Source organism: Balaenoptera physalus, assembly GCF_965194825.1.
Source record: "Balaenoptera physalus genome assembly, chromosome: 5".
In the NCBI taxonomy this organism is placed as follows: Eukaryota; Metazoa; Chordata; class Mammalia; order Artiodactyla; family Balaenopteridae; genus Balaenoptera; species Balaenoptera physalus.
In genome coordinates this window covers 150,754,870-150,815,817 of record NC_138884.1, presented here as the reverse complement: position 1 = coordinate 150,815,817, position 60,948 = coordinate 150,754,870, and the positions used below count along the sequence as shown (strand labels likewise).

The 60,948-nt window shown below is 57.1% G+C and overlaps 3 protein-coding genes across 7 annotated transcripts; 2 read left to right on the top strand and 1 right to left on the bottom strand.

Annotated features, from left to right (window-relative positions):
• Window positions 1-6,146: 6,146 nt before the first annotated feature.
• Window positions 6,147-35,968, top strand: PDE6B (phosphodiesterase 6B; the record flags this gene model as incomplete). Of its 2 annotated transcripts, XM_082462400.1 has the most annotated exons (22): window positions 6,147-6,614; window positions 9,438-9,590; window positions 9,886-9,975; window positions 22,250-22,390; window positions 22,482-22,556; window positions 23,451-23,515; window positions 24,310-24,376; window positions 24,547-24,594; window positions 25,299-25,448; window positions 25,638-25,781; window positions 26,176-26,241; window positions 26,750-26,896; window positions 27,984-28,091; window positions 28,410-28,519; window positions 28,754-28,841; window positions 29,254-29,354; window positions 29,597-29,704; window positions 30,225-30,288; window positions 30,604-30,678; window positions 32,060-32,143; window positions 33,295-33,451; window positions 34,279-35,968. In XM_082462400.1, 22 exons carry the CDS (start codon window positions 6,147-6,149, stop codon window positions 34,338-34,340), a joined length of 2,571 nt encoding a protein of 856 aa, XP_082318526.1. In that variant the 3' UTR covers window positions 34,341-35,968. The 2 variants fall into 2 exon arrangements, with proteins under 2 accessions (XP_082318526.1, XP_082318527.1); XM_082462401.1 differs by lacking the exons at window positions 6,147-6,614; window positions 9,438-9,590; window positions 9,886-9,975; ... (3 more) ...; window positions 24,310-24,376; window positions 24,547-24,594 and having other exon boundaries at window positions 25,299-25,781; window positions 33,295-33,380.
• A 1,631-nt stretch (window positions 35,969-37,599) lies between these two features.
• MYL5 (myosin light chain 5) lies at window positions 37,600-44,681 on the top strand. Of its 4 annotated transcripts, none has more exons than XM_082462402.1 (8): window positions 37,600-37,920; window positions 40,101-40,217; window positions 41,615-41,722; window positions 41,886-42,087; window positions 42,742-42,846; window positions 43,257-43,335; window positions 43,846-43,894; window positions 44,229-44,681. In XM_082462402.1, the coding sequence occupies exons 2-8, from the start codon at window positions 40,128-40,130 to the stop codon at window positions 44,325-44,327; spliced, it is 732 nt and encodes a 243-aa protein (XP_082318528.1). In that variant the 5' UTR covers window positions 37,600-37,920; window positions 40,101-40,127; the 3' UTR covers window positions 44,328-44,681. The 4 variants fall into 4 exon arrangements, with proteins under 4 accessions (XP_082318528.1, XP_082318530.1, XP_082318531.1 ...); XM_082462404.1 differs by having other exon boundaries at window positions 39,173-40,217; window positions 41,886-41,961; XM_082462405.1 differs by lacking the exon at window positions 40,101-40,217.
• A 175-nt stretch (window positions 44,682-44,856) lies between these two features.
• Window positions 44,857-52,216, bottom strand: SLC49A3 (solute carrier family 49 member 3). Its single transcript, XM_082461958.1, is given in 14 exon segments — window positions 44,857-45,283; window positions 45,857-45,966; window positions 46,187-46,280; window positions 46,283-46,328; window positions 46,603-46,635; window positions 46,638-46,652; window positions 46,656-46,760; window positions 47,476-47,585; window positions 47,686-48,153; window positions 48,890-48,988; window positions 49,138-49,348; window positions 50,321-50,400; window positions 51,798-51,854; window positions 51,943-52,216. Coding segments are annotated over 14 exon segments (1,854 nt in total). The 5' UTR covers window positions 52,076-52,216; the 3' UTR covers window positions 44,857-44,990.
• Between the last annotated feature and the right edge of the window lie 8,732 nt (window positions 52,217-60,948).

Sequence of the window (60,948 nt, the reverse complement as noted above, 5' to 3'; positions counted from 1 at the left end):
ACTGCTTTTGCGATCCCCGCTGGGCAGTAGTATTTTATCCCAACTCCTTATTTGTCACCTTATGTGCAGCCACGGCTTCTTCTGAGCAGACTGATCCTTTGAACCAGAATATTCTGTCACAGGGCTTTTCAACGTTCCTCTTGGCCCTTGGGTCTGTGATCATCACCTGAGTTTTCTGTCGCAGTCAAGCATACGTCCCGTCTGAGGGGAGGGCCCATCCCCCTCAGCTTGTTTCCTGTGCATTCAGACACTTCCCACGGTGAGTCTCACTCTGAGATTCACGCTCAGGCCGCAGAGCCTACTGGTCTGTTTCTCTGCGGAGCCCGGGCGCACACGATAACAGCCGAATTTCCCCCACCGGTTGAGAAAAGCTGCTCACAGGGCTGAATGGACACCCGCTGGGGAGGGTGGGTTCCGGGCCGTCCCCTCAAGTTCTCGGCGCTTCCCTCCTCTGGGCTTGGCCCTGCCCTCAGACTTGCCTTCCCCAGTGCAGCCACGACTGGGCAACCACTGTGCGTGTCCCAGAGCAAAGAATCATGACTGGCCAGCATGGCCCGGGTGCTTCCCTCTGCACCGGCGGCAGTTGCCAGGAAACATTCGAGGCAGCTCCAAGCTGGCCCCCAGCCAGTCTCTGGCCCCAAGATGAGGCTGGCTTAGACCAGGCAAACTACAGTCCACAGCCAAACCTGGCCCACCACCTGCGTTAGCCTCGTGGGGCTGCCCTAACGGAGTACACCACGTGGGGGCTTGAACAGTTTATTATCTCTCAGTTCTGGAGGCCAGAAGTCCAGGCCTCTCTCCAGCTCCGGTGGGGGCTGGCTGCCCTTGCGCCCCTTGGTTGCAGACACAGCACCGCAGTCTCTGTCTCCGTCCACGAGTGGCCTTCTCCTCTGTGCTTCTTCTTATAGAGACACCACCCACCCTAGTCCAGTAGGGCTCATCTTAAATGGGTTACATCGGCAAAGACTTTATTTCCAAATAGATTCCCATTCACAGATTCCAGGTTAAAAAAACAAAAGGCAGAAGTTAATTCACCGAGGCCTTCTTTACAGTTTTAAACAGAAAAGACTGTGGTACCTGTGGTACCAAGGGGATGCCTGCTCCTACTCCCCTGCCCCCCTGAGCTCTCCATGTGCCCCTCTCAACCCCCCCCCCATGGAGGCGGAATGCTACTTGGTTGGCAGTCACAGCCATAGGTCCTTTTTTGGTTGAGCTAAGTGAAGCTATTAAAATTCTGTAAGCTTGAGGGATCCCATCTCTTCTGCCCCTGGATCCATGTAGGTAATGGCCCGGGAGGCCCTTACCTGGGAGGCAGGCAGCATTAGCTAGGCCACCTGGCAGCACCTGAGGCCACGCCTTCTCTGGAGGGCTGGCAGCAACAAAGGTGATAGTCCCCTCCATCCGCTCTCTCAGCTGTTCCAGAACTGGGGCGGAGAACAAGGCAGCATTAAATTCCCCTCAAAACTCAAACAGGAACATCCTAAATGTCCATGAATAGGAGACTAATTAATTAAATAAGTGTGGAACCTCCACAAAATGGAATTCTGTGCAGCCACTAAAAATGGTGATGGGCAGGCCAGAAAGGGCCAGTGCCCTGGGTCCCAGTACAGAATCGCTGGCTTGGACTTGTGTGCAGAGAGGAGGGACCAACATCGCCAGCAAAGCTCCTGGCAGGGAAACGGCGCCAGTGAGCATGGCTGCATCTTCCCCCTGGACCCGACACAGCCCCTTCGTGGGAGGTGGCAGGGTGAGCCTCTGCATTGCTAGCTCTCCGACGACACGTGTTTTCTTATGTTACTTCTAATATGTCCAATTCAGCTGGAGAGCTGCCTCCTGTTGGGTGGTGACCCACTGGGAACACTGCGTGAGACTCCCACTGTGGCCCCTGGGGTTGTCACAGTGCCCCAGGCCCTCCCTCTGGTCCACCTCACGCCCTCTGACCTCCCGCCTGAGGCTCGGGGGGGCACAGTCCCCCTTGGCTGCTTCTCCTGCCACTTCTGGCCGAGGGTGGACCACCACCCCATGGCAGGGCGCCAGGGTTTCTGAATGGCAGAATGGCTGCCCACAGGGCTGGGGTGCCCCTGAGGGTGTGGAAGCTCACTCCCCACGGGGCAAGCCTTGGCCAATGGGAAGCAGGAGACCGGAGGAAAAGAGGAGATCAAGTCCCCTCCGTCCTCCTTCCTCCTTCCTCAGCTGTCCTGGGGCACGTGGCCGAATGGTCACACCTGCTGCTCGGCCAACTGTGTCTGTGGCTCCTTGGGAACCAGGGTTCACTCTCTGTCCACCCCCACTGCCCCCGGGATCGTAGCTCTCCTGTGAAGTATTTGCCCCCGGCTCTGTTTTCAGGGAATCAGCCACGCACGACAGGACAAGACGCCCCAAATCTTAATGGCTTAAGCAACTTCCTGTCTCATGATCTGTGGGTCACTCATTTGGACGGGGCTCAGCTGGGCAGTTCTGCCAGTCTCGCCTGAGGTTACACTGGGGCCGTGGTCAGCTGGCAGCTGTCCTGAGGCGGGATGGTCTAAGATGTCCACACTCATACGTCTGGCAGTGGGGCCGGCCCCTGGCTGTGGGCCGGGGCCCCTCCATACACCGCCCCCTCCTGCCTGCCGCGGGGGACTGGCTCACAGGGACTTCAGTCACCCCGAGCCTCCCTGGGGGCACCACAGATCCTGCTGGGATGGGACGTGTTCTGCCTCCTGCCCCTGCCCTCTGTGCTCTGGGCGGCTCGTGGTGCTGGCCCCCCAGCCTCACCCCCGGTAGGTGTGTGGTCCCGTTTGGAGGTCCCCTCACCCCATGCCGGGCTCAAGCACATCAAGGCCCGAGTCCGTGCCACACTGAAGATGATGACAAAACATGAGTGAGGAAGTGCCAGTTTCCCCTGGACACCACCACCCAAACGCCAGGCACCAGCCCTGCTTTCTCTTCTCCGTCTGACGTTGTTTTCTACCCATGTTTTGGCTCCTCCAGATCAACACAGACCCCAGATGGGTGGCCACCTCGCCCCCGTCCCACTGCCCCCAGCTCTGTGCCCCCTCCCCCCAGGCCCCCGCGAGGTTGACCTCTGTTCTCTCCCCAGTCCCAGCCTCCCTGCCCAGCCCTCCCCTGTTTAGTGGGCCCTCACCATGCACTACGCCCGCGCCACACCCTTCATGTCGCCACTGCTCACAAGAACACATGGCAAGGTGCTTGTTGGCTAGAGCCTGCCCCGGAGTCAGGCAGCAGGTGGGGGCGGGGATGCATGGGTCAGAGTCTGAGCGGCTCCCCCTCACCCCACCCCCACCCCCGTTAGCATCCGTCCTTTCACGGCGGGACCGCTACCACCTCCCCGTCATCTCTCCAGCGAAACCACCCTGTAAAAGGTCTTAATGGAGGTGTCCATTTTCTGCACCACAAATTTCATGAGATTTCTGAATGGGAACTCCGATTTTCTCATCCTTTCCACCTCTTGCCATTCCTCTTGACTGGTTAATTTTAATTTCAGGGCATTTGCTCCTTGTGAAATTGCATCCTCTCCACAGTTTGGGACAAGAACCTAGAACTCTCTCCACGTAATAGCTATTGAGACACGCCTTGCTGTAAATGGCTCCCAGGATGGGCTTGCTGATAAAATCCCACATGATGATGAGGTAAAATTAGCAGGACCCTGGTGAAGGAGCAATCCCATTTCTCCTCAAACGCCCTCCAGGTTCACCTGTGGAGAAGTTACCTGTCGTATCCGATGGACCCTTGAACACAGGTGTATGTCACGTGTGCACCCCACAGGTGCAGCACCTCACAGGTGCATCTCAAAGGTGTATCTCACAGGCGCACCTTACAGGAGCCCCTCCAGACACACCTTTCTGCACACCTTGCAGGCACCCCTAAGTGGTGCATCCAACGGCATCGAGTCCACCCCTGGGGGCCGCTCAGGGGCCCAGGCACCACCAGTGGGCACCTTGAGAAGTGAGAGGGGAGGAGCACTGCAGGTGAGGCGGCTGGGCACTTACACCCCCGGAGCCACGCGCCCATGGCTCCTCAGGGCACTAACGCCGGGGCCTCTGCTCCCACACCTGCAAGCACTTGAGGGCTGGGGGCAGCGAGACCCGCCAGTAGCTCACTCACTGCCCCCCGTGTCCCCCGAGAGTGCTGCCCACGCACTCTGCGCTGAAGCCCCACCGAGCCCCTCCAGCGGCGGTGCCTCTGAGCCCAGGGCCGTGCCCCCAGCCCCGCCAGAAGCGGGTGCGCGCCTCACACAGGTGAGCGCCCCGCCCACGCCCCGCCCTCTTCAGCCCCGCGGGGAGGGGAGAGGAGAGGAGCACATGCAGGGAGGGGGGGCCCCGGGTGGGGTGAGCGGAGGGTCTGGGAAGCATCCCCCCAGCGGCCCGCTCGGCCAGATGGCTGCCTCGTCGGCACTGGCCGCACACGCAGGCGTGACCTGGACTCCAGCTCTGGGGGCTCCGGAAGCCGTCTGGGGCTGAATTCAGAGCGCGGTGACCACAGCCCTGGCCGCAAAGCCAAGCACCAGCGCCCGCCCACAGCACCGCCCACAGGCGTGTGGTTGTCCCTCGGCCCCAGTCACACTCACTGTTTTCAGGGAAGTGGGGGACGTCAGAGCAGATCCGTGAAAAGAACCTGCTGGTGACTCAGCAGAGGCAGGAACGTCGCGGCCCGAGGCCAGTGCCCACGCTTGGCCCGCTGGGCCCGCTGTGGCCGGTACAGCTGCCGGGAGCCCGCCGGGGCCCACGCGGAAGGCTCCCTGGAACGGACTCGTGCAAGCCAAGGGGCGCAGGGCCCACGCGCAAACGCGCGCGTGCACGTCTCTACCAGCTCAGTGCACACAAACCGTGCCTCCCAGTTCAGAGCGTGGTAACAATATAGACACAGGCAGCATGAGAAAGACAAAGAAACTTCAGGCTCTGGTCCTCGGTGACTCCTGGTTCCAGCTGAGCTGCTCCGCTCCCGTCTCTCGCGGGTGGCCAGCATCCCTCTGGTTGCTGCAGAAGGTGAGCCCAGAACGCCAGGCCCCCCCAACCTTCGTGAGTGGTGTGCACGGCTGGTCACACACACGTGACAGTGTGAAGTGTCACACCGTGGACAGAGCTCCCACCCCCAGCCGTCCAGCAGTCCCCGGGCACACGTGCACACTCACGCACGCATGCACCCTCGTCCTCATGCGCACCCAGCACCCCCGCACATGTAAGCACACACACGTATGCACACACATCTGCACATGGTTTCTTGTGTGACGTGAGAGTCAGACTGACCTGGGATGAGTCCTCCAGTTGTAACCCTGACATTTCTGATCGCATCCTGGCTCACCGGGAGGCTAATAGCCGTCTGACTCTGGGGAGGACGGCCGCGGCTTCAGCCGGAGGAGCTTGCTGCCGTCTGGGCCCGTGGGTCCCCGATGGAGGCACGGACGCTCAGGAATGATCCCGTCTGTAAAATATGGCAGTGCCGTCAGTGCAGCTGCGGGTCCTGTGCAAGGAGAGGGTCCAGCAGCGTGAATAAGGGTCCCAATACGTAGGAATTAGGCCGAGAAGGGAGATGCGTGGTGGGCATTCGCCAAGACCATTTCTAACTAAGGATGCTGGCTCTTAACAGACAAGAGCCGCCTCTTCACCACATAGGAGAAGGGAAAGTCTGTGCAGAACCCCTATGGTCCCGCTTCCACATCTTCCTCCCTTCTCTCCACTTCCCTCCGTGGGCGTGGGCAGCACCGTGGGGGGGTCCCTCCACCTCCCCGAGGCAGAGCTGGTGCCCTGCCACCCCACAACACCTGAGCCCGACTCTGGGGGCCCAAGAGACTTGGAGCTACCTGTCGGCCCATCCCAAGTCCTCGGGCGGCCGCTCGGGCAGAAGGGGTCATGGCACTCCAGGGGTTACCCCTCGCCAGGGGTTGGGTGTGAGGGCCTATCCCAGCGCCCAGGATCCCTGCCTCAGGCGGAAGGCCTGAGCTCTTACACTGCAGCCCCCGGTCCAGGGGCTCTGGTTTTCCCAGGAAGCGGGCAGTCCGGGGCCTGGGGGTGGGGGGAGGGCAGGCGTGGGCGAGTCAGCTGGTGCGGTAATCATCGCTAAGAAAGGCTTTGCTGATGACAGTGTTTGCTGCAGGGCCTGGTGCGCTGGGGGCCGGCGCTCCTCCAGACGGGAAGCCGGGCACCATGAGCCTCAGTGAGGAACAGGTGCAGGCGTTCCTGGACCAGAACCCCGGCTTCGCGGACCAGTACTTCGGGAGGAAGCTGAGCCCTGAGGCTGCGGCCAGCGCCTGCGGGGATGGGTGCCCGGCGGGCTGCACCAGCTTCCAAGAGCTGTGCCAAGTGGAGGAGAGCGCGGCCCTGTTCGAGCTGGTGCAGGACATGCAGGAGAGCGTGAACATGGAGCGGGTGGTCTTCAAGATCCTGCGGCGTCTGTGCGCCATCCTGCATGCCGACCGCTGCAGCCTCTTCATGTACCGCCAGCGCAACGGCATGGCCGAGCTCGCCACGCGCCTCTTCAGCGTGCAGCCCGGCAGTGTCCTGGAGGACTGCCTGGTGCCTCCTGACTCCGAGATCGTCTTCCCGCTGGACATCGGGGTCGTGGGCCACGTGGCTCAGACCAAGAAGATGGTGAATGTCAAGGATGTGACGGAGGTGGGTCCTGGGCCTCGTGGGAGTTGGCGAAGGGTTCCCACAGGCCCCGAAGGATGGGTCAGCCCACTGGCTGTGAGGGGACCCTCGGCTTTTAGGAAGGCGGCCAGAGAGGCAAGTGGAACAGGTCCAGGCCAGAGCTCGCGGGAAGGAAGGAGGCCCTGAGGTGGCTGCAAGGACGGCCTGGGCAGGCCCTGCTGCCCCCTTGACCTATGATTCCCTGGATGGGGGTTTGGGGAGGACGGGGTCTGAGCAGGGGCTGGCGCAGAGGCCCAGAATGGAGGGGCCAGTGGACCCCAGAGCCCTAACCATACTGCTCACTGGGGCGAGCAAGTTTGGGGGTTCAGGAGAAGCTGATCCAGGTTCCCCGGTAGTCCAATGGTTAGGACTCGGCGGTTTCACTGCCGCGGCCTGGGTTCAGTCCTGGAACTGAGATCTGCAAGCATCACAGCCAAAAAAAAAAAAAAAAAAGAAGCAGCAGCTGGTCCAGGAGGGGGCAGGAAGGGTGGATGCAGTGCCTAGAGCGGAGAAGTCTGGGAGGACAGGTTCTGGCTGGACGGGAGGGAGGGAGAGGCCAATGACACTTCTGGGGGTGGGGCGGGGCGCCGGGAGGACAGATGCCCCAGGGGAGAAGGGGGCTGGGACTGGGGGGACCACGCCTGTTGGACATGTGTGAGGGGCAGGGCCCCGAGGGGCCGCAGGGAGAGCCGACTGCCTTCTCCCGTCCCCTCCGTCCCACCTCGGAGAGGGCCGTCCCACCTCGGAGAGGGCCGCTGGTATGGCCTGGGAGCGGGAAGCAGGAGCCTTGGGCTGGCTCACCTCCTCCACTTTCTGTGAAGGAATCCAGAGGGCGTTACCCAGCGGGACAGACCTCCGCCAAAGCAGCCAATATCCCCTCGTCCCTGGAGACAAACGGACTTGTGGACAGACCCCCCAGACCCCTGGCTCCTTGGCTGCAATCCTCTTAAACTTATCTGCTCAAACAAGCCTCAGTCCAGCGACCTGAATATAGTAATCTCTCAGATTAGCTTCATCTTCACTTCCTTTTTAGGAAATGGGTCACCCGTGAATTGGAATATCAGGAGCATAAATTACCAGGAAAAAAAGTTCGGCAGGAATGGGGGGGCTACAACGAGCGCCTCCCCTGCTCCTCCCTCCCTCCTGTTTCTCCCTCCCCCCCCCCCGCCGCCTCTCCCACACTACATCTTGCCCCCTCCCTTCTTTGAGCCTCCAGCTGCGCCCCCACCTGTGTTGCTGGTGTCTCTGAGGGTCTGATTCAAACTGCCTGTGCCCGCCCAGGGGCGGGACTGTCTCTCCCTGGGGCTCAGCTTCCCTTCCAGCCTTCACCCGGACGGCTCCCTCTGATGTTTCCCCAACTGCCCAGCACAGCTAGATGCCTCCTTCATGGGGCAGGGGCATGGCACTGGCCTTAATCCTCAGGGCTATGCTGGGTCTCGTTTGTCATAGCTGCAGTGGAACAGAGACCAGAGTCAAAATCAGCAAAAAATCGAGTTTCCAATAAGTGTATCATGAAGCCCAGATGTCACTTTATGGAGGGGAAACTGAGGCAGAGCCTGTGTCCCACCGTGGCGGGGGGGTGTGGACAGCGGTGGCCAGAGGGGGTGCCGCAGGGCTGTGATGTCACCCTGCCACCCCTCTGTGGCCCCTGAGACCCCGGGGCTCATGGGGAGGCGGCCGGGCAGGAGGTCCCAGAAGGCTCAGCAGGGGCGCCTGGCTCGGCAGTAGTCTCTGAAACCACGTCATGGGGGTCCGGCATGTCACCGAGGCATCTAGACCCTGTCGAGGGGGGCGGCTGGCTGTGGGAGGAAATTCCCAGGAGCCGGGATGGCTCAGATCAGGGAGGAGGGGGCAGGACTGAGCAAGCCGAGCCGAGCACAGTTGGGCCAGGAGCGGGTGGCGGGGGGGGGGGGGGGCCCAGGGACGCTGTGGTGACCAATGACTGGGTCTGGGCAGTGGAAGCAGAGAGCTGGGGGCACTTGAAAGAAGTGGGTTGGGTCGGAGGGGCAGGGAAGCACCAAGGCCCGGGTCCTCTCTGTGGGGCGGAGGGTGGATGCCAGTCCTCGGAAGGGGGGCGGGGCGGGCCCGCGTTTCGGGCAGTGCGATTCAGGGGCGATGGGCCTGAGGCTGGTCACACTCAGTCAGCTGGGCCTGGACAAAGCTCAGATGAGCTGCCCCCTGGGGAGACAGACCTAAGAGCCCGTCAACCGGCCCCTGACCAGGGAGCAGCCCCGAAGAGCCTCTCTAAGGCCGGGAAAACCCGCCCTGGGGGCCAGAGTCGGGCAAAGGTCTCATGGCGGGGGCAAGAAGCCCGCTGGAGCGGGGCCCAGGAGACGCCCCCCGGGGCCTGGCAGATAGGTCCTGGGTATGGGAGCTGGCCCACAGTGGCTGAGGGCAGCAGGAGACGGCAGCCTGGACTAGGGGGGGCTTGGGGGCAGGTGGACCAGACAGACTCAAGAGGCATCTAGAAGGCCAGTCGGCCAGACGGCAGCAGATGTGGGAGGAGCTAGGTCTGCCCACAGCCCAGGGGGGCGTGCAGAGCCTGCAAGGACTCTGCAGCGCCCGTGGATCGAGAGCTGGGAGTCGCTCGCTCTGAGATGGGGTGATAGAGACTGAGCCAGGCTGGAGCCCCAAGGACAGGCCATTGGCCATGTCCTCATGTGCTACCCAGGCTCCTGATACCGGGGCATGGCCACCTGGGTCTCAGCACTGGCCTGGGCAGCTTAGCCCTGACCCCAGGGACCAGGGAGACCCAGACTCCAGGTCCACAGAACGACGGCCTCTCCCTTCTCTCCTCTTGCCTCGCAGTGTCCCCACTTCAGCTCCTTTGCTGATGAGCTGACCGACTATGTGACAAGGAGCATCCTGGCCACGCCCATCATGAATGGCAAAGACGTTGTGGCTGTGATCATGGCTGTGAACAAGCTGGACGGCCCGTGTTTCACAAGTGAAGATGAAGGCGTGAGTGTCAGGGAGCCCTCTGGACGCGCACACCCGTCTGTCCCTGAGTCTCACGGTCCTGTGCCTGGCGGGGCCCGTGCCTGGCAGGTGATGTCTGTGTAGGCACCTCTCCTAGGCTTGGCTCCGAGGGCCCACCTACGCATCTGTGTGTACAAGTCCGTGGCCGCGGGCTGAGGTCCATGCTGTGTGTGCGCCCCTCCTCCAGGCAGCTGGGTGTCTCCTCCACAAACGCACACCTGGGCACGCATCTGAAAACCAGGGTTTTTACCTGCTGTTGTCACCACTCCTGTTTCAGGTTTTCCTGAAGTATCTGAACTTCGGGACGTTAAACCTGAAGATCTACCACTTGAGCTACCTGCACAACTGCGAGACACGCCGAGGCCAGGTACCCGCACGTGCTGCCGGCCGGGGCACCCCCGCCAGCCCCAGGCCCTCCGGGCTGCCTGAGCGTGTCCAGGTCCCCCCACCCTGGTCTCTCTGGACAGAGGCACATGGTTCTGTGGGCACCTGGGCAGCCGAGGGAGAGGGCCCGGGGCTTTCGTGGTTGTGGACGCGGAGCTGTGAGTATACCGAGCTGAGGGCAGGGAGGCCGGGTGCCTCGCCCTCTGGCCCCAGGGCTGTGACCACCTGCAAACGCGGGCGTCAGCATTCCTCCTTAGAAGCTGCCTCAAACCTTCTGCGGAAGGAGCAGGGGTGGGTTATGAACATAGAGCAGGGGCAGAGGGTCCCACCACTCCGCGGCCGAGCCTCCCGGTGGGCTCTGCCTCTGGCCACACAGGGGAGCAATGGCTTCCAGGACTGGAGTCTGCCTCCCCCGAGCGAGGAGGCCTGGGGGCCCCGGGGGGACACACGCTCCACCCTCTGTGGCCCGTGCGGAAGGCGGTGGGGGGGCGGACACGGTGGGGAGGGGAGGGCGTGAGAGAGGGCCCTGGGCCGGGCCTGAGGCCGCGGAGCAGCTGCAAGCCTGCGGCCAGCTGGACTGCAGCGCGGGGCTGGGAGCGGGGCCTCGGGGCCCACTGAGGGCTCCGGAGTGCACGTGGAAAGGCCACCGGGCAGACCCTGAGCCCCACGCTGTGGCGACGGGGTTGCACAGGGGATTTATTAGGCCCGCTTCTTTCTTTCTGCGGTCGTTTGTCTATCAGTCTGGACTCACAGGTGTTTCCAGCACGACCTGACTGATTTCTTTGCTCAGCTTGTTTTCTCAGCAGTTCCTGTGCCCTCTGACATGTCCATCGACCCCATTTGTTTGGTTGTTTGGTGGGTGGATTTTTTTGGTTTGGGGGTTCTGCACATCCTTATTCTCTGGCACTACAAAATGCTTCAGTCTCATTTGTATTTTCCGGCCCAGTCCTGGAATTAGCCATTCCTCAAGGAGTACTGGTTCTTTTTGCTGGAGACGGTCTTAGAAACAACGACCTGGGCACCAGGTGTGATCTTGGCTTAGTGTGTCATTGCTTCTAGGCCCTCTCAGCTGACGGAGTGAGGAGATAGGTGTGTGTCTACAAGCCCACGCATGTGCACGTCTGTAAATACTTCTACGTGTAACCCTCTGCATCTATATTAAGTTAAGCCCGAGTTCTTGCTGACGTCACCAACCCCATCATCCCCACACGGGTCGTTCTGGCCTCCGCCCCCTCCACGCTACATGGAGACCCCTGGCTCCCGTCCTCTGCTGCCCACTTACGTCATTGTCCAGCCCCCTTGCACGTGTACAGCAGGGTACCTGTGACCCGTGGGAAACAAGTTCATCACTGGAGCACAGAGATGTGTGCAGTTCCTTTGCCTTTACTCTTGCAGACGCCATGTATTTCCAAAAACGCTGAGGTCGGCACCTTTTCCCCATCCCCTTCAGTGAGGAGGTCTCTTGCATTCTCTTGTCACAGTCTGCATTCTTTCCTGGAATCCCCCAACCTACCAAATGATTTTTAAATTTGCAAACATTATGGTTCATTCTTTGTGCTGTAAATTTCTATAGGTCTTGACAAATGCATCATGACATGTACCCACCATTACAGTGTCATAAAGAATCATTTCACCACCCTAAAGACCCCCACCTCCACCAAAGCCCTGACAACTACTGATATTTTCACTGTCTCCATAGTTTTGCCTTTTGTAGAATGTCATATACTTGGAATCATATGGTATGGAACCTTTTAGGACTGGCTTTTTTCACTTAGTAATATGCATTTAGGGTTTCTCCCTGTCTTTTCATGGCTTAGTAGCCCATTTCTTTTCTTTTTTTTTTTTTTTAGCATCTTTATTGGAGTATAATTGCTTTACAATGGTGTGTTAGTTTCCGCTTTATAACCAAGTGAATCAGCTATACATATACATACATCCCCATATCTCCTCCCAGCCCATTTCTTTTTATTGCTGAATAGTATTCCAATGTCTGGATGTATTACAATTTATTTATCCATTCACCCATGGAAGGACATCTTGATTGCTTCCAGCTTGGGGCAATTATGAATAAAACTGCTATAAACATTTGTAGACAGGTTTTTGTTTGGGTACAAGTTTTCAATTCAGTTGAGTTAATACCAAGGTGTGTGATTGCTGGATAATATGGTATAATCGTGTTTAACCCTGTGAGAAACTGTGCAGAAGTGTCTGTACCATTTTACATTCCCATCAACAATGAATGAAAATTCCTGTCACTCTGCATCCTTGTCAGCTTTTGGTATTGTCAGTTATTTAGATTTTAGTCATTCTAATAGGTGTTTCGTATTATTGTTTTAAATTACAGCCCTCCAATGACAAATGATGTTGAGGATCTTTTCATATACTCATTTGCCAGCTGTACATCCTACTCTTTGGTGAGGTGTCAGTTCAGATCTTTTGCCCAATTTAAAATTATGTTGTCTGTTTTCTTGCTGTTTAGCTTTAAGAGTTTTTTTGTAAAACTGGGGTTTAAGTCCTTTATCAGGTATGTATTTTGCCAATATTTTATCCAAAAGTATATCTTGTCTTTTCATTCTCTTACCAGTGTATTTGGAAAAACAGAAGTTTTACATTCTCTTTTTTTAAAATCGAGTGTAGTTAATTTACAATGTTGTGTTAAATTCTGCTGTACAGCAAAGTGATTCAGTTATACATATGCATACATTCTTCTTTAATATTCTTTTCCATTATAGTTTATCACAGGATATTGAATATAGTTCCCTGTGCTGTACAGTAGGACCTTATTGTTTACCCATTCTATATATAAAAGCTTACATCTGCTAACCCCAACCTCCCACTCCATCCCTCCCCAACCCCTCCCCCGTGGCAACCACAAGTCTGTTCTCTATGTCCATGAGTCTGAAAAACAGAAGTTTTAAATTTTAATAAATTTATTTAATAAACTTTTCCTTCATGGATTGTAGTTGGGTGTTGTATCTTAAAACACCTCAGCAAACCCAAGGTCACCTAGATTTTGTCCTATGTCATCTTCTAGCAGTTTTATAGTTTTGCATTTTACACTCAGGTCTATGAGTTAATCTCATGAAAGGTGTAAGTGTCTACATACACTTTTTTGCATGTGATGTCCAGTTGTTCAACAGCAGTTAGTGAAAAGACCAGCCTTTCTCCATTGAATTTCTTTGCTCCTTTGTCAAACTGCAGTTGACTGTATTTGTGTGAGTCTACTTCTGGGCTCTCTATTCTGTTCCATTGATCTATGTTCCTATTTTTTTCACCAATACCGTGCTGTCTTGATCACTATAGCTTTATAGTCTTGAAGTTGGTAATATCAACCCCCCAACTTTTTTTTCTGCAGTATTGTACAGGCTATTTTGTGGGGTTTTGCCTTTCTATATAAACTTTAAAATCAGTTTGTCCATATGCACAAAATAGCTTGCTGACATTTTAATTGGTTCTGCATTAAATCTGTACATTAAGTTGGGAAGAATTGGCATCTTAACAATAAGGAGTTTTCAACTCATGAACGGAGAATATCTGTTTACCTAGATCGTCTTTGATTTCTTCAGAGTTTTGTTGATTTTGCAAATAGATTCTGTACATATTTTGTTAACTTGTACCTAAGAATTTAATTTTATACTAATGTAAGTGGTATTGTGTTCTTAATTTCAAGTTCCAATTATTCATTGCTGGTATAAAGGGAAGCAATTGACTTTTGTATGTCAACCTTGTTATCCTGTGACCTTAAGACAATAACTAATTAGTTCCAAGAGGTTTTAAAGATTGATCCCTTGGTATTTTCACATAGATGATCATGTCATCTGCAAACAAAGACAGTTTTTTTCCTTCCCTACCCATCTCTGTCCATTGTTCTTCCCTTCCTTGTCTTATTGCACTTGCCAGGACTTTCAGTACGATGCTGACTGTGAGTGGTGAGAGGGGCATCTGTGTCTTGCTCCCAGTATTAGGGAAAGAACCAGTTTCTCACCATCAGGTATGACATTCGCTGTAGGGTTTTTGTAGAATTTTTATCTAGTTGACCAAGTTCCCCTGTATTTCCACTTTGCTGACAGCTTTTATTCCGAATGAGTGTTCGATTCTGTCAAATATTTTTCTCCATCAATTGATATGATCGTGTTATTTTTTTCTTCTTTAGCCTGGTAACATGGTGGATTACGTTAATTGATTTTCAAATGCTGGACCAGCCTTGCACACCTGGGATAACTCTCACTTGGTCATGGAGCATAATTATTTACATATACTATTGCATTTGTTTCACTAATATTTTGTTAAGAATTTTTGTACCTATGTTCACGAGAGATTTTGGCCTGTAGTTTTTCTTTCTTGTAATGGCTTTATTTGGTTTTTGTACTAGGGTAATGCTGGCCTCAGAGAATGGGTTAAAAGGTCTTCCTTTGCTTCTATTTTCTGGAAAAGATTGTAGTGAATTGGTGTAATTTCTTCCCTAAATGTTTTGTAGAATTCACCAGTGAATCCATCAGGGATTGGTGCTTTCTTTTTGGAAGATTATTAATTATTGATCCAATGGCTTTAATACTTATAGCTCTATTCAGATTATTCTATTTCTCCTTCTGTGGGTGTTGGTAGTTTGTGTCTTTCAAGGCATTGAAACATTCATTTAATCTAAGCTATTTAATCTAGATTATTAAATTGGGGGGCATAGAGTTTTAAAATTTATTACTTATTTTCTTCTGCTTCCTTTAGGCTTAAATTCGTCTTCTTTTTCTAGTTTCCTGGGATTAGACTATTGATTTTAGATCTCTCTTCTTTTCTGATATGTACATTCAATGCTGTATTTTCCCTACAAGCACTGCTTTCACTGCATCCCACAAATTTTGACATGTATTTCCATTTTCATTTAGTTCGACATCTTTCTAAATTTCTCTTGAGACTTCTTCTCAAGAGAAATGTATTAATTAGAAGTGTATTGTTCAATCTATTTTGGAATTTTCCAACATCTTTCTGTTAATGACTTCTAGTTTATTGCCCTGTGGTATGAGAATGTATTTTTTATGATTTTTAATTCTTTCAAATGTGTTAAGATGTGTTTTGTGGCCCAGAATATGATCTATCTTGGCGAATGTTCCATGTGACCTGAGAAGAATGTGTATTCTGCTGTTGCTGGATGAAGTAGTCTATAGATATTCGTTATATCCATTGCTGTTTAGTTCAACTATTTTCTTACTGATTTTCTGCCTGCTGGATCTATCGATTAACTGAAAGAAGAACATTGAAGTCTCCAACTATAGTAGTGGATTTATCTATTGCTTCTTGCAGTTCTATTAGTTTTTGCTTTATGGAATTTGATGCTCTGTTGTTAGGTGCATACACATTAAGGACTGTTATGTCTTCTTGGAGAAATGACCCTTTTATCATTATGTAATATCCCTCTTTACTCCTGATCATTTTTCTTCTTCTGAAGTCTGCTTTGTATAAAATTAATATAGCTATTTAGCTTTCTTTTGATTGGTGTCAGCATGGTATATATTTCTGCATCCCTTTAATTTTTTTCCCAATTATTTTCACTGCGGTAAAATACACATAACAAAAAATTTACTATCTTAATCATTTTTAATCTACAGTTCAGTGGTATTAACTACATTCATGTTGTGCAACCATCTCCACCATCCATCTCCAGAACTCTATACAGCTTCCCAAATTGGAACTCTATCCTCATTAAACACTAACTCCCCAGTACCCCCATCCCAGCCCCTGGAAACCACATTCTACTTTCTGTTTCTATGATTTTAACTCATATAGGTGCAATCCTACAGTATTCGTCTTTTTGTGACTGGCTTATTGCACTGAGCGCAATGTCCTCAAGGTTTATCCATGTTGTATCATATTACGAATTTTCTTCCTTTTTAAGGCTGAATAGTATTCTATTGTATGTATATGCCACATTTTGCTTATCTATTCATCTGCTGTTGGACGCTTTTGTTGCTTCCACATTTTAGCTATTATGAGTAATGCTGCTGTGAACATGGGTGTACAAATATCTCTTTGAAACCCTGCTTTCAATTCTTTTGAGTGTATGCCCAGAAGTGGAAACGCTGGCTCATATGGTAATTCTGTTTAATTTTTTAAAGAACTTCCATACTGTTTTCCAAAGTGTCTACACCATTTTACATTCCCACCAACAGTGCAAAGCAGTCCCAATTTTTCCACATCCCTGCCAATACTTGTTTTCTGTTTTGTTTTGTTTTTAACAGTAGTCATCCTAATGATATTGGTCATCTTTTCATATGCTTATTGGTCATTTGTATTTTTTCTTTGGAGAAATGTCTATTCAAGTTCTTTGCCCATTTTTAAATCTGGTTGTTTGTTTTTGTTCTTGTTGTTGAATTTTAGGAGTTCTCTACATAATCTGGGTATTAATCCCTTATCAGAAGTGTGATTTGCAAATATTTTCTCCCATGTGGGTTGCCTTTTTACTCTGTTGATGGTGTCTTTTGACGCACAAAGGTTTTTAATTTTCAGGAAGTCCAGTTTGTCTATTTTTTTCTTTTGTTGTTAGTGTCTTTCAAGTCATATCCAAGCAATCATTGACAAATCCAATGTCATGAAGCTTTTTTCCTGTGTTTTCTTCTAAGTTCATAGTTTTGCATGTGGATATCCAGTTTTCCTGGTACCATTTGTTGAAAAGACTGCCCTTTCCCCACTGAATGGTCTCGGCATTCTTGTCAAAAATCATCTGGCCATATATGCTAGGGTTTATTTTTGGACTCTATAAGCTATTCTTTTGGTCTATAGGTCTGTCTTTATGCCAGTATCACATGTTTTGATTAATGTAGGTTTGTACTATGTTTTGAAATCAGAAGATATGAGTCCTCCAGTTTTGTTCTTTCTCAAGATTGTTTTGACTATTCAGGGTCCCTTGAGCTTCTATATGAACTTTAGGATGGGTTTTTCTACTTCTGCAAAAACATCATTGAGATTTTGATAGGGGTTACATTCAATTTGTAGGTCACTTTGGGTAGTATTGACACTGTAACAATATTCAGTCTTCCAATTCATGAGCAAAGGATGTCCTTCTAAGTATTTGTGCCTTCTTTAATTTATTTCAGCAACGTTTTATAGTTTTCATTGTTACAATAATTCCAGCTGTTATAATTGCTCATGTATTTACCTTTACTGGGATCTTTATTTCTCCATACAGCTTTGAGATCCTTTCATTTCACCTGCAGGACAGTTCTGGCAGGGCAGGTCTAGTGGTCGTGAACCCCCTCAACTTTTGTTTTTCTGGGGAAGTCTTTATTTCTCCCTCGCTTCTGAAGGACAGTTTTGCCGTTATTTTTTGACGTTATTTTTTTTTTTCTTTTAGCACTCTTTGAATACATCAGGCCACTGCCTTCTGGACCCCAAAGTTTCTGATGAGAAATCTGCTGATAAACTTACTGAGGATCCCTTGTATGTGATGAGTCACTTGTCTCGCTGCTCTCAAGAGTCTGTCTTTCGACAGCTTGATTATAGCGCGTCTTGGTGTGGGTGTCTTTGAGTTCATCCTACTTGGTGTGTTTTGAACTTCTTGGGTGGAAATATACACGTCTTTCATCAAATTCCAGGGGTTTCCAGGCTTTATTTCTTCAAATATTCTCGCTGTGTGTCCACCTGCCCTAGGTGAGGTCTAGCCCATCTCTCTTGGAGGAGGTGTTCTGAGTGGCTCTCATTCTGCCCTTGCTTTGAGGCTTGCTTTCTGCCAGCTTCCTCTCAGCCAAGCCCCTTAACCTCACTACTGTGAAGACATTTCCCCAAATTCGTATCAGTAGCTCCAAAAGAGTGGCCTCAAGGCAAGATTCAAACCCAACCCCACATACCCCAGGTGCGGGCCTAGTGAGGCAAGTCTGGAGCACTCTCTGGGTCCTGCCCCACCACACACACTCTCCCCCAGTGGATCTCACCCAGGGGGTCGTGTGCCCTCCAGGAAAGTCAGATCTCAGGAGAAGCCGGGTTTTTGATTCTCTTCCTGTCATGTCCTGAGTCCCCACCTCCCTCTCTGGATACCCCCGCTTTTCTGCTCCCCCTCATGCATACTGTCTCAGGGTCCCTTTCCTTCTGCACCTCTCATCAGCCACCCCAACTCAGCAGTCAGAGCCACACTTTGAAAACTTAGGTCCTGTCACTTGGTGGCCTTCAGGGACTCCCCTGCACCTTTCTGGCTCCCCCCATTCCACCATTCTGCCCCAGCCATGCCCCCTCAGGGGCCTCTGTATTTGCTGGTCCCTCTGCCCAGAACACTGTCCCGCACACCCTGGGGCTCCGCTGTGGAGAGATCTCCCCCGACCTGAGCATCCCCACCCTCTGGCCCTGCATTCCCTACCCAACTCCACCTGCCGTGTCCCCTGCATTTACTCATCTCCCTGTACCAAGCCATCTGGTTGGTTGGTTTGTTCATGTTCTAGCTGCCACCCCCTCCCCCTTTAGAAAGTGAATTCTAAGAGTTGGGGATTTTTGTCTGTTCTGCTGTCCAGTTATACCAGACCTAAAGCAGGCAATAAATATCATTCCAGCAAATGAATTCCTGACACTTAGGGAACACGACTAACTGGAGACTCATCGTTTCCAGCTCTTCAGACCGCATGCATGTACAGATGTGCTTTCGGTGGGGGTTCTAAAGGGGACTTCCAACAATGGGCATACACGTCTCAATTAAGTACTTTGATTTCCACTCAGACGTCGCCTAATCCCAGTAGAAAGCCGTTTCTGAGACCTTACACTCTGAACAGCATTTTAAAGAAACCTAATTACTTCACAGCTCTACCTCACAGCTCTTTTTGAAAAGAAAAGTCTAAAATGAACCAAGTCTGGCTGCCATGTTGCCTGTGCTTCAGCCTGGTGCCCACTTCTTCCTCGTGCTGTAGGGGAGCCCCGACCTCAAATTAAAGCAGTTCCCAGCACAGTGCCCACCCTTCCCTCCCCCAGACCTTAGCAAGCCTCCAGGGTCCTAGCCCCCCTCCCCAAGTCAAGAACCACTGTCAGTCAGTCTTGCTCACTATCTCCATGGACTCTGGCTCGGGGCTCCCGTTAATCCCTTTCTGAGGGTGTCTCAGCCACTTTGGTCAGAAGCCATAGAAGCGACAAAGAAATCATAGGTTTGGCCCTGGGATGTTGGAATTTATCTCAGACCTGCTGCGTCAAGCTGACTGGCCAGCTTTAGCTGTGGTTCCCACTGCCCAATAGTCCATGTTGCACCACAGCTGGATGAAAGTCCCCAGGGGTGCAGGACCTTGGCCTCCGTGCTGCCCCCCAGGCTGTGCTTTTGTCCACGACCCACTGGCTGGTGTGAAGACTGGAGCATGTGTGCTGCCCCTCCCAGGATGGGGTGGGAGACGTCCCGATTCAGGAGCTACATAGAGAGCATACAGGCTCAAATGCTGTCGCACATCCCTGATCTGTGAACAAGTGGAAGCATTCAGAAGTCAGGATATGTGAGTCTGGAGACAGCAAGGAGGGGCTGGCTCTCCTCTCCACCCTGGGCAGTGCAGGCTGATTTCTGTCATTGCAGCTCCCACCGTGATGTCACTGGACATGAGGTTGGGAAGAGACGTGCCATAGTGTGGACCTTCTTTCCACCATCAGAAACCTTAAGAGCATGAATAACTGTGAACTGTAGTGAAATAATGAGGAAGCAATGCGTTTGCATATTTATTACCTTTGCCTTAATGTAATTTTCTTAATTTTTAATTTAATTTAATTTATTTATTTTTTGGTCGCATGGGTTGTGAGATCTTAGTTCCCCAAACAGGGATTGAACCCACTCCCTTGGCAGTGAAAGCCCCCTTCTTGGGGGCTGGAAAATTCTAAACCCTGACCTGGCAGTGGCTACAGGTGCCTCCGAAGATGCCTGCACCTCACTCAGGGTGCACCCTGGACTCAACTCAGAGAGTTAAAAATGGAACAGGAAGGAGGGGAAGGGCAGAGGCCTGGGGTGGCCCGTGCGCCTGGCTTCAGACCACCATGGACACGCTGCCTGGCCCGCTGAGCCCCTGTTTCCTTGGGGCCATATTAGAACCTGCTTCAGAGCAGGGTCCAATGTGGGGACTGGTCCTTGGTCCTACTGGGGCACTGGAAGGGCAAGGGAGACAGGACACTCTCTGCTGGGACAGAAGGAGGGGACAGGGTGGGGAGTGGAGGAAGGTCTCGCCTAGAGGTGGTGCTGGGACACCTTCTCACTCTGTCCCCATCCTAGGGGATGAGTTTGGGCACTGAAGTACTCAGATGGCTCAGAACTTAGGTGTGTGGCCCAGACACCCTGACCCCTGAGCTCAGCTCTCCAGGACATCCCTGAGCGCCTGACCTCCCCCACCCTGACATCTGTGACATGGGTTCTGGTCCCAACCAGGACTGGTGCCCAGGGATAGCTCAGCGAGTACCTGTGGGATAGATGCACAGGTCACTAACACTCACACACACTCACACTCAGATGCACACATTCGCACACACCCACACTCACAGACTTGCTCACACTGGCACGCGGGTCTCCTGAGAGAGTCTGCCACCTGGGAGTCTCCCACATGTGTCGGGGGAGGGGGGGCTCCATGGTCACCCACACCCACTGCCCTGCATGTCCTTCCTCTGTCAGCTGGTGACTAAGCACCTCAGTCCCCTGCTGCTAATGGCCTGGAAATGAATGCACCCGGCACGGAACTCTCTACCTTCCCCCCACGCGCAGTGGGTAAGGATGCCGATCTGCCGCTCCCCAGCTCTTTGACCTCGGGAAAGTCAAGTAACTTCGAGACCTCAGGTTCCCCACCTATAAAATGGGATAGCGAGTTTCCGCCCTCTGAATTCTGGGAGGATTAAAGATCCTTAGAACAGCGAATCTCACCACCTCCCATGCACTCTGCAAATGCACGCTGAGCACTCAGGGGCCAGGCGCTGCTCTAGCCATGAAAAAGCTGTGCCTCCCAACCTCATGGAGTTTGTGGTCAAGTCCGGAGACAATGAGACTGTACATCTGTGAGGCCGGGGACGAGATGGGGTGCTTCAGGGGATCTGGTACCGCAGGTGTTCAAGGAGGGCCTTCCCTGAGCCACTTTAGGCTGAGACTCAAGGATGAGAAAGTTCTGGGCTGAGGGCTGTGAAGGCAGAGAACAGAGCTTGTGCAAAGGCCCTGTGGTTGGTCAGAGTGAGCTTTGAGGTCACAGTGGGAGTGCAATTCGGACACAGGGGCAGAGAGGTGGTGGGGCCAGGCCACCAGGAAAGCCTCCTCCACCAATGGGGAGAAGTGGGTGCAGAGCGGGCGGGGCCAGGCTGCTGGGAAAGCCTCCTCCACCAATGGGGAGAGGTGGGCACAGAGGGGGCGGGGCCGGGCTGCTGGGAAAGCCTCCTCCACCAATGGGGAGAAGTGGGTGCAGAGGGGGCGGGGCCGGGCTGCTGGGAAAGCCTCCTCTACCAATAGAGCGAGACGGGCAGTGGGCTGCCTCCTGGTGAAAAGACTCTAGGGCAAGTGGGGTCTCCAACGCCCATCCCTACCTGTAACAACAAAGGGTGCGGGTGCTGCAGAGGGCCCCGAGGGTGGCTGGCAGGAAAGGAGCCAGGCAAGGAAGAACTGCAGTGGAGGAGGAGGGGCTGGGCACCAGGCCGCCCTTACTAAAGGTCAGAAGGCACGGAGGTGGTGAGTGAGTGTGAAAGGGTGGGGCCTAGAGGGACCTGCCTGTGGGCCGTGGCTGAGGAGGTGGGGAGGAGAGCCTGATGGGTGGCCCTGGACAGCAGCCTGAGGCCCAGTTGGACGTCAATGTCTGGGGCAGGGTCTGGCCAGGGCCACTCTCAGCTCAATTTGCAGAGACCACAAAAGCACTTGACATCCAGAAAACAATGAATTCATGTTCTCAAGCCCCAGCTTCTCACGGGCTAATTATAGAGGGCTGGCTGGTCAGATCTTTGCCTTTCAAGCTCATGGCAATTGATTTCAGTTTTCACTCATTCACTCACTAACCTAGCCTGAGGCCAGCACCAGGCAGTGAGCGGCAGGGATGTGGCCAAAGACTGGAGACTTCACCTTCCAGAAGGTTTGCAGGGCCCCTGAGGCGGGGAGCAGAGAGTCATGTGCTTGGATCAAAGCCTGGGTGCCGGCACTCTGTCAGGAGAGGCACCGTCGTCAGTGTCCCCCAGGGCTCCGGGGTCAGAGCATGTGTGAATGTGTGTGTCTCAGGTGTGACAGCTCACATCCAGGTGCCGCTGTGGTCAGACGGGTGTGGGCAGGTGTGGCCACGACCCACAGGTATGTCACTCCCCAGGTGCTGCTGTGGTCAGCCAACAAGGTGTTTGAGGAGCTGACGGACATCGAGAGGCAGTTCCACAAGGCCTTCTACACTGTGCGGGCCTATCTGAACTGTGACCGATACTCAGTGGGCCTCCTGGACATGACCAAGGAGAAGGTGAGGCCTCAGCGCCCCAAAGGCCTCCTGGCCAGCCTCGCCCAGCTCCGCCGCTGACTCAGTGACTCACTCCCTTCTCTCCTCTGCCCAGGAATTCTTTGACGTGTGGCCTGTGCTGATGGGGGAAGCCCAGCCGTACTCAGGCCCACGCACACCTGACGGCCGTGTGAGTCATGAGGTTGCGGGGAGGGACAGGCCCTGCCTGTGCACCCTGGATTTCCTGGCTCCAACTCCGGGGTGGGAAGGGGCCTGTCCCGGCCCGACCCAGGGTGGGAGAGGGAAGGGGGTCTAGGGGAAGGGTGTGGGGGCCGAGGACGAGGCTGTGGGCCGGCTGGCTATCTGACCGCTGCAGAGGTCAGGCCCCCAGGGCCATCTCCCCCGACTCCAGCCCTGCAGCGCTTTGGGGCTGAGGGCCAGGCCTGGTCTCCTGATGAGGATTGTCAACCTGGTTGTAAAGACCAACATTTGTTCTGGTTGACCAGTCCTCCTGCAGCCCTATTCTTAAATCATTGTAACATCTGCCCGAGTGGGGCTTCATGGGTGTGTGTGAGCAGGGTAGGGACATACGCAGGTATCTCTGCCACTTATTGTGCGTCCAACCCGGGTCATACTTCAGAGCCTGGCCATGCCTCAGTCTCCCCTCCTGTCAAATGGGGGTAATAACAGGGCATCAGAGGATTCCATGGGTTCTGTGTGCCAAGTGCATGCAGGAGTCTCTGCGCAAAGGCTGGCTGTGACCATGGCTTCTCATAGTTATGTGAGTGTGAGTGAGTGTGTGTGTGTGTGTGTGTGTGTGTGTGTGTGTGTGACAGACGTACAGGCCTGGGTCAGCTGCGTGCGTATGTGTGAAGGAGTACAGGGCCCAGTTTTTGCGTGGGCTTGAGTGGGACACAGACGGAGGGAAGACAAATGTAAACCAGAGTGTGTACTGTGTGTCCCACGACGGTTGGCGCGTGTGTACACCGTGTGCACCTGTGTGCCTGTGTGCAATTATGTGGGCATATGTTGTGAGGGGTTCCCATCGGGGAGCGCCTCACGCCTGCTGTGGTCTGTTTCTCAGGAAATCGTCTTCTACAAAGTCATCGACTACATCCTCCATGGCAAGGAAGACATCAAGGTCATCCCGTAAGTGTCAGGGTTTTATGAGAAGCATCACCCAAGGGCAGGACCACCCCGGACCCAGGCTGGACTGGCCTGAGGACCTGTCACGGCGGAGCCAGCGGCCCCTGGTTCGGCCCCGCACACCTTGGTGCTCCCTGAGCTGGGGCGCGCGGCAGGATGCGGTGGGGAGGGAGGCCCACGTACTGGTCTGGGAGGAAATGAGCGGGGGCGTGAGGAGGCCCGAAGCCCCACGGATGTTGGCGTGGATGTCCAGGGGATCACATGAACTGTCCAGGCGGCCCTGTCGGCAGCGACTGGCCTTTGAGGCCCTCAGGGTCTCGTTTTGGTTGACCCGGCCAGCCCAGCAGGCGGAGCCCCCAGACGGGGAGGCCCAACACTGCACCCCCAGCGGGGTGGGACAGGAGGGGACCCAGCCCAGCGGGCAGCAGAGCCGGGTGGAGGTCAGGGCAGCCTGGAGAGACAGGCAGATGGCAGCTGGCCATTACCAGCCCTACAGCCGCATGGCCATGTGACCTCCGTGGCCCCATAAGCCTGTCAGGACCCCACCCCGCAGGTCCCACGCAGGGACTGGGATCCAGGGCCAGGCCCGCGGGGATGAAGCATGCGGCGCCCTGTAGGGCAAGGGGCCTCGGCGTGGGCAGAGAAGGAGGAATGCGGCAGCTCAGGTGCCCCCAGGCCCCACCCCTGGCCTCCCCTCGCCTTCTTCCCACAACCCACCTGGAGCTCAGAGAAGGGACTCAGTACGAACACACAGCTGAGCGTCTGGCCCATCTGACCCTCTGCTTCTCTCCCCACAGCTCACCCCCGGCCGATCACTGGGCCCTTGCCAGTGGCCTTCCAACCTACGTGGCAGAAAGTGGCTTTGTGAGTCCCCCAGAGCCCTGTACTTGATCGCTGGCGCCCCACCCCTTCCCACCGGCCTGTGTGCCCCGGCTTTGCTTACTTGGAAGTTCATCAGCTCGGACAGTCTATTTTAGAATCATACCGTATATTTGGCTGCTTCAAGTGAAACTGTGTTTCTGATCCCTTTTCAGATCTGTAACATTATGAATGCCCCGGCTGATGAAATGTTCAAATTTCAGGTATCTGTCTCTTCATTCATAGAAAGTGTATTGTACTTAGGAAAGAAGATATTGTGGTTCAGAAATGATGGACTGAATTCGTTTTTGCTGTTTAAGGAACGACCTCAAGTCTCACAGGCTAACGGCAGCAAACACGTGTTCCGTACACACAGGTCTGCGTGTTGGCTGGGCACGGTTGTGCCTGGCGAGGGTCCACGTCTGCTCCATGTGGGGACACATGACCAGGGCGGGCTCTTTTCTGAAGGAGGCCTAGGTCAAGTGGGCCAGTGGAGATGGGCTTTGTCTCTCGGGGCCTCCTCCAGGAACTGGCCAGGGTCCCTGTTTCACTGGCCAGGCGTCAGTGGGATGTGAGCTAGGACCCACCCACTGTGAGCCCACCGGGATGGGAGTGCTGGGCCCCTTGCTCAACAATTATTAGGAACTTGGCAGCAGGGCATTCAGTCAAGCAGGGGGCCTTCCAAGAGTGGGACCCTGTGCGACCACAGCGCTCACACAGTGAGGCCGCCCCTGTGGACAAGGCCGCCCTTCTCCTCTGGGGAGAAGTCACAACACGCACCCCTGGGGGCCAACAGACAGGAACAGTGACCCAGTCTCCGCAGTCTGAGGGCCGAAGAAGCGAGGTTCACACTCCCTGGCTGACAAGCCGGGCCCGGGCCAGGCCCAGACCCGGGGCAGCGGTCAGCTCCGGACGCCTCTCCCTGCAGGAAGGGCCTCTGGACGACTCTGGGTGGGTCATCAAGAATGTCCTCTCCATGCCCATCGTCAACAAGAAGGAGGAGATTGTGGGGGTCGCGACGTTTTACAACCGGAAAGACGGGAAGCCCTTCGACGAGCAGGATGAAGTCCTGATGGAGGTAAGCACCTGTCACCGGAGGGCCCCGGAGGCGACACCTGTGTGGTGGGGACACCGTCTGCTCCGGGCCCCGACCCGGCACGAGACCCCAGGAAGAGCTGCGAGGCCCCGTTCCGGGAGCTGGAGGCCGGCCCACCGGGAGCTCCCCGCGCGCCGCAGGGCGCCCGCGGTGGGTGACGCGTGCCTGCAGTCTCTCACACAGTTCCTGGGCTGGTCGGTGCTGAACACCGACACCTACGACAAGATGAACAAGCTGGAGAACCGCAAGGACATCGCCCAGGACATGGTTCTGTACCACGTGAGATGTGACAAGGACGAAATCCAGTTGATCCTGGTATGTCCAGCGCTCCCGCGGGGAGGCGGGGCGTCCCAGGAGGGAAGGCACAAGCTGGAGTCCCACCCGCCGCACACGGCCGGGGGCGGCCCCTCCCTGGGCCCCAGCCCTCAGCGGTGAGCAGGCAGTGACCACAGCCCTTCCGGTCGTGCAGGGCGAGGCCTCCACCATCGTGGTCCAAGTGGAGCGCTTGGACAGGCGTGGAGAGGCGGGGGCGTGCAGGAACTGAGAGCCGGCTGGGCTCTCATCATCACCGTCTCTGAAGCCAGAGGCTCCAGCTGGGGCTCTGGAGGCTCCCGCTGTTCTTTTGTGCCCAGCGTCACTTTGCCCCACAGTCGCGAGGGGTGTAGCTGACACCGTCACTCTGTCTCATGACACGCGTTTTCTCTCCCAGCCAACAAGGGAACGCCTCGGGAAGGAGCCTGAGGACTGTGAGGAGGACGAGCTGGGGAAGATCTTGGTCAGAATCTGACCCCCGCCCTCAGGTGGAGACTGGGAGGGCCTGCGGGCGGGGGAGACGCCTCCATTCCCAGGAGGCCAGCGTGAGCTCGGGCACAGAGTGTGGGCTTGTGATGTTTGCTGCTGATATGCAGCCATGTTCCTGTGCGTCGTGTGTGCCCGCGTCAGGGCGTGTGTGTCTGTGCGTCCTTCCGTGTGCCTGTATATTCACGTGTCCTTGTCTCTCTCTTCGTGTGCCTGTGTATGTGCGTATCTTTGTGTTTGTTTCCCTGACAACATCACCATGTCTGCCCAGCTGGCAAGTTCTTGCTGTTGGGCCACAGGTGAGGGAAGGGGAGAAGAAGGGGGCTGAGCTGGGAGGGGATGTGAGTGTCCCAGGCTACTGGCTTGATGTTACCGGACACCTGGGGTGTCTGATGCTGGACAGAGTGTCCTGAGAGGAGGAGAGACGAGGAACAGGCGGGGCTTCGGTGGGCCTGCCCCCTTCAGCCCCACAATCCTTCCCACAGAAGCAAGAGCTGCCGGGGCCCACCAAGTTTGATATCTATGCGTTCCACTTCTCTGATCTGGAGTGCACGGAGCTGGAGCTGGTCAAATGCGGCATCCAGATGTACTACGAGCTGGGAGTGGTTCGAAAGTTCCAGATCCCCCAGGAGGTGAGGGGTCATTCATGATCAGGGTCCCAGTTCGGGGAGAGGTGGTCAGGGGTCCCAGGTCCCGCAGGAAGTCTGGGGGCAAACATGTTCATTACAGAATGGACAGTGCAGGCCAGCAAAATATACAGGGCAAGTGTGCCTAGAATACACGACTTGCTGGCTGGCTGGCTGGATGGATGGATGGCTGCATGGGAAGTTCATTACACAGGTACTCCAGGCAGTCTGATCATCAAGTGCATCACTGGGCAGCAATGGGTGTTTGGTTTTGGGGGAGGAGGAGACAGAAGCAGCCCAGCACCTGTGCAAAAAGCACACAGCACCCTCTAGGTGTGAGCACAGAGTCCGTCAGAGGCGGTCCCGGGGAGGGGGGACAGCCTTCCCCGCTGTGCTGCTTCCCTGTGGTTTTCCAGCTTCTGCCCTGCCTCCACCTTCACACCTCAGGGAGCATCTGCTTCCCCAAGGCCAAGTGAGGGAACCGTCTTTCTCTATGCCCTGGAGAACAAGTGCAGCAGGCTGGTATTTTCTAAAGACACTGTACAAAAAACAAAGGGAAAACACAAAAGAAATAAACTGTAGAAAGTATTAAGAGAATAAAAAATTTCCAAATAATTTCTGGCCCTAAAAACCACAGTGGAAGCAACGACAGGCTCCCTTGGGCCCATGTTCTATGGTCCAGAGACCCGCCACCCCTCGGCCTCTGGACCTTCAGCCACCATCCCCTTTCCCCCATCACTGGGCCAGGTGCCCACACATCCTGCCCCATTCAGATACCCATGGCTGAAATGGACCTTGTCTTCTGAAATATCCCAGCCCCCTCTCCTGGGGTCCTTGTCCCAATCTGGGGCTTGGCAATAGGACGGAGGCCCCAGACGCCCTGTGAGCTCCGGAGCTGCTCTTGGCTTTGGCTCCGCCCCTCCGGCTGCCTGCCACCCCTGGTCCACCCCCGCAGGTGCCACCCACGAAGGTGGCTGGAGGCCAGTGGTGGGGCAGGCGACAGGACGTGGGCCTTTCCCACAGCTGTCAGCTGGGAGAGCAACAGTGGGACCGGGCGCTCGGTGCCTGGAGCCCACATCTCCGCCTCCCTCAGGTCTTGGTGCGGTTCCTGTTCTCCGTGAGCAAGGGGTACCGGAGAATCACCTACCACAACTGGCGCCACGGCTTCAACGTGGCCCAGACGATGTTCACGCTTCTCATGGTGCGTGGGTGCGGCGGGGGTGGGGAGAGGGCTCACGTCCGATCAGGGTGGGGAAGACCCTCCTGGTTCCAAGGGCAGCACCTAGGCGGTGGCTCCTCCACGTGGGAGGTGGGGGCCTTCAAGGGCAGAGGCCCCTCCGACTGGCGCACACCCCCAGCCCGGGAAGTGGATGGAGAGCACCTGCGCGGGGAAGGGGCAGTGGGGTCGGGCCCAGCTCCCCACCCCCATCCCCCCCCGCCCCCACCCAGCGGAGCAGGGAAGCAAGGGCGGGCGAGGGTGCTGGCCAGGCTGCAGGATCCTGGGCTCCTGTCTCTGCAGACGGGCAAACTGAAGAGCTACTACACGGACCTGGAGGCCTTCGCCATGGTGACCGCCGGCCTGTGCCACGACATCGACCACCGGGGCACCAACAACCTGTACCAGATGAAGTAGGCGCGCTCCCGGGGGCGCCCACGTGGCTGTGCGCGGGAGTCAGCCACAGCGTCCCCGGGAAGGGGCCCTCGGCGAGCTCGCCTCCCGGCAGAGCGGCTGGGGAAAGCGCTCACCCCTGAGGGCCTGCCGCACCCGCAGGGGTGCCCCTTCCTCGTGGGGGAAGCTGGGGGCAAACAGGCTGCTCTGGGGCTTCTGACCACTGCTTGTTTTTAACTAAACCTCTGTAACAGATCCCAGGACCCTTTAGCCAAGCTCCATGGCTCCTCGATTTTGGAACGACACCACCTGGAGTTCGGGAAGTTCCTGCTCTCCGAGGAGGTCGGTGCCCTCCCTTTCCTCTCCTGCTGGATTTCCTGGCGACTGACCTTCGCCCGCACCCCTGGCACCCCACTGCCGGCGCCCACACCACACAGCTCTGGCGCTGGAGGAGGGAGGCAGGCTTTGTGGTGGTGGCCATGGGGGTGATGGGACGGGCCTGGTGATTCCAGCTTGGAAATGCCCCCATGGGGGGTGGGGTGGGCTCAGGTCCCCGGAGTGTGGCGGGGGAGAAGGGGGGTTGGGGGCCTCCCGGTGCAATGTGCGGCCACCTGGGTCTGGGGCCCATGACCCTTGGGTAGAAGCTGGCCAGCAACGCCAAGAGAGACAGACGGATGACCTCCAGGAGGGGTGGGGGAGGGGAACAGACGGGGGGGTGCGGGGGACGCACCTGTGACCAGAGCCCCACCTGCAGACCCTGAACATCTATCAGAACCTGAACCGGCGGCAGCATGAGCACGTGATCCACCTCATGGACATCGCCATCATCGCCACAGACCTGGCGCTCTACTTCAAGTGGGTACCACCGCCCACCTGCCTCGCGGAGACCCCCCAGGAGGCCCCATGGGGAGGGAGCCTGGCTGGGGGGTACCTGGGGCTCCAGGCAGACAGCCCGCCCCGGGGCCCCACAAAGCCTGCACTCCCCGCCTCGGCTCCTCTCCTGGAAGGGCGGGTGGGGTTGAGATCAAGGAGGACGTGTGGTCCTGCGTGGCGTGAGGGGGCGGGCTCGACTCCCTCCCTTTGTCCTTGGGGTTCAGGAAGAGGACGATGTTCCAGAAGATTGTGGATGAGTCCCAGAACTACGAGGACAGGAGCAGCTGGGTGGAGTACCTCTCCCTGGAGACGACGCGGAAGGAGATAGTCATGTGAGTGCAGGGCGACGCCTCCCCCTGCAGGACGCGGAGCCCCGGGGCCCCCAGATGCTCCAGAGCAAGAACAGCCCGCTTCTGGGCCGCGTCAACGCCTCAGGCAAACGCTTCACCTCGCCTGCTCTCCTTTCGGGGGGGGGACTTGGGGTCGGACAGGCCATGTCCACAACTAAATAACTCGCTCACTTCACGAGCCTCCGTCCCTTCACCTGCAAAGTGGAGATGCAGAACTACATCCAGCCCCAGGCCTGTCCCAGAGGTCCAATTAGGAAATATGTGTAAATCACTGGTCCCCAAGAAGCACTTGCTGACCTTCGTCGTCCCTGGCTGCCTAGGAGAGGGGCGAGGAGACGGGGAGCGTGGGGGGAGGGCTGGAGTGGTGTGCAGGGTAGGACCGTCCACTGCCGGAAGGACACTGGGGCTTGGACCTGTGCCCCCACGGTCACCGGGCCTTGCAGAGGTGGAGGGGAAGGAGGGAGGCCAGTGTGGACGTGCCTGGAGCTCCGTCTGCCCACAGGGCCATGATGATGACGGCGTGTGACCTGTCTGCCATCACCAAGCCCTGGGAAGTCCAGAGCAAGGTCAGAGTCACGCGGGGCCCCAGACACCTTGCCAGTCCTCACGGGGTTGCATCTAGGTGCAGCCTGGGATGCGGGAACAGACCCATTCGTCTTCAAGTAGTGCCGAGGGCTGCCGCCCAGCTCTGGGGCCCAGCCAGTGCCGCCACGGTGGAATGGGCCGCCGCACTCCTGTGTGCCAGGCCCAACCTGAATATTAGGGACACCAGAGTCTGGGGTGCAGAAGACCAAGGGCACTGGCCAACCTGACAGGATCTCAGGACAACATCTGACCAAGCACTGAATCCACAGCATGCCTGCCTTCTGTGTGCCTTTCAGGTCGCTCTGCTGGTGGCAGCTGAGTTCTGGGAACAAGGGGACCTGGAGAGGACGGTTCTGGATCAGCAGCCCATTGTGAGTGTTGCTTCCAGAATCCTCCACACCCATCACAGTGCTTGGGAGCCTCAGGCCTGGCTCGGTGCAGACAGGGGGCCCCCGGGGGTTCTGGGGTCCTGGGACCTAACTCTCACTTTGTGGGGTCATGCGACATGAGTCTGGTGAGAATTTAGCTGGGACCGAATCTGGGTAAATTGTGGAAAAGACAGGGATTGGGTAAAACCGTGGTGCCCTGCAGTGATGGAAAGCCGTTGCCGAAGCTGCAGAGCCAGACTGTGGCTCACGACCGAAAGCCTCCAGGGGCCCAGGCAGCTCTGCAGTGAACCCCTGCCCGGCCGCGAGCTGCTCCAGGAAGGCCCAGGGCAGGGCGGGCCTGGCCCGCGGGGAGAGAGCTGGTGGCTGGAGACCAGGGCTCACCCCGGGCGTGGCTGAGGCCGCAGGGAGGAGGGGGAGAGGAGGCGGGGAGCGGGGGGGAGGGCTGGCGTAGTGTGCAGGGTAGGGCTGTCCAGTACTGGAAGGACCCTGGGGCTTGGACCTGTGCGCCACGGTCACCGGGCCTCACGGGGCGGAGGTGAGGGAGGGAGGCCAGTCTGGGCGTGACTGGAACCCAGCCTGCCTTCAGGGCCATAACGATGCCGGGATCTTCAGCTCAGCAATGTGGGGGTCAGGAATCTGTTGCTAGACCGAAGTGGCACCTGCATGGGGACAAGGACATGAGCATTACCCAACAATGAGCAGAAGAGGTGGAGAGAGATTTTGTCTTACAAGCCAGCTCCAGCCACTGAAGAGCTCTCTGAGCAGCGGGCTGGGAAGGTCTGGGGCCAGGCGCAGACTGCAGGAAAGGGTGCCCTGACCAACTAGCCAAGTCTCTCGGGGGAAGGGCAGGCAGCCTGTCTGTCTCCTCCAGGCCAGGCCTCTAGGGTCCTGCATGGCTCACTCCAGCACGCCGAGCCCCAGACAGAGGGCAGCTCTGAGGAAGAGACTGCCAGGAGGCAGCTGAGGGGGGGCGCGGGAGGGGGTCCCGAGTCTGGACACCAAGGACAGCTCCTTCAAGAGCATCCAGGGTTTGCCCCCTTGGGAGTCACGGGCCAGGCCTCGGGTCAGCACCATGGATAGCTCAAGGGGGACGCTGGAGGAAGGGGCTCCGCGCTCCACCCCCGGCTGACGAGGCCTGAGCCCAGCGCTACCGAGGGCAGCTCCCCAGACCGGGGCGGTGGCTCGGAAGGGAAGGGGCATCCTGGCGTTCCCTCCCGAGGCCAGCTCATCCCCGGGGCGCCGCTCACTCCTGTCTCCGTGGACAGTTTCATCGCGCTGGGGTGGGGCTGAGTCCTGGGGGCTTGGGGAGGTGGCAGGCACGCCTGCCACCAGGTGCCTCACGGTGTCCCTGCTCCCCCACAAGCCGATGATGGACCGGAACAAGGCGGCCGAGCTCCCCAAACTGCAGGTCGGCTTCATTGACTTTGTGTGCACGTTCGTGTACAAGGTGAGCGGGGTGGCCCAGGGCCTGGCTGGGTTTGCAGGGGAGGGGTGGGGGGTGGGCGTGGGGGGGCGCGGGGGGGACGGTGGCTCCCATCCCTTTGAATCTGCACTTAGAATCGAGATCCTCAGTGTCACCCCAAGGGGGTCCCCTCCCCATCAGTTCCTCAGAAGCACCATGAGCCCTCCCCCCCCAATTTCTCCCCCCCAGAATGTCCTCCTGCTCACCTCGAGGTCGTACCGCAAACGTCCCTTCCCGAACCCCATCTAAGGCACCCCCGCCCAGGGCCTGCACACTGTTTGCAGGGCACTGACTGCAGTATATGTGCAGTGCATTTGTTCAGTGTCTGAACCCTGGGAGGAGGAGGGTGGTCCACTGTCGCCAGCTGGGTGCACGCAGCCCAGCAAACACCCGGGCACGGCCGAGTGACAGTGGGACGCATGCCAAGGAGCTGGGACAGGTGCTGTGACATCAGCTCCAGGGACTGGCAAGGGAGTGAGGGGGCAGAGCCCTCCCGAGTGACACACACCACGAGGTCACAGGCCCCGCCCGTCTGGGGGGGGCACACCCCACACTCCGAGGAGGTTTTCAGGTTCTGAGCGACGTCCCTCCTGCCCCACTCCCCACCCCAGCCCCCAAGGTCTCACGCTTCCCTTTACTGAAACACCAGCTCCCTTTTCTGCCCCCACCAAGGGGGGGGCTGTCAGTGCCAGGGAGGGAGGCGGGACCAGGGTGCACATGCTGGTCCTGAGGTGGTCATTGCCGGGGACCACCAGGCACTCCCCTCCCACTGCCTCCCCCGCCTGCATCCACCTGCACAGCCTCGGGGCGTTCATACGTGTTCCTGGGCGAGCATGTGCTCTGTGTGATGTGCGACATGCGTATGAGAGCGGGTGAAGGAGCCCCAAGACCTGCACGTCTGCCCAGCCTTCCCAGCCCCACTGCCGCTGCCGGGGGAACGTCCCTTCTGCTTTGATGTTTTCTACTCTGTTCTTGGGGACCTCGCCCCGCAGCTCCTGTTCGAACCTCAAGGACACAAACCCCCGAGTCCTTCTCCCTTTGCTGGGAACGTGGCACCTCCATGCGCCACCCCACCCCGGCCCAGCCTGCCCAGGAGCCACTGGGGGTGTGGTCCGACTTCTCGGTTCCCTTTCCAGGAGTTCTCCCGCTTCCACGAGGAGATCCTGCCCATGTTCGACCGGCTGCAGAACAACAGGAAGGAGTGGAAGACCCTGGCCGACGAGTACGAGGCGAAGGTGAAGGCCCTGGAGGAGGAGCAGAGGAAGGCGGCCGAGAGGACGGCGGCCAAAAAAGGTCTGCGCTCCACGCCTGCAGCCGCCAAGACTGCACAGCCGCGCCTCGCCTGCAGGGGGCGGGCGCGAGGCAACAGAGTTCAACCTGGAGAAAAGCCAGGCTCCAGGCGGCCCCGCGGTCGGCGCACCAGGGCTCCTGGCCGCAAGGGCGGCCACCGTGGGGAGGCCCATCCCACAGCAACAGCCCCGCTGATTCAGTGTAGCTGACGAGCACGGACTGACAGGGCGCGCTCGGGGTCCTAGCCGGGGGCTCAGGAGGGAGGTAACTGAGTGTTACTTCCTCTATAGAGGGGAGGAAAGCCCCGCTGAAATATCGTGAACTCTTAAAGCTCCTCTGTTCCATAATCAGTCAGCAGTGCCCTCTTAAGGAGCTCAGGAACTCCACCTACGCTCCCATGCCAGCCTCAGAGATAAAACAGCAGACCCGTAGAAGACGACAGAACGCGAGCTAGGAGTCAGCGTGCACGGTGTCTCTCCCTGCGCTGCGTGCAGACCACTCGTTCACCTTCACCCCGCACTGTGGGGACGTGGCTCTATTGTAACCGGTCAGCACGCCCCCCCAAATCAGAACCTGTGAGCTGTTGCCTTGGTTCTTGCTTGCGCTCTGCAACTTTTGTCGCCATTCCCTGAAATGTCCCGCAGGGGAGGGAACCAATAGAAACAAGCCAGCTTCAGAAAGGCCCAGGCTGGAGTGTCACCAAGGGCTAAACTAGGAACTGCTGGGCTAATCGGCTTAGGCCAACCAGCCGGTCTCTGCCCTTCCTCCTGCAGGGTGTGTGGAGGGGAGGAGCTCGGGTTTCTCGCTCACCATCTTGTCTTCTCTCGCAGTGGGCACAGAAGTTTGCAATGGCGGCCCGGCACCCCAGTCTTCCACCTGCTGCATCCTGTGAGCTGGTCAGCGAGCCCCCTGCCCCCTCACCCCACTGGGGCTGTGCCTCTAACCACCGGTACAAGAGGTTAAGAAGCCTGAGAAAATAACTGGAGACCATTTTGGATATTTTGAATTTTTTTAAGGTTTGTGTGTTTACGAACCAAAGCCAACTATGAACAATTTGAACGGTGTAGCCTACCTTACACTCATCCATCTTTTGGATGCATAGTAATACCACCAAGAGATCTTCAAAAACGGTCTGTGAACTGTGTGTCTAAAAGCATTGGGTGAATATATTCACACTGCACATGTATCTATGTGTATATGGGTGGAGAAATGGATACATAGATGCCAATTCCCATCTGGTTTAGGAAAAAAATATATGCACAAGAATTTAGAATAAAATCAAAAGAAAACACACTGCCCTTTTTTTATTTGGCGGAGGACGTTCATTTGTGACCAACCGGAAAATCCTGCCAGAAAGGTCCAGGCTGAGAACAGCAGTGATCAGACTTGAGTGATCTGTGCAGAAATAACCTGTAATAAAGCCTAAAGCCTGCCCGGGAGCTGCTCTGAACCGCGCTGACGGACCAGCGCCTGGGGTCTGCACCACTGAGGTTTCCTTCATGGGAGCAACCACATGCCTCCAAGGACCTAATTAATGGTTCTGAGCCGGGAAGAAAAGCCGAGTCAGACCCAAATGGGACAACGCAAAACTCACGCTTGAAATGGGTACTAAATTACCTGATAGAAGTTAAGGACTTTTAACTCATAACGTTAGCTCCAAAGCAAATGTTTCCAGATACTGGAAACTCTTCTTGGCTGCACCCTTGGCCAGGACTGCAAGGCCAATTGAGTTGTTTTAAGGCCAGTTCAAGATGCTGCCCTCTGCCAGCGCTCCCGGCAGGGGGGGGTTGGGGGGGGGGGATGGACACGCCCCACAAAACCTTCAGCTCAGTGGCACCTGGTGGTGACAAGGGCCTGTGGCTGGGGGCTCCGCCAGGTTCCCAGGGGGACCCCGTGCCAGCTACCCACCAACCTCAGGATACCCCAGGGGGTGTGCACCATCACGCACTCCAGCCTCACCTTAACTGAAAACAGGGTTGTACGCCGCTTCTCACTTTCTCCTCACGTTTGCAGATGAACTCATTTGACAAATGAACTGGGGCTCTAAGCCTAGGAAACCTGCTCCTGGCACAAAACTGGGAACAGCGACTTCTGACACCAGGCCTCGGGACGAAAGGCCACACCACCAGGGGTGGAGCCTGCCGTCTGCTCAGGCACAAAGGCCTGAGCCCCCTGAACAGCTAGCTGCACCCCCGCCTGGTCCTCAGGAGGCCACATCCCCTCCCTGGGGTCAAGGGGAGAATGTGCAGGAGGGCGATGGAAACCCAGGTCCCAACCATAAAGGCATCAGGCCATCTCCACCCCCACCATCTGCAAAGCCTGCCCCTCCCCTGCCCATCCAAGGGTCTGGGCCAGGCTCGGAGCATAGAAGGCCGAGCAGCGCTCACACGCCTGGCCAGCTGTGTCTCCACTACAGACCGCATCCTTTGGGCTCCGCCACAGATACCCCGGAGCAGGCAATGGAGGTTCTGTGCATCCCACCCGGTTTATGCACTGGTCACTGACTGGTTCTTCTGGAATCCCTCCCCATCCACACCCCACATAACCTGAGAAGGTAGGCACACAACTGCTGAGTCTGAGTCCAGGAACCAAACAACCGGGGACAGTAAAGGAAAGTCAGAGAATCACACAGTACAGGAGGCTTTATTCATCCACACTGCTCCAGGGAAAAGCAGGCTCACTTTAATATGCTGTCCTCTCGGGCTGAAAAATTGGAAGGAAAACAGACGCGCCGTTACACACTCGGGCCACCCAAAGGGCCCACTTTCGACGTTTGGTGTTAAACCACCCAGCATCTCATTCCATGGTGAGCCCGGCTATGCTCTGCTGCCACCCCCATCCTGGGCCTTCCTTATCCCGCCCGTCCAGACTGGAACCCGCCGCCGCAGGCAGGGAGAGGTGAGCCTAGTTCTGGTCCTGGGGCCTCTCTGAGGGTGGCAGACGGTTCGCCTCCAAGGCCTAGGGGCCCAGGCCTCACTAAAGGCAGGTATCGCCGTGTACCCCCAACACCCACACCTGCTCTCCCTCCCACTCCCCCAGAAGAGGACCCAGGGGCCAGCAGGGATCAAGACTGCGGCCCCTCCCCTCCAATGTGGGGCTCATCCGGAGCAGCAGCTGTTTCTGAAAATCCGGGTGGAGAACAAATCTAAGAGATTCGGCAACACGAGTACCTTCTGCCAGTTCTTTCTCTATGCGTCTCTGCTCATCCTGCTTCTTTTTCTCCTCAGCTGCTATCCTCCTCTCCTCCTCTGCCCGGGGTTTCAAGTAATCTGTTAAAGAAAAGGGAAGAGGAGGGGTGATATAAATGAACTTTTTCACCGAAGCGCTGAGTAAAAGGAATTCAGTCCACAAGCAAAGTCATCTTCAAGTGCACTGTGAACGCCAGAGGTACCTGCTTCCCACTCTCCTTTACCTAAATATACATAAAGCCCTGACACTCACTCCTCAACAGAGAGTCCAACCCGGAGGGCAGCTACAGGGTCCCCGCTGCCACCCCAGGCGTCTTGCCGCCCCTCACTCAGGCCTCTGTGCTGCAAGGGGCTGCCCGGCCAAACTACACGCCTGCCGCGACGGCGCTCGGGGGTCCAGCCCGCTCGGGTTTCTGGGTCTGGCGCCTCCCGCCCTGCCCCTCTCCTGCCCGAGCGCGTCTACTGCCCGGCACCGGGGACCCCGCACCGTCTTCGAGAAGCCCCGTGAGCGCCCCGTGGGCTGGGACGGCTGTATCCGCCCGTGGTCACTCACTGTAGCGCTTGGCTCCGTACGCCACGCCGAGGAACAAGGCGGAGTAACGGCCGAGCTGCGGGGAAAGGGTGGTCAGAACCGGCGGAGCGGAACCGGGGTCCGGGGGCCTTCTCAGCCCGCGGGGCGGGGGTCCCGGGCGCGGGGGACGGGTGAGGGGAAGGGGGGGCTCGCACCCACGGCGTCTGGGGCCGATGTGGGGGGTGGGCAATCGCAGCCTCCGGGTCGGGGCGCGGGGGGGTGAGAGAGGGGTGGTTGTCCCGCCGGGCGAAGGCCGGGCCGCAGGTCTCGAGCTCCGCGGAGTCGCTCACGCGCGGGCCCACGCGGAGCCGAGCACCTGGCCGCGGCCGCGAAACCTGGTTCACCTTGATGAGCGGAGAGACCTGCACTGGCGGAACCATCTTGCCCGTGACCTTCGCACCGGAAGCACAACGCGGACCGAGGAGGACGCCGCAAGGGCCCGGAAAACACGGGAGATGCAGACGCCCACCCCGGTGGGCGCATGCGCCGTCAGCAGCGAGAAGGCGCCGGAGCCGCCCCCTGGCGGCCGGAGGGAGAACGGCGCGCGCGCCCGTTCGCGGAGGGGTGACGTCACCAGGCGCGCGGCTCGCGGCAGGCTCCGCATGCGCAGTGGCCCCGGCGGCACGTGCTGGTTCCCCAGAGCGGGTGCGACCCCTCCAGGCACTGAAGTTTTCGGACCAGGTTGAGCACACATAGAGGCCCGCACACCACAGGTACAAATATTTGAAAAGTGTAAGTCCACATTACAAAGTGCGAAATAGCGTGCTCGCTATCCTCCCACCCTGGGCTGTGCCGCCCCGCCCACTGCTGCAGTGCGGCCCCAGCCACGCCGAGGTTCGTCCAGACCCGCAGCAGCCCCAGGTCAGCCCAGAGGACGGCCCAGGAAGGGGCTCGAGGCTCTGGGCAGGGAATCCGGGGTCCGGGTACGAAATGTAACCTGAGTGCAGGCCGGCTCCCAGCAGAGAGAGGTGGCCGTGGCCGGCCCCTCTGGGCTCACAGGCCACGCCGACCATGTGGCCTCCGAGTCGCTTCCCGGGGCCGCACTGCCTGGGGTGCCCCCTCCTGCCACCCCCACCCCCGGTCCCGGACCCAGCCCCGCAGCAGAGCTAGAGCTTCCTCACCCTAGGAGCCTCTCGAGCAGAAGGGCGCTCAGGTCTTCCTGAGAAGGCCACCCCAGCAGAGCCTGCTGCCTGCGTCTCCCCACCTCCGGCCCTCAGGATCACGCAGCCCCAAGCTTCACATCAGACAGGTCCTCACTCTCACTTCTGCTGCCCTCTGTTGGGGAGGCAGGGGTTGCACTGGTGGGGTACTCTGGCCCCCTCAGAGGAGAAGACTGTCTCCCCCAGATCTGTGGTCAGCCCCAGCGAAGACACAGCTGACCGAGCCCAGGTGTGCAAAGAGGCTGCCCAGAGATGGGCAGTGGTGGCCAGACAGCTTCCCAACTGAGCCTGCTGTGCTGACACATAGTTCCCATGGCAACGGGGCTTGGGGGCCCGGTGGGAGGACCACCCATGCCCTGGGCCTTGCGCTGCTCCAGGCATAAACTCCCGGAGAACCAGGGCTGGGGGCTCACGAGCGTCCCTGCTCCACTGCTAGGGGAGATCACTTCTGATTCTAAAGAGAACACAATGCAGGGACAGAAATTCCAGGGCACATAGCATGTGCTCAGTAACTCTGCAACAAGGGGAAGCCCCTCGGCAGCCGCCAGGGGCCTGAGCAGACCCTGCTCCCTCACCGTTTGCTGGGGAGCCCTGGCTCTGGGCCTTCCACTGGGAAACTAGTAAGTCACCTGTGCTGTTTCCTGGGCTGGGGGTGGGAACGCCAAGGCGGATCCTGCAGGGCAGCTGGGCTCTTTTCTGAACCCTGAGGACTCCTGCCTGATACCTGTCCTCTGTGGCCTCTGCGGGGCCTGCGGTGGGGGGAGGGCCTCTTGACCCGCCCCCTCCCCGCTCATTCCTTCCCAAGGAAGCTGTAAGCACACACTGACCCCACAAGGCACAGAGTAACCCTCGTCCGCTGCCCACAGGCCGTGTGGCGTCGCTGAGCACCACGCCTCCACCTCCTCCTTGCCCTGGAGCAGCCGGGCAGGTGACTTCAGGAGGCAAATGTGGTTTCCCTTCCCTGGATTTTAAAATAAACCAGATTTCTCAGCAACTCCTCTTTCCAGAATCAAAAATAAATTCCTCTGGGGCTGAAGGTGGGGCCAGAGTGCTGGTGGGGGGACCACATACCACTAGCTTCCACGGTGCCGGGGGGAGTGGCGGCCAGCGGAGGGCACGCACAGGCCCAGGAACACACGCTTACGGAAACCGCCCAGATAAGACCCCTGAAGCTGGGGAGACCCACATTGGCCCAGAGTCCTTCCTGGGGACTGCGGGGTGGGGCCGGGGGGCGCATCCAACCTGGCTCAGGACGCAGGGGCCGCCTGCTGACACCCCTGCACCTGTCAGGGCCAGCTGTCCGTGCTGAATCCCGATATTCTCCCAGGAACCAGGCTCTGCGGCTATCTTTAGAGCTGCGCTCAGACCGAGGCCGGCCGCAGGACACCTCCCCAGGGGCTCAGCTAGCCTCCTCTGGCCCTGCCTGAGTCTGGGCCTCCTGAGCACAGACCCCACGGGCCTACCCTCTCTCGGTGTGCTGTTCCCCACTCCCGCAGCCCAGCCGAGGTCCGTCCCGGCGTCGCACCCAGACCCGCCTGGCTGGCAGTGATGGGGTCCCCGCGCAGCCCAGGCCCAGGTGTCCCACATCGGTCACACATTAGCCCCCCAGGTCCCTCCAGGCGGGTCACGCATCCCCAGCCAGGTTCCTCAAATGGTAAGCTGGCCCTGGGATCGCGGATGGCAGCACCTCAGGAGCACCACGTGACGGAGGGTGTGTGCCTCTCGCCTTCCAGCCGCAGCAGGTGCTGTGTGGTTCAGAGATGTGCCCCGAGGACCCCCACCCAGTGATTGCAGCTCATCCCAACCCCACCCAGACCTGGCCCTGGAGGCTCAGAAAACTTGTCCTCCAGGTATGAAACTGTGGAATCCCACCTGCCCACTTCATCTGCCCGCTGGCCTCCTCCTGGTGCTCGGCCTGCAGGCCCACCCCCCCCCCCATCCCTTCCTGCCACCAACTCTGCACTTGCCCACCGCCAAGGACCAGGGCATCTTCTCCCTGACTTTGTGGTGGCCGCCAACATCTGGCACCACCCACAGGCACCTGGGCCAGGTTCCCTCCCCAGACTCTGCCCCTGGGGCCATGGTGTAGCCGGAAGATCTGGCTGAGTGCTGGGCCCAGCCCAGCCCATGTGGGCCATCCTCCATCCCAGAAACGTCTTCCCCCTCTGAGGACCAGGCAACGAGCTCCCTGCCGTGGGGACAGGAGGGCTGGCCCCAGGGCTGGGGTCGGGGCCTGGGACGTCTCTGCCACCAAGGCGGGGAGGCAAGGGCAGACAGACATACTTGGGGAACGCTTGCTGACTGGCCACCAGGGTCATTCACAGTAACTGTGTGCAAGTCTGGGAAAGGTGCCCCTTCCTCTGGCTCCCGCAGTCCCCAGGCCCTTGACCCATGTGCAGGTCACCCCAGAGATGCACAGAATCCAGGAGAACACAGGCTCCAGGGTAGGGGGCAGGTGGGGGGGTGCCGGGAGTCTGGGGGCCTATTGGGCCAGCAGGATGGGGGCGTCTGACTCACTGCTGGCTGCCAGAGCTCGCTCTGCAGTTGTCCAGTCCCCCGGGTAGCCCTGAGCCTGTCCTTGTAGGGAGTGGCAGCCGGAGTCTGAGCTGTCCTGGGGGACTGGGTAGGAGCTTAAGACGGACGACCTCAGCAGGGAGGGCACAGACCATTGCATCAGGCAGACCCAGGCATGGTGAGTGTGCTGCGTGTACACACACGAGTGTGTCTGTACCTGATGTGTGTGTGGGACCGTGTGGATGGGTGTGTGTGCACGTGTCACATGCATGAGTGTGTTTTGCCTGATTACGTGTGCATACAAGTTGAGTTTGTGCGCATGTGTGAGGGTCTGCGTGTGCTGGGGTTTGGGGGAGATCTGTGCCCTATGACAGCCCTGGTGACAGCCTGGCCTTCACCCTAGCGGGATCCCCAGAACAAGCCCTTCCACCTTCTGGCCGCCGGCACGGTTCATTTGCTCCCTGGTCCTCCTGGCTGGGCTGCAGACTGAGCAGGGCATAGTTCAGGGTGAACCCTGGGTGCTGTGCTCTGCCAGGGGCCCCCCAGGGGCCCCTCTGACCGTGCCAAGCACCTGCAGCTGCCCCAGCCCAGGGACACGGGCTTGGGGCCCCCTGGAGCTCCAAATGCCATGGTCCACCCATCCTCTGCATTAAGTCTCCCCAAATGCCTGGGTGCCCCCAAGGAGACCCTCGGGCAGGCTGGGGGACCCTGAGCCTTGGTGTTCTCGTCTCAGGCCAGCAGGAAGACCAAGAAGAAGGAAGGGGGGGCCCTGCGGGCCCAGAGGGCATCATCCAATGTCTTCTCCAACTCTGAGCAGACCCAGACCCAGGAGTTCAAGGAGGTGAGGCCCTGCTCTTGTACCGGGAACCCCTCCACCCAGAAGCTCATGCCTGAGGGGTCCCCTGGGAAATGTAACGCAGGTGACAAGGCCCTCGATCCAGAGCCAGGAAAGGGGGCGCCTGCCCTCATTCGGGGCAGCCCAGTGAACCTGGCCTCAGTTCCAGGCGTTCACACTAATGGACCAGAACCGAGACGGCTTCATTGACAAGGAGGACCTGAAGGACACCTACGCCTCCCTGGGTATGTGCCCCAGGGGCAGAACGCCACCACAGCACCCCGACTCCCCGCCCTCCGGCTCCCAAGCATGTCCTCGCTCTGCCTCGGCCGTCAAGCCTGACCTGACTTCCCGTGGGCTCGGAGGAGGAGGTGGGCCTCTCCTGGGGAGAAATTCCCCTCTAGTTTGACCAGGGCTGGCAGAGGGCATCACGGGGTGGGTGGCACAACCCGAGCATGGGCGTCCCAGAGCGGGAGGCTGGGTAAAGAGCTCGAGAAGGGGCTGATGCCTCTGCGCGGGGGCGGCTGGCACTCCCACCCCCGGGCGCGGTGAGGAGGCCCAGGAATGGAGCTGGGAGGGGACAGGGAGACCCACCTTGGCAGGCACGGCCCAGCCCGAGGCCCTCCCTCACTCCCCACCTCTGCCCGAGGTGGTCCTGCCCTTGGAGCCGGGGGCGGGGCAGGCCGGCTTCTACCTGGGGGGTGCCCGCCTTTCCTCCAGGCCCCCTCACACCCAGGTAACAGATCACAGGCCTTCTGGGCTCCTCTCCCCCACTCAGTCCACCTCCTGGGGCTGGGGTTTGGGGTTCTGCTGACCCTCAGAACCCGCATCCACCACGCCTGGGCCGAGGGTGCCTGCACTGGCTCACCCCTCTCTCTCCGGTCTCCCCATCTTCGTTCTGGGGTTGCCTGGAGAATGATGGAGGGGGTGGCCCCGTGGGGCATCTGTACGGACCACAAGGCAGCCAGGGCGGGCGACACTCCTGCCCTGTGACCCCACCCCCCCACCCCCGACGTCTGCAACAGGCAAAACCAACGTCAAGGACGAGCAGCTGGACGCCATGCTCAAGGAGGCCTCGGGGCCCATCAACTTCACCATGTTCCTGAACATGTTCGGGGAGAAGCTGAGCGGTGAGTGCCGGGCCAGCCCGCAGGTCTGCCAGCGCAGTGTGTGCGCTTACTTGCTTCCAAGCACTTAGAGATCCACACGTCTCACATAAAAACCCAAATTTGCAGATCCCTTGAAAAACCCCAGGACCTGGCATTCTGGGACCCACATCTGTGGGGCCCCGTCAGCCCCCCAGGGTGGGTGAGCTGACAGCCCAGACCCAACTCTTCGCCCACTGACGGGGGCCTCTGTCCCTCACTGAGAACTCGCCCAGCTCTGGGCCCAGCGGGACCCAAGGGACCCCAAGAACAGTACCCCTGGGGTGGGAGCTGAGGGTCTCCCAGGTGCTCAGAGTGGGAAGGCCATTCAGGGCACTGAGTGGGCAAGGGTATGGACCCCAAGACGCCCAGGAATCAAGGCCTCCTGTGGGCAGGCACGGGTGCCGAGGAGACCATCCTCAACGCGTTCAAGATGCTCGACTCCGACGGCAAAGGCAGCATCAACAAGGACTAGTAAGTGTGGCCGCAGGCGCCCGGGCATCACCAGGGTAGGAGGGGTGCCAACACCCCCGCCCAGCTTTCAGGTCCTGATTGGCCTGCCCGGGATCCTGAGTCCCTCAGGGTAACCGAGGGCAGGATCAGCCCTACCCACACGGGGCCAGTGGTCACTGCCATTCAGACCATCGCTGGGTCTGTAGCCCCTTTGGGGGCTACTTCAGCCAGGCACCACGAACGAACCTATTCAGTGTGCCAGGCACTGGCCCCCAGGGGTGTGGGGGTCAGGGAAGGCTCCCTGTGGGCACCCCCCCACCCCACCCCAGTGCCCAGGACTCACCCAGAGCCAGGCTCCCAAGAGGCACCTGCCCTGTGAGCGGGTGGGATTGAAGGGGGGGCACACCCACCTCGGAGCAGCCCTGTCCCCCCACGTGGCCCCGCCACGGGGCTCCCCCGGGGCCACCCCTCCAGGTCAGGGCCGTGCCTTCTCCAGAGCAGCCTAATCTGGCCCCTCTCCCCTGTCCTCAGCATCAGGCGGCTGCTCATGTCCCAGGCCGACAGGATGACTGCTGAGGAGGTTTGTCCCCCCACCCCCACCCCACCTCCTTCCCCAAGGCCCTCTGTGAAGCCCAAGCATGGCTCTCGGGGCGCAGGAGGGGGATGTGCCTCAGCCCCCAGAGGCTGCAGCCTTGGGGAGGGTGGGACGCCCTGTGTCCAGGAGGGGAGACACCCGCCCCGGCCCCAACCCTTGCTCTGCAGGGTCTCCCCCCACTTCCTTCTCCCCAAGCACAGAAACAAGACAGCCTGGAGTCCAGTTCCTGTAATTAATTCACCTGCTGGCTACGGCCTCAGGGACCCTCCCACTCCCTCCCACCCCTGCCTGGGCCTCACGACCCCCACCAAACTCGCAGGTTGACCAGATGTTCCAGTTCTCCACCATCGACGCTGCAGGCAACCTGGATTACAAGGCACTGAGCTACGTGCTCACGCACGGGGAGGAGAAGGAGTGAGGGGCACCCCTACCCCACTGGGCCGTGGCCAGTTCAATAAACGTGAACCCACAAACCAGCCTGCGAGTGTCTCTTTCGGAGGGAGAATGTGTCCCCCTGGGAGTGGGAGTGTCCCCCTGGGGGCAGGAGGGTATTCAGGGGGTGGGAGCGTCTGCCTGGGGCCCACCCTCTGCTTCCGGCCCAGCCTGGTCCCACCTGCTCTCCCCACCTGTGCTAGCGCCAGGCTGGGGGGCTGCTCGTTCAGGGGTCTGCAGAGGTTGAGCATGGCTCTGGGATAGGCTCCTTCAAGGAAGGCCTTCCCCACACCTGTCCACTCCAGACTCGGCCACGCTGGGGCCCTCAGAATCCCCAGCCCACTCAGCGCCCCCTCAGCCCGTGCCCCCAGGCCAGGCCAGCCTCCCCACACGCAGCCCCTGCCCCAGCCACCCTGGGTCTGGCCTGGCCGCTGGAGCGCCCCGCCCGGTCGGCGGCCTCTTGTCTACACAGCAGCAGCTCTCCTTGCTACATCCACAGGGAGTCCCCTGGGCCAGCCCGCCTGTGTTCCAGGACCCCGGGCCCCCCGGATGCTGACACCGTCCCGGCCTCAGGTGTGACTGGTGCAGCCGAGGGGACCAGGGCCTGCCTCTCCTGGCCATCCCTTCACGTCCCCAGGCCCTCTTCTCATCACACCAACTGCTCCCTGGCCTCTGGTCCTCTGCAGGGGCCCCATGACGTCTCGGAGGACTCCCAGGGGGAGGGAGGCAGAGCCAGGAGCACCGGCCCCAGGAGGGGCTGCTGGGGACGGGGGGCCGCGGCGGGGCCTCGGGGGGTGGCTGCCGAGGTTGCCGGGCGCACGGCCTCCTGGATAGAGGGGCTGGCGTCGGCCTCGGCCTGCAGGCGCCGGTGTGGGGTGTGGAGGAAGAGTACCACAAGGCAGCTGAAGAGGACGCGCAGGCCGGCCACCAGCAGCGTGGACACTGGGGAGACGTGGCCCAGCTCTGCCGAGGCCCCCCAAGTGCCGGAGTGCCCACCCGGGTGCTGGGGACCCCGGACCCCACTAACCATGACCTCAGAGTGACCCCGGAGACAGCTCCTGTCCCAGCCCCAAGAGGCCCCAAAGGTGGGTTCACAGCCATGAGCCCCAAGGTCACCGCACCAGGTCTGGGGACGTGGGCGTGCAACACGCCATCTCTCTGGTGGCCGACCCCACTCCTGCCTTTCTCTCACACTCTCTGTCTCTGTCTTTGTCTTTCTCACTCTCTGTCTCTCCCTGACTCTCTTTGATCTCATTTCAAAACCAGTCACGTAGGGGTTAGAGGTTGAGCTCTCATAAGGGCCTCAGGGCTGCTCCCACCAGGCTGAACCTGAGGTTCGGCCTGTTGCCCTCTGACCCCACCCCGACCCCCCAACCCCCGCCATGGGTGCCCTGCACCCGCCCACCAAGGACAGCGGAAGTCGCCAAGAGGCCCATGGAGGGGAGATTCCCAGGGCTGGGTGGGGGCCGACCTGCCGGCCTGCACGCTTGGAGCCCCACAGGCTGCGGCCCTCACCCTTCCAGTCTAGCGGGTCCTGGCCGTCCCGGCAGGTGGAGAAGGACGGCTCCACGCGGCGCACGGTCAGGGAGGTCAGCAGCGCCATGGTGAGCACACCCTCGGCCTGCCTGCACAGCCACGAGGCCCTCAGCCCTGCCCGGGGCACTGCTTGCTGCCCCGGCACCCGTAGTCAGCCCGAGGGCAGGGCACTGCTCTGGTCACCGTGGGCCCAGCGGCCAGCCCAGGCCAGCACATGGCAGGCGCGCAGGTCACCTGCTGTGTGGCCTGGGGTGGGGTGAGGGGAGGGTCTCCGGGTCCCCAGGGAAGCGTTGGGGGATGGGCACTCACCCCAGCACGAGGACCAGGCCCGCGCCCGCAGCCTCGCCCACAGGGAAGGACCACTCGACAGCCAGCTCCATGGCGACAGGCGCCGCTGAGAAGCAAAGAGCCCAAGCAGCGAGCAGATGGTCTGTCCCCCGAGCCGGGGCACCTGGGGGCAGCGAGCCGCACAGATGGATGGGGCGGGAGTCAGACATGCCACAGCCCTAGACGCCCAGACCCAGCCAGGCCCTGCACCGGGGGGTCGGGGCAGTGCCCAGGGTTGGAGAGGCCACGGAGCCTGTCCCACGCAGGGACCGCCCCAACCAGCAGTGCCTGGGCCCGAGTGGGTCTGGATGTCCGTTACGGCCGACCTGCCAACCCCCCCACCCCGAGGCACCCCACTTTGACTCCTGCAAGGTGGTCTCGGCTCAGAGGACTCTCACCAGGGCAAAGGCCACGCAGACCAGAGGTGTCGTGTCAGGCAGAGGCCGATCTAGACAGCTCCAGTGAAATGCTTGGTCCGGTCCACGTACAGGCCAAGAGCCAGCGCCCCCAAGACCCCAAACGCAATGAAGAGAGCCCCGCAGAGGCCTGCAAATTCCTGGAGGAGGAGAGGAGGCGGGGGCGCCCTTTCATCTGGGCTCCAGGAGGAGGCCCTCATCCTTAGGATGTACGCCGTCACCGGGGAGCCCACGGCAGGGTCACTGAACGGAACCTGAGGCCCAGGCAGGATGACACGGAAGGCTCGGCTGCACCGTTGGCTGGGGGAAGAGGTGTCCTCCCCTGGAGGTGCCATTTCCCTGCGTTACCCCCACCCAGGAACTCAACAATTGCTAGAGAAAGGGCCTGGCTACTGCAGACACCCCTCAGTGCCAATCACCCCTGAAAAACTGGGAACACGAGGGGCCCGAACCCCACACCCAGGGCTGATGCAGACAGTGGAGGGCACGGCCAGAGGTGCTATGAGTGGAGCAAGGCCCTCTCCTCTGCATCTCCACGATCAGTGGGTCTCACGGGGCTGGGGTGGGTGGGGCATGGGGGAAGCGCCACACGAAACCCCAGTGGAACACACTTGGGCTCTGCCAGCACCCCGTCCCCACGGCCACCACCCCACTGTCTGCAGACACAGATTTTCACACAGCATCTCAGTAGCGCCCACATCACCCCGTCCAGGTATGGAAACCCAGCGCCTGGGGAGGTCATGGGCCATTCCACGGCCACCAGCGGGAGAGCAGCGGCGGAAGAGAGCCTGTGGGGTAACAGGCCCCCAAAGCTCCGTCCTGCCGCGGGGCCCCCAGGGCGGGGCCGGCACCCACGCTGGAGTAGCCATTCACGCAGAGGATCTGCTCCAGGAGGGACGAGAAGCTGGAGAAGATGCCAATGCTGCCCCCAGAGCACACGGCCAGTAGGCCTCGTTCCTTGCGAGCTAAAGGGGAGGGGCTGCTCGGTCCAGGAGCTCCAGCAGCACAGCCAGAGGCGCCCCGGGGCAGCCCCGCCCCCTCCCCTCCCAGCCTCCCCCGGCACACACCGCACTGACCAGCTCCAGCCGGCTAGGAACTTCCGCGAGGTGGAGTGGACAGCCCCCGCGGAGGGCGGGGCGGGGGGCGTGCTCTCCCAGACGCACGCAGCGGGCAGCAGGGGTGATGCAGGTGCCCAGCTGCGGGGAGGGTACGAACGAGTGCACTCGCGTGTGTGTGCAGGCACAGGCACAGGCCCTCGAGGATGCGTGCACACGCGTGTGGGTGCCTCATGCCTGCGGCTCCAGGCTCCTTGCCGGCTACCCCCACAGGTCATCCCCAGGTGGACGTCGGCAAGCCCCAGGGTTGTGCTGGGCCTGCTCTGCTTCGTTGCATTTGGAAACCCAGCTTTCAAGATATGTCTGCAACCCAAAGGTGACTGCGACAGCCTCAGCCTCAGCCCTCTCCGGGAGCTCCATCCAGCGGCCACCTGGAACCCCCCTCCCACCTCTGTGAACGACCCCAACACTCGCCCAGCTGGAAGCCCCTCTCACCTCGGCGCACCTCCAAACCCCCAGCCCTGAGCCTGCCCCACTGCCCCACCCGATCAAAGCCCTGGCTCTCTCCCTGGACACTCTGGGCACACCCTTGGCTCTCCGAGTCTTTCTGGACCAGATGGAGTCACTCTCCCCTCCGACGCCCCCCCAGGTGTCCATCACGCCAATGCTTGGCACCTGCGCTGACCCTTCCCGCCACCCTCCCCTTGCTCGGCGGACACACTGGCCTCTGGCTGCAGGCCCCGCCCCTCGGCCTCACGCCCACCTCAGAGTCTCCTGGCCCCTCATCTCCCTCCCTTGCCCCCCACAAACGCCTCCTCCTGCTCCAGCCGGCCTCTCGCCCCTCCGGAGCTGCCTCCCCGCCAAGGAAACCGCCAAACATCCGGGTCCCTGGAGGTGTGCCTGATGCTGGGAAGGTGCCCAGTACTTGCACATGAGGAGACCCCGCGTGCATGGAGTGCGACCCATGTGTGACCGCGGAAGGTGGCCAGTGCACACTCACACAGACAGGTGTGGACGCACGAGCCCGCCATGACGGCACTGTGCACACACGCACTAGCACACAGCCCATAAACATACACACACACATGCAAACACGTAGCCATTCATGCACACCGACACACACTACACCATACACACGGGTGCACACACATGCACACAAACACACATGCACATGAGCCTGCATGCACACACACCGCACACACACACTCACGTGCGTGCACTCCTGAGCTCCCTCACCATCAAGGGGATGTCCTCCTCCTTCTTCACCAGGGTGGGAGACAGCAGGTTGGCCACCAGGATGCCCAGGGGGTTTGCTGAATGGACGGCGACATGTGTCAGCTCAGAGTGGCAGGCTGGTCCCCAGCCCCCAGGAGGAGTCCCCACCCTCCAAGAGCGGGGAGCGCAGAGGTGCCGGGCCATGCACTAAGCCAGCGGGGACGTCGGCCTCACCCCCGGGACTCACACACGGTGCAGATCGTGTTGGCTGGGGCCCTCTGGCGCTCGGGAAACCACAAGGCGGCCAGCTTGGCTGGAGAGATGACCAGGGTCTGGGCGAGGGCACAGAGGCTCTGCCCACCCATGAGGAAAGCAAATGGGTCCTGGCTGCTGGTGATCATGCAGGGCTGGGAGCGGATCACGCTACCCACAAAGTTCAGCCACGCACATAGGATGGTCTGCAGGGCTGGGGTCAGAAGAGCTGCCCACCAGCCCAGACTACCCCCTCCAGCACCCCAACCTCCACCCACCATGCAATGGCTGGGGACCCGAATCTAGGGAGGGGGTGATGGCTCTCGAGCCCGCACTCGGGGACCCCACCCCCAGCCACGTGGACGCGTAGTTTGCCCAGATGGGCCAGGCAGAGGAGCACACTGGGGGCCACTCAGCGGACACTCAGTGCCTGTGGGGGACAGCCAGGTGGACAAGGGCTTTCTGCAGGAGGGAGGGGGAGGCAGGCCTGGCTTGGCCCTGAGATGAAGGTGTCGCAAAACAAGCCCGTGAGCACTCCACCTCGGGGGACCCAGCAACGCAGGAGCTCGCCCGGGCCGCGCCCCCCACAGTGGAGGCTACGAGAGCCAGGCTTCCTAACCCAAACAGAGCTCTGACCACAAAGCCTCACACGACTCCGAGCTTAGGCGACAGCTGCCTCTCCTTCCCTTTTTTCAGGACAGAGCCGGGCGCAGATCTCCCAGGTTTAGGGAGAGCTCCACGCAGGCCCAGCGGCTTCCTGCCCGGCCTGATCCAGCGGCGAGAAAGCCTGGTGTCTGGTCGCCACACCTGCCCTGCTGAGCAGCCAAGCTCATCCCTCGCCAGCCTCGCCCCATCCTCGTTTATCCCCAGAGCTTGTGGCCGGAGGGGCAGAGACAGGTCTAAAACACACACAGTGACGTGGGGACAACTGTTTGCCCCCACTGCACATTTCCCTTCCACCCGTTCCCAGCCTGCCAGGTGCCCCTGCATGTCCTTTGAGAATGCTGGCGGCCGCCCCACACGCTGGCTCTCACCCAGACCCACTCCAGGGCCACCCAGACCTCACTCCAAGCACAGCCCCACCTGCCCTTCACACTGCCCCTCAGAACCCGAGGGCCCTGCTCATCTGGCTGCAAAGGGCATAAGCAAGGGGCCACGTGGACTTGGCCGGGACACACCTGATGGTCCCTGCTCCCAGTGGTGACCACGCAGGGATCATGACAATTCCGGGTGCGATTCTTGTTTGCTCCGTAATGACCTGTGAACAAGACAAGTGCAGTGGGACAGCCTCGGTGTCCAAGGACCTTCTCAGGGCCGCCCGATGCCTGCCCACCCCCAGACTCATCACAGCAGCTCAGGGGGCTGGGGGAGACCGCTGCTCTGCATTCTCAGACCAATGCACCCAAACCCAGTTCTGGCTTCACAGCGTCTAGACACAGGGACGTGGTGAGTCCTGCAGAGAAAAGAGGCTTCTGGAGTCCTGGCAGACCCCAGGCCCAGGCAGCAGAGGCCACCTGTCCCAGCATGGGGCTAGCCAGCAAGGAGAGGAGAGAAAAGGCCCCAAGAAGTTTGGAATGACATCCAAGAGGGGATGCCACCCGAGAACCTCTCCGAGGCGGTGTCTTCCTGCCTCGCCTGCCGCCCCGCCTCCTCTCGGTCTCTGCTTCTGACTGTCCCTCGGCCACTTGGCACCTCCCTGAGCTGTGGGTCCCGCTGCCACCTGCAGCTCTGCATTACGTGATTGTGGCCACCCAAGGCTGCCCAACCAGTCCCTGGGATCCTGAGGGAGGCCAAGCGATGTTCCTTCGGCAGACGCGGCAGCACAGGGGAGGGGAGCCCAGGGAACCGGCGGGGGCAGCACGGCAGCCTGATCCCCAGGGAAGGCGGCCACGCGGGCTCAGCTTTGGGAAGGGCGTGCAGATAGATGCCCACCCAGGGCACACGAGGGTGGCCCGGCCCAGGGCTGGAAGGGAGGAGAGAGGTCCACCGGCTAAGCCCGGCAGGCAGCGTGTGATGGGCTGGGCAGAGCAACTGGGGCCTCAGGGGTGAGTCTGGGGGAGAAGCAGGCAGGGAGAGCTGGGTCCCTGGAACTGGCAGACCTGGTTCTCACTGCCTGCTTCTCTGGTCTCGGGGGCTGTGATGATGAACACAGTCCCAGACAGCAGTGGGGACAGTTCTAGAACAGCTGACGGGTCACTGCAGACCCCAGCTGGGTAGCTATGAAGAGAACGGTTGGGCAGGTAAGGAAGGCCTCCTGTGAGGGACCTTGGAACTGAGTCAGAAACCCAAGGAGGGCGTCCAGGGCACAGGTAAGGGGGTGCGGAGGGCAAGAGCCAGAGCCAGATGCAAAGGCCTGTGCCAGGGGTTGTGCTTTGCAGAAGGGAGGCGGGGACCACTGGAGGAGACCTTCTTGGCTGTGGACAGGGACCCCCTCCTGTGGCAGGAGAGGGATCCTTTCCAAACCAGCGAGGGTCACAGGACCCAGGCGCAGTCACCGCGAGGGCAGACACAAGCCCCGTTCTCCCTGCTCAGCCTCGGCCAGGGAAGGGGCTCTCCGTCCCTGTCCCACCCTGAGGTCGCCGGCGGCCCCGCCCCGCGCTCCCGCCGTCCCGCAGATCCCGAGAGGTCGGAGGGCCGGTCCTAGAGCGGCCGCACCCGGGTTCTCACTGTCCGATTCTCCGGAGAGGCGGGCGCCCGGCGAGCACCGGGACACTGGCGGGCGCGAGGGGCGCGACAGGCGGGGCTCAGCGGGGTCCCGGCCTCGGCTCGCGCCCCCGCCCCAGCCCCCCGAGCCCCGAGCCCCGTTCCGTGGCGTTGGAGCAGCTGAGCCGGCTGAGCACCGGCAGGGAGACCCAGCGGGGCGCGTAGGTGCCCAGCACGCTCCGGGCGGGAGCCGCGGCGGCCGCAGGCCCGACCGCCGCCGGCCCCGCCATCGCCGCCGCGCCCCGGCTGCCGGCGTTTGGAGCCGCGCGTGGGCTGGGACCGCCCTCGGAGGTGGGGTCGGACCGTCCCCGCCCCAGGGGCAGGGGTCACCACCCCGCCCGGCGGAAAAGGGACGAACTAAGAAGCTGGATCTTCCCCCGTCGGCCGGGACAGAAGTCAGCCGCAGAAACAAGAACAAGGTCCCCTCGCAGGCGCGGCCTCTGTGTGGTCCCTGCGGTGGCGGCGCCCACGCGGCGGGTGCAGGACAGGGCGCCGGAAAGTCACCGCCCTGCAGGAGGCCCGCACTTCCTGAAAGGAGTTGTGGAAAGATCCTTCCCCCCCCGCCCCCCCACAACCCCGCCAATTCCTGAGGTCCAAACAAGTCACGAGGAGCAGCAGGAGGCCAGCCTGGAAGAGGAGGCTGGGGTCAGTTTGCAAAGCGCCTCGAATCCGTACTAGTCATTAGACTCAGCCCCGTAGGGCAGCAGGACCTCGGGAGAGCGGGCAGAGGTGGTCCTGGCAGAGGAAGGAGGGCGGGGCCACCTGTCCTCCTACGGGGGAAAAGGGCTGTGCCAGAGCACGGGACCTTCGCCCAGGGAGGCGGCAGGCAGCCTCTCCCACCTGGTTATTATCTGCAGTTTACAGCTGAGAAAACAGCTGGAGCAGAGCTAGGAGATGTAGGTTTCTGTGCGCAGGAAGGCAGGGAGGAGGGAGGTACCACCCTGTTCCTCTTCCACAAGAGCTCCCCTGTGGGCGCAGGAAGTCTCTTGCCCAGCTTCCTCCCTCCCCCGAGGTCCACCTTGGGCATCTCTCCATGACTCCGCTAGTATTACTCCCGCTGAGGTCACCTGTGTAGCTCCCTGCGTGGGGCTGACGTAAATGGACATGGTGCTGGCCTTGGGCTCTCCTTCCTCTCCACCTCTCTGATGTTCCTGCTCTGCTGTGGGACCCCCTCCCCATCCAGAGGGCTCTTATGTGGAGTAGGCAGCACAGAACAATCAATGACATTTCTATACACCAACTCTGAACGTGTGGAAACCAAAATTAAAGACACATACCATTTACAATTATGTCAAAGAAATTTAAATACTCAGGTGTAAACAGCAAAGTGTACACAGGACTTGTATGCTAAAAATTATGCAACAGTAATGAAAGAAACCAATAAAGACCTAAAAGATGGAGAGAGATACCATTTTCACGGGTCAGAGGACCCAGCATAGTAAAGATGTCAAGTCTCCTCAGATTGATCCGTAGGTGTAACACAACTCTTATCAAAGGGTTATTATAGACGTAGACTGGGAGAAAACATTTGCAAACCATGTACCCAACAAAGGACTGGTATTCAGAGTATATAAAGAGCCCTCAAAACTCAACAGTAAAAAAAAAAAAAAAAAAACAAGTCCAATTAGAAAATGGGCAAAAGCCGTCAAGGGACATGTGTCTGTATCTTGACTGTGGCATGGATACACAGACCCACACACGTGACACACTTGTGTCAGGTACACACACACATACACACACAGTGAATGCAAGTGAAACTGGAGAAATCTTAAAAAGACCGTGGATTATATCAGCAACTGTGTTATGGCTGTGATAGAGTACATCTGTGTTTTGCAAGATGTTACTTTTGGGGGAAACTGGGCAAAGTGTACAAGGAATCTTGGTATTATTTCTTACAACTGCATTTAAACCTATAATTATCTCAAAATAAGAAGCTTAATTTTTAAAACTTACATAATGGGAAAGTACATTCATTTGGAAACAATGACTTTTTCTACTCACATTTAATGAAAGAGTTTTGTTTAAATTCTGGACAACTATCTTTACCGTAAGCATCTACACTGTTCAGGTTTTGACTCAAGCTGTACCAGCATCCACACAAGTGTCTCTCTGCACCTGAAATCCATGTGCATATCTCTGGAACCATCACATCTTGGAGATACATACCCTTTAGTGATCTCCGCACAAAAACCACCTTGCATCTTACTTTAGAAAATCATCTTTAAAGGCTTGTTTAAAATAACATACAACGCACACAATTATGACTAAATCTGTGTTTCAATTTCTTTTTTTCCTTTTTTCTTAACCAAATATAGACTCCGATCAGCATCCCACACTACCATTAACTGAAGCTTTTTCAGGCTGATGTGTCCTCCTTAAACTGTCTCCTGCTCGTGATTAGGCAACTGAGGGGCGTCTCTTTGCCAAGATTGGAGCAAAGGCAACACGTCTTTGCTGAGGATAATATCAGGGAAGAAAGCTCACCTTCCAAGAGGAGTTGCCTCATCCCGTTTGTTTGGTGTTTACTTGGTTTTTATCTTCTCCCCTCAGGAGAATACCAGCTACGTGGGGGCAGGAATCAGTCTGTCCACACCGGAATCCCTGGAGCAGGATGGGGCCGGCATGCGGTTGTGGCTGAGAGGGGACTGTGTGGGGTTGGTGAGCTTTCTGCCTTGTGCCCCCATCCGTAGCCCCTGCGTCTCCAGCCCCGGCCTGCCTGGCAGGTTCTCGGAGGGGGCCCACTTCCCCAGAGCGCACCCCTGGGGCACAGCGGGCCAGACTGTCTGGTCCCGAAGCACAGTGTCCCCTCCCAGAGTCTAAGCCTTTACTGCTTCCCTCGGTTCCCAGCTGCTGAAGGCCACACACCCCAATACCACCCTGACAGGGAAGTGAGTAAGCAAATCAGTATCTGGATTCTCTGGCTGCATCAAAATGACAGTGACTTCATCCTTATCCGTGTGCGAGTCTGAGCAGGGAATCTGTCCACTGAAAACACTTGACAAACCTGCACTGGACCATGAGCCTATTTACTTAAACAAAGGAACGCTCTGGCCACCTTGGCCTGTGTGCAGTTGGCTCTCCCAGAGAGAAGCCCTTAGGGTGGCCGCTCCCCACTACCCACGTCTGCCCCTCTGTCTTCCCCCAGCATAGCTGGGGAAGGTCAGCACGGGCTTACATACACCCCAAGGTCCTGGCAACAAGTATCTGGGACCCAGCTTGCTGCCCCTTCCCACCGGGGAACCTGTGGCCCCATCCACCCACACTTTTCAGAACCATTCAGCCTGTTGAAGAAGTAGGAGCTTCTTGTGTGTGTGTGTGTGTGTGTGTGTGTGTGTGTGTGTGTGTATACAGAAGATGGACAACTTTTTGTATATGCATGATGTGAGGTCGTATTGTTGGGGCGGGGAGAAAGAGAGAGGGGGAGGGGGAGAGGGGAGGGGGAGGGAGAGAGGGAGGGAGAGAGGGAGGTGGGTATGTAACATCGTGCATGGCCTGATGTCCATCTATTTTGTGTGTCTGTTATGATATGGGTATCCAGTGTGTGTTCACAGTGTGTTATGTAAGGCTGTGTGACTAGTGGTTAGTAAGGTATGTGTGGTGTGAGATGGGTTTTGTCTTTTGTGTGTATATATGGGGTAGAAAGTTTACCTAATTTTTCTGCCTGAATGGAAAAAATGGGCATCACATTCTTTGGTGTAAAATGCGTGTGTTAGGTCAGAAACCGTGAAGGGTCTGAGACTGCTCTCTCTGCAGCTAACAAGGTGACCCAGCACAGTCTCCCCCCTGTGCATCTGTGGGATCGCGACCCCCAGGTCAGAGGCAAAGAATGTTGGTTCCTTGCAGCCGCGGCAATGCCCCTGACCAGCTCCTCCACCTCGTCTCCACGGGCATGCAGGTGGCACCTGCACCCACAGAGGGGTGTGTTTCAGAGGAACCCTGAAATTAGGAAACTCTGATCTTATACAGGACTGCTGGGGACCTCCCCATCCTGCCTTCCAGAGAGAGAAACCTTCCTTTACTCTGAAATGTAAGCAAATCTTCTCCCAGTGGGGACATTCCTGTCTGCCCTGGAATGTCTCTGAGACAAACCTTCTTGATTTGGTTGTAAACGACCTTGCTCTGAGAACCTGGACCTCGCAGAAACAGAGACGTGAGATGTTCATGGAGAACTGCTTCCCAACAGCATCTATTGTTTAAAATACTTCAAGATGGGTGTCTAGGGCTTCCCTGGTGGCACAGTGGTTGAGAATCTGCCTGCCAATGCAGGGGACACGGGTTCGGGCCCTGGTCTGGGAAGATCCCACACGCTGCGGAGCAACTAGGCCCGTGAGCCACAATTACTGAGCCTGTGCGTCTGGAGCCTGTGCTCCGCAACAAGAGAGGCCGCGATAGTGAGAGGCCCGCGCACCGCGATGAAGAGTGGCCCCCGCTTGCCACAACTAGAGAAAGCCCTCGCACAGAAACGAAGACCCAACACAGCCATAAATAAATAAATAAATAAATAATTTTTTTAAAAATCTAAAAAAAAAAAAAAAGATGGGTGTCTAATTTTCTATGTGTGGATATGGCGTGATAAATCTTTTAGCATGGTGTTCTGAGCTGGAAAAGTATGGGGTGTGTGTGTGTGTGTGTGTGTGTGTGTGTGTGTGTGACATGAGTGACTAATTTATTTGTTTAAAATGTGAGGTGGGTGTCTAGCTTTTTTCTCTATATGGCTGAAATTAATCTCATTTTTCTGTCTACTGTGTGGCATGATATTTTGTGTATGGTATGAGATAGTTACCAAATTTTCTGGTATACATCGGAAATAGGTATCTATTTGTCTGTGTGCTGTAAGTTGAATATCTAATATTTTGTATATGATATGAAATTGATATCTCATTTTTTGTATGTATGGTGCGAGAGGGTATCTAATTTTTCATATATGTGTTTTTGAGATGGGTATCTGTTTCGTGTATTGTGTGAGATGGTTATTTATGTATATCTTTGTGTGTATTTATGCTGTGAGTTATCTAATTTTATTTTTACCATGGAGATAAACATGTAGCACTTTCATTTTCATCAGTTCTAAATATTTTGTACTTTCCTTTGTAATTCTTTTTAAATAACAGCTTTACTGAGATATAATTCTCATGTCATATAATTCACCCATTTAATGTGTAAATTCAATCGATTTGAGTATATTTGCATATATATGCAGCCGTCACTATGATCAATTCTAGAGCACTTTCTCACCCCCGAAAGAAGCCCAGTCCCCCCCAGCATTCCAGCCCCTGGCAGTCACTAATCTGCCTTCTGTCTCTTTGGCCGATTCTAGACATTTCATATAAGTAGAATCATAATATGTGGTCTTTTGTGACTGTCTTCTTTCACTGAGCATAACGTTTTCAAGGTTCATCCATGTTTATGCATGTGTTAGTACTTCCTTTCTTTTTATTGCCAAATAATATTTCATTGTATGGATGGACCACATTTTGTTTATCCATTCATGAGTTGATGGACATTGGGTTATTTCCATCTTGGGGCTGTTATCAATAATGCTGCTATGGACATTTATATGCCAGTTTGGGGCAGACATTTGCTTTCGTTTCTCTTGGGTCTGTAGGTGTGGAACTGCTGGGTCATATGCTAATTTCACATTTAATTTTTTCTGAGGAACTGCCAGACTCTTCCAAAGCAGCTGCACCATTTTACATTCCCACCAACAATGCCTGAGGAGTCCAATTTATCTCCGTCCTTGGCAACATTTGTTTTTGCCTGTCTTTTTGATTCTAGCCATCCTAGTGGGTGTGAAGTGGTATCTTGTGGTTTTGATTTGCATTTCCCTGATGGCTAATGATGTTGAGCATCTTTTCATGTGCTTATTGGCCATTTGTGCATCATATTTAGAGAAATATCTATTCAGATAATTTGTTCATTTTAAAATTTTATTTATTTATTTATTTTTGGCTGTGTTAGGTCTTCGTTGCTGCGTGTGGGCTTTCTCTAGCTGCGGCGAGTGGGGGCTACTCTTCCTTGCGATGCACGGGTTTCTCATCGCGGTGGCTTCTCTTGTTGCAGAGCACGGGCTCTAGGCGCACGGGCTTCAGTAGTTGTGGCACACGGGCTCAGTATTTGTGGCTCGAGGGCTCTAGAGCACAGGCTCAGTAGTTGTGGCGCACGGGCTTAGTTGCTCTGTGGCATGTGGGATCTTCCTGGACCAGGAATCGAACCCGTGTCCCCTGCATTGGCAGGCGGACTCTTAACCACTGCGCCACCAGGGAAGTCCCAATTTGTTCATTTTTTGATTGTTTGTCTTTCTATTGTTGAGTTATAAGGGTTTATGTGTTGTTTGTATTCTTACATATTTTATGTGTTCTAGGTACGAAGTTCTTATCAGATATATGATTTGCAAAAGTTTACTCCCATTCCTCGAGCTGTCTCTTCACTTTCTTGATGGCGTCCTTTGAATACGTATGTTTTTTGTTTTGATGATATTCAATTTATCCATTTTTCCTTTTGTTGCTTGTACCTGTGGTATCATGTCTAAGAAACAATGCCTAATCCAAGATTTATACCTGTGTTTTCCTCTAAGAGTCTAAAAGTTTGAGCTCTTACATTTATGCCTTTGGTGTATTTGAGTTAATTTTTGTATACGGTGTGTGGTAGGAGTCCAATTTCATTCTTTTGCACATGAATATTCAGTTTTCCATTTCTTGAAAATACTATGCTTTCTCCATTGACTTGTCTTGGCATCGTTCTTGAAAATCAGTTGATCATAAATGTGAGGGCTTATTTCTGGACTCTCAACTCTAATCCATTGATCTGTATGTCTGTCCTTATGCCAGTACCACACTGTCTTGTTCACTGTAGCTTTATAGTAAATTTTGAAATCAGGAAATGGGAGTTCTCCAACTTTGTTCTTCTTTTCTTTTCTAATTTTTATATATATATATTTTGGCTGCATTGGGTCTTTGTTGCTTTCTCTAGTTGCGGCGAGCGGGGGCTACTCTTTGTTGCGGTGCGCGGGCTTCTCATTGCTGTGGCTTCTCTTGTTGCGGAGCATGGGCTCTAGGCGCACGGGCTTCAGTCTTGCAGCATGCGTGCTCAGTAGTTGTGGCTCACAGGCTTAGCTGCTCCGCGGCATGTGGGATCTTCCCGGACCAGGGCTCGAACCCGTGTCCCCTGCATAAGCAGGCGGATTCTTAACCGCTGAGCCACCAGGGAAGTCCCTGTTCTTCTTTTCCTAGATTGTTTTGGCTATTCTGAGTCCCATGAATTTCCATACACATTTTGGGATCACATTATCAATTTCTGCAAAGAAGCCAGCTGGGTTTTGATATGGATTGTAGATCAGTTGGGTGAACACTGATATCTTTTTTTGGGGGGGGCGCTGCATCGGGTCTTAGTTGCGTCACGCGGGATCTTCATTAGGGCATGCAGGATCTTTCGTTGTGACGCAAGGGCTTCTCTCTATTTGAGGCTCGCAGGCTCCAGAGCACACAGGCTCGGTAGTTGCAGTGCACAGGCTCTCTAGTTGTGGCGCGGGCTCTAGAGTGCACAGGCTTAGTTGCCCCATGACATGTGGGATCTTAGTTCCCCTACCAGGGATTGAACCCTCATCCCCTGCATTGGGAGGCGGATTCTTAACCACTGGACTACCAGGGAAGTCCTGGAATATTGATATTTTAACAATATTGTCTCCAATCCATGACAATTAAATCTTCTTTAATTTTCTTCAAAAATGTTTCATAGTTTTCAGAATGTAATAAGTATTGTACTCTTTCATTACATTTATTAGTAATTTGTTTTTTAATTAATAACGCTGTACTTTTTAGAGCAGTTTTATGTTTACAGAAAAATTCGTCACAAAATACAGAGAGTTCCCACATGTCCCCTCTCCCCTAGCCCCCGCACACCACGTCCCCTATTAACATCAGTATATTTGTTGTAATTGTGAACCAGTATCAATACACTGTTACTAACTAAAGTCCATGGTTGACATGGGGCTCACTCTTGGTGTTGTACATTCTGTGGGTCTGAGAAATGTATGATGACATGTATCACCATTACAGTATATGACACAGAGCAGTTTCCCTGCCCTAAAAATCCTCTGTGCTCCACCTGCACGCCCCTCCCGCCCAGACCCCTAGTGAACACTCATCCTTTCTTTATCTCCATAGTTTTGCCTTTTCCAGAATGTCATAAAGTTGGAATCATACAGTGTGCAGCCTTTCCCACTGGCTTCTTTCACTTAGAAATATGCATTTAAGGTTCCTCCGTGTCTTTTCACGGCTTGATAGCTCATTTCTTTTTAGTGCTGAATAGTATTCCATTGTCTGGATAGACCACAGTTTGTCCATTCACCTATTGAGGGACATTTTTGTTGCTTCCAAGTTTTGACAATTATGAATAAAACTGCTATAACATTCATGTGTGATTTTCTGTGTGGACATACATTTTCAGCTCCTTTGGGTAAATACCAAGGAGCACAGCTGTTGGCTCTAATGGTAAGAGAACGCTTAGTTTTCTAAGAAATTGCCACACTGTATTCCAATGCGGCTGCACCATTCTGCGTTCCCACCAGAAATGATGAGAGTTCCTGTTGTTCCACATCCTCAACAGGATTTGGTGTTGTCAGTGTTCTGGATTTTGGCCATTCTATTAGGTATGTAGTGGTATCAAAATGTTGCTTTGATTTGCATTTCGCTGATTACATATGATGTGGACCATCTTTTCATGTGCTTGTTTGCCATCTGTAAATCATCTTTGGTGTGGTCTTTTGCCCATTTTAAACTTCGGTTATTTTCTTATTGTTGAGTTTTAATAGTCCTTTGCATATTTTGCATAACAGACATGTGTTTTGCAAATTTCCCCCCAGTCTGTGGCTTTTCTTTTCATTCTCTTAACAGTGTCTTTCACAGAGCAGAAGTTTTTAATTTTAATGAAGTCCAACTTATCCACTTTTTTCCTTCATGGCTTACACTTTCAGTGTTGTGTCTAAGAAGTTACCACCAAACCCACGGTCACTTGTATTTTCTTCTATGTTATCTTCTACGGGTTTTATAGTTTTGTGTCTTACACTTAGGTGTATAATTCATTTTTTAGTTAATTTTTGTGAAAG

Excerpts from the sequence above, each read along its gene's own strand:
- MYL5 (XM_082462402.1), top strand. The coding sequence starts at position 40,128 with ATGTGCCCCGAGGACCCCCACCCAGTGATTGCAGCTCATCCCAACCCC. Across the intron at positions 40,218-41,614 it reads TCAGAAAACTTGTCCTCCAG|GCCAGCAGGAAGACCAAGAA; the intron begins GTATGAAACTGT and ends TTCTCGTCTCAG. Across the intron at positions 43,895-44,228 it reads ACAGGATGACTGCTGAGGAG|GTTGACCAGATGTTCCAGTT; the intron begins GTTTGTCCCCCC and ends CCAAACTCGCAG.